The following is a 72089-nucleotide window of genomic DNA, read 5'->3' as shown; positions in this document are numbered from 1 at the left end:
AGTAAGAAAGGTGGAAGGCATCTGGGAAAATGAGAGGGGATGACCAGTAACACCAAAATCACTACTACCTGGCCTGGCAGAGACAGCCCATAGGATTACTCACAATGTAAGTGAAGGTATGGTGAGGTATATTGGTGTTCTCTCAACTTCTCCTCCTATGCAGTGACAGCCCAGAGGCTTACTCACAATGTAAGGGAAAGTATGGTGAGGTATATTGGTGTGATCCATTTGTCACATGCCTCATTCACAAGGACCTTTACTGGCAATACAGACTGACTTCATACAGTTTCCACCCAGTAGAGATGTAAAATATGTATTAGATATTGTGGTGTAAAGTATTAATTTTACAGAAGAAGGTTTTCAAGTTATTGTAATTTTAGTATAATATGATCAGGGTACACATGTCACAGGACAAGTATTTCAGGGTGCACTGCACCTACAAGCCACTAGAAACATAAAATAAATTGTCAAAAGTCACATAGGATATAGGATTGAATTGGGTGAATGCTCTATACAAGTCTTGCATAGCATCCGGGTTATTCCCAGGTCTCTATAAAATTAGTCTCCATATGAGATATTGTTCAGGAAATGCCCACATTTAATTTTATTATTTTAGGTCCAGAGAACAACCATTATAAACTACTACTACTGTTAAACAAGCAGGTTTTATTTTTACAGCAGAGCATCGTCTCCTCCCAGGTCACAACAGGCCATGATGTGATGCCTGGTGAGTGTGTGTATAGTAAGTAAATTTTCTATGTTCAGGATCATGTTTAGATCGTACCAGGTGCTCCTAACCACCTCCACTGCAGTAAAGGTTCCTGAGAAGCCTACCTGGATCCATGCTTCATAATGTAAGAGAGTAGCCGACCTGGCATCTTCTAGCTCACGAGCAAGAGGCACCTACGAGGAGGCTGATGTGACCCCAGCTTTGGAGGCACTGTTCAAACAGTGAATAAGGAACTAGCTTGGTATGGTAAGTAGGTAACAGAGGAGAGTGGGGCAGGTGAGGCTGTCCTGCTCAACCTGAACCCCACAAAGAAGGAGGATAATAAATCTCTAGAACTTAAAATGTTTCTAATAAAGTTGATTTTTTAAAAATTAATAGTAGGAATTTTAACTTTCCAACTCACTGGAGATCTGGAGTCGAGTGCTGTGGTAAGCAGGTAGCAATACCCACCTGTGGTTCCTACATGATTGGTGACACTGCCCATTACCTCATTATCATGACATAAAATAATAATAATACATGGCATAATCATTACAGGTGCCAGTTGTTATCTGAAGTTTCCTGTTGTATATGTAAATATTGAATTAAACTGTATTGTTCCCATAGTTTCTTATGTAAATAGAAGAAACCATTATGATAGTTAGAGATGCTAAATTTAAACCTATACAGATAAGTTTTCATGTAACAAAATAATACTCATAATAGTATAGAGGAGGTCCAAGATTAATTTTAAATATCTGGATAGATATTTACCAAAGGGTATATTTTTGGTATGTGGGAATAGTGCTTATTGTTACTTTCCATCTAATTCTTCTGGGGTTTGTTATTTAGGACAACTGACATTTCTTGCAGCTCACATCAACAAAACCTCTTTAATATCTTTAACACGAAGGAAAAGGTCATTGCCTCCAGATTGTAGGTCAGATTTGCCTCTGCTATCTGACGTGCAGTATAAAGCTTTGGGTTTTTCTTTATTGGGGATCCCAGGTCTCAGTGTGTACAATACCAGGGTCATATTTAGTATTGCTTGTGGAATGGCTAAAACTATAAATGCCACTAGCACTGCTATTTCTCTGATCAATCATGAATTAAGAGAGGTTAGAGATGGAATGTTAGAAAACAGAGTAGCCATAGATTACTTGTTACTAAAAGCAGGTAGTGGATGTGAACACCTCAAAGGCATGTGCTGTTTTAATATTTTGGATAATTATAATCCCATTGAGAAGAAAATAAAACAGTTACAAGATATACAAGAAAGCATGCACCAATATCAAGGCTGGGATGCTTTTGGATGGACAGGAAAAGGTATAACTAATTGGTTTATGCAAATATATCGCATTTCGTCATGATGGGTTTGTTAACAATTGCTATAGTATACATATGTATAAAGTGTTTTCCCACAATGATACATGGATTCAAGAACATGTGTACCCCAAAACCAGGATCCTCAACTACTTATTTTATGACCACAAAGCCTATTCTGTATGTACCCACAATATAAACTCAGCTTATACATATTACTTTCCCCCCCAATATTTTCTGCTTATTTACTTGCATGCACACAAACCAGCTGCTGACATGTATATGGTAACAAGGCTTGTGCCTCAATCCAATGAAGGACTGAAGAATCTCTTTACTGACGCAATTCTCCAGGTTTTCACTAACTCTGGCGGGGGTGGTGCGCTCCACACCTTTACCAATAGTCCTGCGTGACGAAACCAGAGCATGTACTATATCCCTATATCCTCATTTCCTTTTCCTATCTCACTTAGAAATATATTTAGAACTGTGTAATTAGCACCATTTTGATGTAAGTATTTTTATTATTTATTGAGTCTCCCTTATCCAAAGTGCATGGGACCAAGGGTATTTTGGATATCGGAATATTCTGTATTTTGGAATATTTGCATACCATAATGAAATGTCTTAGGAATAGGGTCCAAATCTAAACACAGAATGCATTTATGATTTATATACACCTTATACACACAGCCTGAAGGTAATTTTATACAATATTTCCAATAATGTTGTGGCTCAAACAAAGTTTGTGTACATACATGAAATTCATTTATGTGTCATATACACCTTATACACACAGCCTGTAGGTCATTTTATACTTTATTTTCAATAATTTGTGCCTTAGACAAAGTTTGTGTACATTGAACCATCAAAAATCAAAGGATTCACTATCTCAGTCATGCTAAAAATATTCTGTATTTCGGAATATTCCGTATTTTGGAATATTTGGATATGGGAGACTCAACTTCTATATATATATACATATATATATATATATATATATATATATATTATATATATATATAAAGTTTTAAAACTGTCTGACAAGAGAGCCCCTGGGGACACCATCAGACTTCTCATAGTTATTCTACAGTCCTGTGAAAGAATTTCCACCCCTTTCTACCTTCTGCAGTAATGTAGAATCAGCCTTTGATATAGGTGACAGCACATGTTAAATATACAAACTGAGGGTAACATCAACTATATACATTAGAATGGAATAAGAAACAAAATAGGAAACAATTTCCTAAGAGGAAGAGCATAAACAGAAGTAGCTGCTTCACATACTGTATCTCAGATCAGAGCACACTCACAACTAGTTCACTGTGTGCCTGATGCTAGCAAAGAACAGGTTCTTTCCTGCCAAAGGTATGCATGAAAACATTGCTGTAAGGTAGCGTCAGAAGAATACAGTATCGATTCCTACCTATCGATTCCTACCTACCTATACCTTCTAAAATTGTCGCTATTGAGTGTGGTTCCAAAGCACAAAAAGTTATTATTCAATATAAAAACAGATGGTTACATGCTGTGATTTAAATACATTTAGCGCAAATAAATCATACAGACCCAAGGTACAGTTTTTACATACACACGCGCTCTGGACCCAGATACCGGCATCAATATAGAAACCTCTGTCAACAGCAAGGCAAGAAGACTGGCATCCAAGTTTAGAGAGCCCACATATATACACTAGCAGAGATAGGCAATACAATAGAACAGTTTGGCATGATTCCATTGGTTCTTCCTGGTTCTTCTGTTACAGTATAGTTCATAGGTCAATTCGAAAGGGCACAAACCAGCCTCCAACAGCCCTTTGTGTTCTTTTTCCCACTGCATACTAAATCTAAGCTGGTTACATTACAGAGTACATTTTAATGTTTAACTCTCTATAGTCCATAGTTTGCAGACACATGTTGTGATCTTATCACCGATGGTACCGGAAATCTGCAAAGACACAGTGGATCAGTACAACACCAAACACGGACTGCTTACCATGTACTAAACCTTAGATATCAAATTACATTTATTTCACAACATTAATAATACTGAATAAACCTTGAATATTACACTTTAATGCTAGGGAACCTTTTATGTAAGTGTGCAGTGTGTAAGTATTGGAATTTTGGAAAAGATGCTAGTTACCGTTGTGCGACTACGTGTTTGTGGAGTACACCATGGTATGTGTTTTGCAGGGTTAATCATTTTATATGTTTTAGTGACTGTATTTATATGGTGAGGACTTTCAACTTCTTTCTATTGCATAGGAATTGCATGACGTTAAATAATAGCATCGCCGTATGTACTTATAATGGGCGAGATTCACTAAAATGGCGCTGAGCGGCCAGTCGCAAAATGGCATCTTATTGCCATTCGCAAAATGGCGTTGCGCAGATTTAATTTTAAACCGATCCTGTCTCATCCAATTATCCGGCTTCGACAACAGGTCCACAGGTAAGTGCTAAAATAAGGCTGAAGATGGAGTGTCAGACTGGGGTGTAGAAAACTTTTTGGGCCCCATAGTACCCCACACTCTAAATTTTCTAGAGAGGCACCTTTCTCTGTAGCAGTTGTTCATTTTATGCTCAATTAGGAATGCCCTAGACAATTTTATGCCCCATAATAGTATCCTAGGTAATGTTATGCCCCATAGTAGTTCCATACTCTCCCGGAAAACTGGGTGGCGCTCCTGGCCTCCATGAAAAGAGCGCAAGTCTCCTGTACCCCCCTTTAGTTGCCTGCACCTTCCCCTCCCTCCTGCCCGCAAGCAACTTGCAACCCCCTGCAGCTGCCAACTTACAGAGCACAAGTGGGTGGTCTGGGGGGGCCGATTAGTGATTTGCGCTGGATCGCATCATCGTAGTCCTGCCCCATGCTATACAATGCCTGTGATATAAGTGTCACCACACCCCCTGCAAAGCCCACTTATGCGGCCGCCATGCCCTCTCTAGGCCGACCAAGTCAGCAAGTATGAGTAGTTCCTTAGTTCATGACCCAAAGTAGTGCCCTTTGTTCATTGTATGCCCCATAGTAGTGCTGCCAGTACACACAGTGCCCCCAATTAACATTATGCCATATATTGTCCCCAGTACATGTTATGTCACATTAAATTGTCCTTAGTTCATAATGTCACATTGTAGTGCCTACAATTCATATTATGCCACATTGTATTGACCCCAGTTCATTTTATGCCACATTGTAATGCCCCCATTTCATATTATGCCTCACTGAAGTGCCCAAAGTTCATACAGTGCAACATTTTCAGTGCCCCATTTTATATTTAACATCACAGTGCCTCAGTTCATATTGTGCCACATTACAGTGTTCCCTGTTCATATGATGCCATACTGTAGTGTTTCAAGTTCATATTGTGCCACATTAGAGTTCTCCAGTTTATATGTAATATGACGGTACCCTCCAGTCCATATTAAACCACATTATACTACTGTCGAAGCTGGATTATTGGCTGAGACAAGATCAGTTTAAAATTGAATCGCAGTGACACCATCTTGCGACTGGCCGCAAGACGCCATTCTGCGAAGTGGCCGCCTAGGCGCCATTTTGGATGGACTCACACTTTAGTACATGTGGCGATGGTGCCATTAGCGTCATGCGAATGCATATGTGACCATCATCATATGTTGCGGCGATTCACTAAAAGCCTATTTCATTACTTTACGTATTATAAGGGATATATTCCAGAAAAGGCTTTACAGTATTGCATTAAGCAAGTGGCCAGATGACAACTGGCTTGTGTAGATAAGCTTCCTGCATAGTGTTTGCCCACTACGGGTAGTCTGGCTAGATTAAATAAGCAGGCTTCCTGCAATGACATGATTTCGGGGGCTGGAGTGTCACCTTGGGTCTGTCTCTTGTAGTTGGGATATTTTGCATTTTCACACAAGAGACTGACAGAGGTATCTTTCCTTTGAACACAGGAAAGGTGGGAGGGCCTGTTGACAGGACCTGTAGAACTATCTAGAAAATGTTAGAGACAAATGCACTCATCTTCATACACACATTAAATATGTCTTTATATCAAACCCTGAATACTCACACATTTCATATTCACACATAAGGTTCAATAAGCATCAAAATGTATGATTTAAGTTGGTTAAGTTAGTTTAAATGCTGAGAAATAAAGTTATTTGATAACTAAGGTATTATACATGATAAGCAAGTTGTGTTTGGTTTTGTTCTGATGCGTACGCTTTTTACAGCATTCTGGTGTTATCGGTGGAGAGATCGCATCATGCAAACTCAAGTTATGGATTGCAGAACTTACAAGCAACAAAATGTTTAAATGTTACAGAGGGCGTTACTAGAAAGATTCCCCTGTTGTTAGAGGCAGGGAGAGTCTATTTGAACCAGCCTGTTAAATGTGCTGTAACATATGCTTCTCCTCTGGGAACCAATGACATCAGCAAAGAAAATTCCCCATTGTCCTGTTTTAGTCTGGGGGGGATAAATATGTGTGCCCGGATACTGTTTTTTTTTAGTCCATGCTGAATGGTGTATGAACTGAAGGTCTCTTACTGATGCCTATCTCCGTGTCCGGAGGCGCAGCGTATGTATACTGTACTTGGGTCTGTATTATTTCCGTTTACGCCTAAATTGTGTATGTATCAATTGACTGAACTTTTACCTTAATAATATTTCTGCTTTGGTACCACAGATTCCACTCCTGTCTTTATTTGCGGTCAGACTGCGTACGCAAATTGGCGTTATTCTTACAGGTTTATAGGAAGGATTTTAGAAAGGTATAGGCAGGGGTATATAGAGGTTCATTTTAAAATCAACAGTACCCAGTTGAGATTATTCCAATGTACAAGCCCCCTTTACCATTATAACATTTGCTACACACATCCTTCAGTAAATATGGAATGTCACCTCATTTAGGCCTGGCAACGGGTCAGACCCAAATGCTTAGCAGAAAATTCTAGGAACTTGGTAGACGACTATAAGACCTTGACCGAGGCTCCCTAAGCCTCAGGGCCCCTTAGCAATAGTACCCTGTGGCCGGAGGCTGACCACACGTGATTAAAATGTCTTCCACGGCACTGAAGGGATTAACCCTCATGCCACGGCACCATTGTTAAAAGGACCTTTAGGCGCTGTGTGCCACGTACTGCAAATGTATATGTAATGTGTTTGAATATATTATATGTGTGCTGTGCGCAGTTGTGGAAATGTACTTTTAAATGTATAGCCTATGCACTTATAAGGAATGTATAATGGTGCATACACACGATCAGATTTTTCTTCAGATCTGAACGATAACGATTTTAAAAATCCTTCAATCGTTCATATCTGAAGGAAAATCTGACAAATCTGACATGTTTGAATGATGAACGATGTGTATTCCCGATGGTCAGATAATGATATCTGGCATCTGATGTGTTTGCAGTCAGTTTTGGACGATTTCAGTCATGTTAATGCAGTCACACATCGTTCATAGGGCCTGATTCAGAGCCACTCGTAAGCGGCTGCTCGTTTGCTCCGAGCGATGTTCGCCCAACTGCGCATGCGTACGGCTCATAATACGCATGAGCGAACCAGTCAGTGCGAATGCCTGCTAATTTGAGTGACAGAATGAGGCGTTTGTGGGTGGTAACAGGGGAAGGTGCTTGAAAACGGGCAGTGGTGATCCGAACGCAGGCTTGCCAAAAGGTCAAAACGGGCGTTTTAAGGGTGTGCATAATTAACAAAGCAGCGTCATCGACCACGTCACTTGGTTGTTTCTTAGCCTGAACTGCTCGCATGATTGCGGTAGGAAAATCCAACCACAAGCACTGCGAGCAGTTCATTCGCCTTTCGATGTACTCGATTAATCTAATAAATAGCGGAGATGACGTAGGATGCGAGCGGCCAGGGGGCGTTTTTTACAAAAAAAAGACTGCATGTTTTGTTTGCTCGTTCAGACATAGAGGCGTCAACAGACCGCAAAGAGCGAACGGTCAATTTAAATAGCCAGCCCCTTTTTCTGGATGAGCGAGCGCAAATAGCATCCGGCTCTGAATCAGGCCCATAGTTCAAATCGTTTGCAAAATCGTTCACATCGTTGGTCAAATCGTTCAATCGTTCAAATCTTTCAATCGTTCAATCGTTCATCTGCACATCTGACACATCTGACCCTGTGTATGCTCCATAAGTTATTCTGTTTTAGAAGGCTGTAAGAGTTAGAAGCAAATGGCTTTTGAGACATTCTCACCTCCTAGAGATATGTTAATTATCCTGACGTAGTGGCCAAACCAGTGGCGTAACTAGGGCAGGGTGAGCAGGGTGCGTGCCCTGGGCGGCGTGGGACCGGTGGCGCAGGGGGGGCGCCACCGGCCACGGTACCGGCCCGCCCTAGTTAGCCAGTGTAGCGCCGACCGCAGTGAGTTTGGTCAGCACTACCCATTTACACAGGACCGGCGCTAGGCTTCCAGCGCCAGTCCTGTGCTGCACAGCTGAGCCCCTTCCCTCCCCCTGAGCGCTTGCCCAATAGCGCCAGGAGGAGGGTGGCAGGCGGGCTCAAGCTGTGCTAACACACACATTGCCGCCAGCATGGCAGCGATGTGTGTGTTATTCAGCAGCCAATGAGAGCCAGACAGACTCTCATTGGCTGCTGCTGCTGCACAGTGCTGGCAGAGATGTGTGTGTAAACAGCAGCGAATGAGAGTCAGATAGACTCTCATTGGCTGCTGCAACGCCCACTGCAAGAGCCGGGCTTCTGTCCGGCTCCTGCAGTGAGTAAAGGGAGAGAAGTCATGATGTCATGACGTCTCTACCATAATGCAGAGCGCGCCAGCCCGGGAGGGCTGATGTGCGGACATTGCGGCGCCGGGAGCCGGAGCAGGACCGTGGATGCAGGTAAGTTTTTTTATAAATTTTTTATTTTTTTTACTATGTATTGAGAGGGGGGGCACCTCTACTGGGGGCAGTAATTGGGGGCATTCTCTACTGGGGGCAGTAATTGAGGGCACCACTGGGGGGAACCTCTACTGGGGGCACTAATTGGAAGGGACTACTACTGGGGGCACTAATTGGGGGGACTACTACAGGGGGCAGTAATTGGGGGCACCATTGGGAGGAACCTCTACTGGGGGCACTAATTGGTGGAACCACGGGGGGAACCTCTACTGGGGGCAGTAATTGGGGGGATCACTATTGGGGGGCTGCATAAGGGGGATTACTGCTGGGGGCACTGTATAAGGGACACAACTGGGGGCCTGCATAAGGGGGACCACTACTGGGGGCACTGTTTAAGGGGTACTACTGGGGGCCTGCATAAGAGGGACCACTACTGGGGGTACGGCATAGGATGGACTGTATAAGGAACACTACAGGGGTTAAGGTGCATATGGAAAGGAATGTTAAGAGTAACAAGAAAGGGTTTATGTGTCCTGCTGACATGCCCCATTGTCAAGTGACCCCGCTCCTTGTGACCACGCCCATTTTTTTGATGCGCGCGCCTTAGGCGCGCGCATATTGGGGGGGGTGCCATTTTAAAATTTGCCCTGGGCTCCAAATACCCTAGTTACGCCACTGGGCCAAACCCTTCGTTTACAGCACTTTCATTGAAATGCGAGCTAGGAAGGTTCCGGTGTGTCTCTATTTAAAATACCCTGCAAGTTTGGGGAAAACAATTTGTTTGGGTTTAAGGAGCTATTATTGAATTGAGCTTCCTAAGAATGTTCATAAGGTGTTAAGACAGGGGAAGCCAAACTGGTTTTATGCATTGTTCCTCGTATATGAAAGAATGAATGCAATTTATCAGTTCCTGTGAAATGTTATATTTACCGAGAGACAGTCTTTGCTAAGTTTGTGTGTTTGAGGAAATATTTTTGGGTGGTAACGAGGAAATTTAGTTAATTTCTGTGAAATGTAAGATGTGTTTATTTATGTTTTGTGCGATAGCATGATTGGCTAAGAGGAACCCAGGGCGGACTTACCCCCTGTGGTAATGTGCAGTGCAGTGGCATAAAAGAAGGCTGTGTGCCTGGTAAAAGTGTAAATCTCTGTATATCCTTTGTGGAGAAGAACTGCTGATTGATAAGATTGCTGTATGCTGATGTACCCCTTCAACTTGAAGGACGAGTCATATTCAAGACTTTGAGCAATAAACAACTTTGCCTGATTACAATTGCACTTGCATCCTGCGACCAACAGAATTGCGCCAAAGGCTATTCCATTCTCCGGCTGTTCTGGGTGGAGTGCCACATCCCCAAGTTCAAGCCCTCTGCCCACTACCGTGCAGAGCCTAGTCCATTGTGAGGGATCAGGAGGAATCAGCCGACACCAATCAGGATGTGTGGCATCAGCTAGTTAACGCATACCCAGCAGAAGCAGTTCCAGGTGCCAAGGTAGGAGCCTGGGTGTTCATAAGTGGTTCCGAGTGCCGATAGGAGGATCTTGGTGGTGGCAGCATTGTTATATGCCCACGGCATAGTGGGTGGAGTCAGTGACAGGCGGTCACTGACGCTAAGTGGGATTTCCTGATACCCAAGATCCAGTGGGGATCGAAACCCCAATCTGTGATCAGGAGTCGGCAAGAGGCCATCTGGTCACATACCCCCTGCACCCACTATTGCTACATGAGTTCCAATGCGCACTGTGCATGCGTGAACCAGCCGTCCAATGAGTGCTGAAGCATTTGACTGAATATGAGCATATAATATTGCCCGAAACACTTCAGAAGTCATTCTGCTGCTTTTGTCAGCAGTCACATAATCAATATATACAAGGGAACCAGTTCCATTGGCAGCCATACATGCCCACGCCATGACACTACCACCATGCTTCACTGATGAGGTGGTATGTTTTGGATCATGAGCAGTTCCTTTCCTTCTCCATACTCTTCTCTTCCCATCACTCTGGTACAAGTTGATCTTTGTCTCATCTGTCCATAGGATGTTGTTCCAGAACTGTAATGGCTTTTTTAGATGTTGTTTGGCAAACTCTAATCTGGTCTTCCTGTTTTTGTGGCTCACCAATGGTTTGCATCTTATGGTGAACCCTCTATATTCACTCTTGTGAAGTCTTCTCTTGATTGTTGACTTTGACACACATACACCTACCTCCTGGAGAGTGTTCTTGATTTGGCCAACTGTTGTGAAGGGGTTTTTCTTCACCAGGGAAATAATTCTTCTGTCATCCACCACAGTTGTTTTCCGTGGTCTTCCAGGTCTTTTGGTGTTGCTGAGCTCTCCGGTGCGTTCTTTCTTTTTAAGAATGTTTCAAACAGTTGATTTGGCCACACCTAATGTTTTTGCTATCTTTCTGATGGGTTTGTTTTGATTTTTCAGCCTAATGATGGCTTGCTTCACTGATAGTGACAGCTCTTTGGATCTCATATTAAGAGTTGATAGCAAGTGATTCCAAATGCAAATGTCACACCTAGAATCAAGTGCAGACCTTTTACCTGCTTAATTGATAATGAAATAACGAGGGAATAGCTCACACCTGTCCATGAAATAGCTTTTGAGTTGATAGTCCCTTTACTTTTGGTCCTTTAAAAAGTGGGAGGCACATATTGAAACTGTTGTAATTCCTACACCGTTCACCCGATTTGGATGTAATTACCCTCAAATTAAATCTGAAAGTCTGCAGTTATATCACATCTTGTTTGTTTCATTTCAAAACCATTGTGGTGGTGAATAGAGGCCAAAATCTGAAAATTCTGTCAATGTCCCAATATTTATGGACCTGACTGTATGTGCTGTAATTAAAAATGCTTACATGTCTGTTGAACTGTACAGCAATACAAAGAAAATTAGCATGGAATCTATTACTATGGCTTCAAACATCATTTACCTGTTTGAAGATTTAACACTAACATATGGGAATGCATTAAAAAATGAAAAAAATAAATACAACTACTACTTTCCATACTGATGCAGTAATTACAAGTTTGTGTTCACATTACAAAATATATGAGTATTTTTAAAAACATTACATGGCATAATATAATGACTATATATAACTCCAACAAAGGCATGTTTATATACATTTTATTTTCAAAACTTGATTGGTGTAATGAACCCCATATTCTTTCAGTCAGTAATACACATATTATAAAACATTACCTTTTGCAGTGAATGAAATCACTCCCAAGACATGTTACGTGACATTCAAATTTATTGTATGTCAGCCATCTTGTGGTAGTCCTCTATGTGATCCGCAGCACAATGGCCGTGTCACCAAAGGTACGCCCAGGTCCCTGGACCTATCAGTGAGTATCTTACTGAGTGCATTCACTCTTCTTCCAACATGAGGGCAGCAAGATTCACGCAGAGAGAGCTCCTCATCCAGACCCAGACATTACCCTTAATTACCAACAGGGTGAAGGGACTGCAAAGGATTCGGCAGGTGGTAAGCTCCAGGAGGACAGTGGTGCAGTTGGAGCGTCGCTGGAGTGATCTCTGCAAGAGACAACCTGACCTTTTGGTGATGCTGCACATGGTCATTGCCCGCCGCAGTGCAAAAAGTAAGTATGCTCTATGGGCCTGATTCAGAGCCGCTAGCTCTGAATCAGGGCGGGATTCTTTTTTTTTGGAGCGGCCTCTTGGTCGCTCACATAGCTGTGGGTGACCACCCACAGCTATAGTGAGCGGCCATTATGATGGTCGCGATGGTCAAGACCATCGCGACCATCGGACTTGCGACGATACCCTTGTGATAGGGTCTCATTCATCACAAGCCCCAGAGAGCTTTCGGCTCTAACAGAGCCGGAAGCTCTCCACTGACATCACTTGTGATGTCAGTGGGGCCGCCTCCAAACGACAGGCGTTCTCATGGGAACGCCTCCGTTTGGGCAGCCACCCCCTCGGCCCGCCCACCAAAGGGAGCGAGCTGTCACTCAGCATCGACAGCTCGCACCCTTTGGTGCGAGACCCGGAGCGACGGATTGCCCATCGGTAGCCAGGTCTCGCGCATGCGCACGACGGACCCGGCTCCATCGTGCGCATGCGCTGTGGGCCACCATCGACCCGGTTGCGAGCACTCAGCGCTTGCGACCGGGTCTGAATCAGGCCCAATGTTCATAAATGAGTATGCATTAAAATTACATAACTTCAAATGTTTTTTTGTTTGCGGTTTTTATTTTACACTGTTTTTGGCTCACCTATGTTTCTATAGTGTATATCAATATATGTCAATCAATTTGCAATAAACAATGTTCAGAACTTGTTTACTTGTACAAAGTACAAATGTTGTCCTTTATTTACAACATATTTTTATGTTGCTGCGTTGAAAGGAGTCAGTCATCAGGTCCTTGGCAATGAGGAAGAAGTCAAGAAATAGGCTGAGAAATCCCAACTTCAGAGGGCAAAGAAGATGCCTCAGCTGCTGATGAGTTGGGACAGGCCTGTTAGAGAGGAGTGCCCTCCAGCACTGTATCCTACCCTGTATGAAGCCTATATGAACAATGTAAACTGGGATTTTGTCTGCACTACACATGTGCTTAAGATGGCATCTGTGAGCTGCTCTAGTCATCTCTAATAGCTTGCATGTCTGGGTCTGGGTATCTGGGGACTTTACACCTGTGTACCTGGGCCCATATCCTGTTGGAAATTATTGATGGGTGTTGATATTGCAGAGTTATGTAGGCACACCAGTGGATAACTCAGACTATGAACAGACCAGTTACCTAAACAATGGTTTCTTGAAGTACAGCCATACTCACTGTTACATGCATACTGGTGATGGAAGGGAGCAGAGATCTATACAGGTCACCAGCCGATGAGTGTATGCTGCAAACAAGGAGCGGTGCATGGATGCTGGAACAGCTTTAAATGCAAATATTAACCAGGTCTCTCATAGGAGCTAAGTAGGAGACTTTTGTCTCCCACCATGTACTTCTACATAGTAAAAACAAGATGGCCCCTGCCCATACTCAGTAGTGATCATGGTGGCCATCTTGGGACAGGGCATGATTCCTTCCTGGAGAACAGGAAGACTGGAGTCTGCGCAGTTGTGCTCTCCTCTTTCAACAAAACAAGTACAGGTTGAGTCTCTCATATCTGGAATGCTTGGGACCAGGAGTATTTCGGATTTTGGATTATTTCGGTTTTCGGAATACCTGGGGGGAGGGGGTCCGGCGGATGTCACGGGAGGCCCGGCATGCACTGGGAGTGGGTCTGGCAGGTGTTGCGGGGGGTCTTGCGGTGTTGCGGGTGTCATGGTGGGTCTGGAGGGTACTGTAGAGGGTCCGACGGGTGCAACGAGGGGTCCGGTGGGTGACACCGAAGGCTGCGGTAGAAGGCTCCGGCATGGGCTGCGGGGGGGGGGGCGGTCTGGCATGTGGACCACACCCACGCCGCTAGTCATTGGCCATTGATACTAGTGACGTTATGACAACAGGTCTCGTCATGACGTCACAGCTGCCCCGAAATATTCCAGTTTTTGGAATATTTTGGTTTTTAGAATTATGGATATGGGAGACTCAACATGTATATAATTTACTGACATCATATTTGCAAAATATGGAATAAAACAATTAATTACAGCATGGAATATTACACAGCAGTATTTATTATCTGAGGGCAGACTAGTAATTTTCAGAACAGTACACTGTACCACACGGATCACTACAAATGCACAATGGGACAGCACAGTTTACCAAGGCACGAGATGTGAGTAACACACAGTGAACCATGATCATACAGTGACACAATAAGCCAAGTAGAGTATGGAGAACAACATTCATTTAGTATGAAAAGACCAGTTCACATTTCAAGCTTATTAATTTAATTTTCAAACTTTCCTGACTCAGTGTAATTTCTCCTTGGATGCATTAATAATTCTGGATAAAAGGGATATATAAGTAATTTCATGTCCAAGTGTTTACTAAATTGATATTCAAAAGTGCTATTTTCCCTGCAGCTCCTGGGCATGTTCAGTCTACATCCACCATCTGTCCGTGTAAGAAATAAACTGTCATTTATTTATACCTGATACTCATTATAATCATAATGCACATGTTGTTATGTGGCTTAGTAACCCTAAATGTTTATGCCAGCGGCGTAACAGGACTGCAGTGGGCCCTGTGCCGGGGCCTTGCCCTTGAGCGCATGGCATCATGACATTGCACTGAGAGGGCGGAGCTAACTGCAACAGGATGTGCAGCATTGTCTGGAGTGTTCTGAGGATGCTCCAAGCAGCTGTACAAACTGCAGTATGCCTACCTGCCAGCCAGTAATTGCCGTGATGCATCAACAGTGTTTCCCCCAGAGCCCTGTGCTCTATGCCAAGGCCGCTCGCACACCCCTAGTAACAGCCCTGGTTCATGCCCTTCTAACTAGGACTCCATCCTCCTTCATTGTTATTGGAAAAAAATAGGTTTTTAGTAAAGTTATGATACTAAATGAACACAAAACTATTTATATGCTAATACAGTCCTGGTTGGACACAATATGATACGAAATACTGTATATAACACTTCCCTGAACTCATTTGTTACATAGAAGAAAAGAGAGAGCACTGGTACATGAGACTGGATATTGTAAGAATTCAAAACACTTTATATAAACAAAATAATGCAATTTATTTATCTAGTCTAAAAGTCTGCACAAACCACACTTGGCAGATGATTAACCAAAGAACAAGTAATTCCCAAGTCTTATACAGTATGTATATAGAATTATAGACATTTGTAATCAGAGATGCATTTTTTATCATGAAAAGAATAAAAATATAGGTTCAACATAAATTGTACAATTGCTCCGTTTTAAATAGATGAACTGATTTATGGTGTTGTAGACCAAATAATACTGGATATCAGGCTCTATATAATAATCCGCTGCAGTCTGTCCCATCTCCAACATCTGCAGTGGGATCCGTGGCACACTGCAGAAGCCAGTAGCTCTCACTACTGTGAGCCATGGACAAACCTTAGCCACAGAGGATCAAGAGCCACTCTGTGGGCATCAGGAACAAATAAGAATTCAGCATACACACACCACACACACACACACACGAACACCATTAAGTTTTTTTTAACTGTATTGTATAAAAAAAAAATTCCAAAAATTTAGATTTTTTTTAAATGATCAAATTATATAAATTAAGGCTATATAACCCTTATTCAGAAGTATTTTATTAATAAATATGCATATTTGTGAATCAATTTATTCTGAATCAGGTTTAAATAGCTATTATTTACATAATTTGATAATAAAATTTGTACAAATTTTGAGGACATTTTTGCAAAAAATATATTATTAGGTTAAGTGGTTAAAAGATGTGCTGGAATGCATAAATCAAAACAGCCAGTACTGCATTATATATAATGTCTCCAGTTGTTATACTGTATGGATGACATTATGGACTAGGGGGGAGATTCAATTAGCAGCGGTAATTTAGCACTGGCTAATTGATTGCAGTGGGCTATTCCATTAGCTCCACTTAATGATGATTATTTTTCAAGCCTAATGAGACCCGTAAAGAAATCCCCAATAACTGTCCTGTTCTTAGATGATAATAACTACACTCTCTGGCTGCCCCTTCCGGGAGCCAGTTAATGCAATAATCTGTGAACTTTTCATGAATTCATTGTGTTAATGCCCGATAACCAGTGATAACGACCGTTAACATATTCATTTAACAGGTGTTAACACAGGTATCATGGGAAAAAAGGGAGCCTAATTTAATAACTCGAGGTTACCTCCCCTTTTCACCAACGATTATTTATCGGGGCTAATTGATTCTCCCCCTAGGAATGTGACTAGTTTTGGCACCATTCAGTTGCATTCTACTAATACTGGTAACCAATCCAGTATATACAAAAAAAATTAATGCAAAAATAATAGTAATAATCTGCTTGTACTTATATACATTATCTGTTTTTGAAGAACCTTTATTGTCTCCTGATTGTCAGATATGCAATACTATAACTTTTATTGGAATTCTTGTTGGAGTACAAGATCCATGACACACAGGCACTTGGGGGTATATTTCAGGCTTGCCGACTTTCTGGCTGCCCCTTCCGGGAGCGAGCAGTCAGATTGGCATGACAGGGGGGCATGGCCAGCTCAAGGAGGTGGGGCCAGCCGAGCTGTGAGTATTTGTGGGCGGAGCCACACAATCACGGCAATTTGGCCCCGCACCCGCTACACAATGCCGATATTACAGGCATTGTGAAGCAGGGGGCGGGGTATAATGACGCGATTCAGCACTAATCACGTCACCGCCCCCCCCGCTTTGGGGGATTCAGAGGTACTTGCAGAGGGGATAGAAGGGGTAGGCGGCAGCCAGGAGGATTGCCTGCCTTCCCAGGAGGTCAGGAGCGGCACCCGATTTTCGGGAGGCTCCCGACCAAATTGGAAGGGTAGGCTAGTATGGTATATTAACTAAAGTGAGAGATTTTAGAAATGGAGATGTTGCCCATAGCAATCAATCAGATTCTACTTCGCATTTAACTATTACCTTCCAGAAGATAATATAGTCTGATTGGTTGCTATTGTAATACCCCGCTGTGTGAGGTATTACGTGTGACAGAGGTATTACATTTGACACAGTGCATCACACTACAATGCATGTCATTACTCAGGCAGGTCACTATCCCCAGCAGCCTCTGCAGCACATCAAGAGGTCAGGAGCATGTCACATGATCTATGTCAGGTGGTAAGGCCAGTGACAGTTGGAGCCTGTGGGAGTTGGTGGGGCAGTTGGAGAGCCGCTGTGAGAGAGACTGTGCTGCGCTGGTAGGATCCCCTGTCACCGCCATGCTGATGAGGTAGATTGGCTCTGTCAGGGAGGAGCTACTAGTGACCATCCCCTTTATCTTGCCTGATCCTGGAGTGTGGGACACCCATATAAGAGATAAGGTGGTGCTGGGTTAGGACTGCCCAGATCACTGAGATCCCGTCCAGTGCTGACCTGGCTCAGCTGGAGCAGACAGCAGGAGAGAATGTCAGTAACGTGACTGAGACTCACCACACGCCTGCAGAGCGCCTACACAGGAATACCCTCGTATATAGCCAGGATCCCCTCACCATCTTCATCAGCAGCTGTTGTACTGTTCTCTAATGACAGGGAAATCTTGCAGCAGTGTTAGACCTATTTATTTATGAGAAATTACACTGAGCCAGTGCAAACACTAAATAAATTAATACCCAGCGGTTACTAAAAAACCACATTGTACTCAAAGGATCCGTGAGAGAGGTAAAGACAGTACAGTACCATACAGTTACACATTCCTCACCTCATCCATTGAAGTAGTATGTAGTAAGCCAAGCATAGAACCATCATCCCTCCATGAAACCATTAGGAAACAAAATACCTTTTACTGGTTGATTGAGACTTCACCAAGGATATTGCGTCTCTCATTAACCCCTCACCCAAACTGCTGTACCAATTCCATGTGACTGGCATCAGTACCCCTTGGAGTACGTGCACCAACCTCAGCTGCAACGTTAATAAATACATTTCTGGGCTAGATTTAAACCACATATATAGATTTGATATGTGAAATGATAAAGTATAGGCCTTAGGAGTACTGTATATGGTAAGCTGGTTAACTGATAATAATGTACACCAATAAATGTTACTGAGTAGATGTTAAGTTGTATGTGTTTTATCTTGTTATATGGTAATATAACTGTGTATCTTGGAAAAGTTAATTGGTACCTTTGACCTTTTGGCCAAAGTGACAAATGTAAAAGTGACGTCCCAATTTCATACTAACTGGAATAAAAATATTGTTGGTCTCCTTCCTTCCTGTGTTATTTACTATGTAAGGGGTGGGAACTCCGCCTCTCTGCTGTGTGGTGAAATAAATAAAATAACCACTTGGAAGATCCAGCAGGTGAACAACAGGGTTCAATGACACCCCATCACTCCCAGCGGGAGTATGCTGTGAATAGCCATGGAAATTGTTACACGGTTGTTACACTATGGGCAACATCTCCAATTCTAAAAAACTCTCACTTTAGTAAATATACCCCTTGGGGTCTTAGATCCATGATACACTAACATTTGAGACCAGAGCTAATAGAAAAAGGTTGAGCATCACAAATTTAAATGACTTAGAGTAACAAAACAAGGAAAGGTGGTACAGTACATTTCATCTAGTACAACAACATGCCAATAGTAGTTTGTGCATAGATTTCCTTAACGGGAAGTAGTGTACACCATTATGAAAACATAAAAATACATTAGAAAAAAAGGACATCTCAGTTTAGATTCCTATCACATTCAAGTTTTTGAGCATTGCAGCTGAACACTTTTACAGTCTCTTAGGGGACAATTATCTACAACCTGTCCAGCAGCATAATTGGATGCAGGCTAATGAAAGGATGAATGTAGTAACAATAAGTGGCTGCTTTAAAGTCTCTCAGGCAAGTGTGGTCACTCAGAAGGCAGAATATTCTTTTCAATGTGCAGTGAAAATGCCGTCATCCATTTATAAGTACAGGCAGATTTAAACATTCAATATTTATAGTGTTTCCTCTCCATTGTACACTCTATAATTTTGGGTTGACTTTTTGCATCTGAAAGAAAGAATAATATTTTAAATAGCAGTAATATTAATAATAATTTTATTTACAGTATATAGCGCTTTTCTCCCATAGGACTCAAAGTCGCTTTACAGACATAAAAAAACATGGTACATTGTACCAGTGGCGTAACTATAAATTTTGCTCCCCCAAGCCAAAAAAGTTTCAGGCGCCGCCCCCCCCCCCCGCCCATAGATCAAACACACCAAAAGACGACGTTTAAGATGTGTGGTTACATGATACAGCAACGTGCCTCACACAATATGACACACTAAGTAATGCCACTTATAACACAGTGTGCCACAACGGAACGCCCCTTACAACACATTATGCCACACCGGAATGCCCCTTACAACACATTATGCCACACAGCAATGCCCCTTACACATGCCACACAATAATGCCACGTATAACACATAATGACATACAGTAAAACCCTTATAACAAATTTATGCCATGCTGTAATGCCCCTATTTCACATTATGCCACATTGTAATGCCACATACAACACATTATGCCACACAGTAATGCCACATACAACACATTATGCCACACAGTAATGCCCCTAATAGCACATTGTGCACACAGTAATGCCAAATACACATTATGCCAAACAGTAATGCCCATTACATCCCACCCTGACAAATCTACTTCACCAACCCTCCTCTCTGCTCCTGCCAGTCTGTCACCTCAGCTCAGGACAGGTTGCACAGTTTTTATGTCCGTGTAGAACCAGATTATTGGGAACATAGTTTATAACCTGTAAACTGTGTGTATCAAGTTAGTGCCCCTTATACAGTGCCCCCTGTAGTTGTGCCCCAAAATTCAGTGCCCCCTATACTAGTGCCCCTTATGCAATGCCCCCTGTAATAGTGCCCCTTATGCAATGTCCCCTGTAGTAGTGCCCATTATGCAGGGCCCCCTTTAGTTGTGCCCATTAAAGTAGTGTCCCCTGTAGTTGTGCCCCATATGCAATGCCCCCTATACTAGTGCCTCTTATGAATGCCCCCTGTAGTAGTGCCCATTATGCAGGGCCCCCTGTAATTGTGCCCTTTAAAGTAGTGCCCGCTGTAGTTGTGCCCATATGCAGTGCCCCTTGTAGTTGCACCCCTTCAAGTACTGCCCTTTGTAGTTGTGCCCATATGCAGTGCCCCCTATAGTTGTGCCCCTTCAAGTAGTGCCCCCTGTAGTTGTGCCCTTTCCAGTAGTTGCCCCTTGTAGTTGTGCCCAGTAGTTGCCCCCTGTAGTTGCCCTCAGTAGTGAGCCCCCTGTAGTTGCCCCCAGTAGTGAGCCCCCTGTGGTTGCCCCCAGTAGTGAGCCCCCTGTAGTTGCCCCCTGTAGTGAGCCCCCTGTAGTTGCCCCCGGTAGTGAGCCCCCTGTAGTTGCCCCCAGTAGTTAGCCCTCTGTAGTTGCTCCCCCCCACGTGCACACAAACACACGCAAAAAAAAATGAAACACTTACCTTTATCCCCACTCCAGTGCTGCCGCCGCCCATACCCCGGCGTCCGCTCCTCGGCACTATGGGAGTGACATCATGACATCACTCCTATAGTGCTCTGCGGGACCCGGAAGACGGAGCTCACTCCTGAGCTCCGTCCCTGGCATCAGCTCCTCGGCACTATGTGAGTGACGTCATGACGTCACTCCCATAGTGCTCTGCGGGACCCGGAAGACGGAGCTCTCTCCTGAGCTCTGTCCCCGGTGTCCGCTCCTCGGCACTATGGGACTGACATCATGGTGTCACTCCCATAGTGCCCTGCGGGACCCGGAAGACGGAGGGAGCTCCATCCTCTGGCTGCCGCCGATGGTTTGAATAGGAGCCGGGCGCCTCAGAGAGGACCTATGTTTTCCCCCTCACACATTTAATTTTGGAGCATGTGCCCATGAATGCCATTTCGGCAGTGATGTTGGTGGTCACAGAACGATGCATCACTGCTGGGGGGCTGGATCAGGCGGACATGTGCAGAACGGATTTTCTCATTACCACCTGCGGGGACGCAGTGGTTGGCATGAGTGTTGGAGATTTTGTCAGTTTATTCATCCAACATTCCAGAAAAAAATGTCTACAATTATGAGAAGTTCACTTCTTTTGATTTGATCTTATATTCATCTCTCCAAATATAATTAATCTTTTCAGGTGTGATGTCTCTACTTTCCAAACAAAACTTATCTTTTACAGGAGTGACAGCTCTACTCTTCCAATATGACTATTCTTTTACAGGAGTGACAGCTCTACTCTTCCAATATGGCCTATCTTTTACAGGAGTGACAGCTCTACTCTTCCAATATGACTAATCTTTTACAGGAGTGACATATCTACTCTCCCAATATAATGTATACTTTCCAGGAGTGACATCTCTACTCTCCCAATATAACATATATTTTACAGGAGTGACATCTCTACTCTCCCAATATAACATCGTTTACAGGAGTGACAGCTCTACTCTTCTAATATGACTGCTCTTTTGCAGGAGTGACATCTCTACTCTCCCAATATAACGTATATTTTACAAGCAGTGACATCTTTACTCTCCAAATATAATGTATCTTTTACAGGAGTGACAGCTCTACCCTCCCAATTTTTACAGGAGTTACAGTTCTACTCTTTTAATATGACTGCTCTTTTACAAGAGTGACATCTCTACTCTCCAAATGCAAAGTATCTTTTACAGGAGTAAAAGCTATGCTCTCCAAATATACAGTAAGTAATCTTTTACAGGAGTGTCAGCTCTACTCTCGAGATATATCAAATCTTTTACTGGAGTGACAGCTCTACTCTCCCAATATGACTAATCTTTTACAGGAGTGACATATCTACTCTCCCAATATAATGTATACTTTCCAGGAGTGACAGCTTTACTCTCCCAATATGACTAATATTTTACAGGAGTGACAGCTCAACTCTCCCAAAATAACTACTCTTTTATAGGAGTGACAGCTTTACTCTCCCAATATGACTAATATTTTACAGGAGTGACATCTGTACTCTCCCAATATAACATATCTTTTACAGGAGTGACATCACTACTCTCCCAATATAACATATATTTTACAAGCAGTGACATCTCTACTCTCCAAATATAATGTATCTTTTACAGGAGTGACAGCTCTACCCTCCCAATTTTTACAGGAGTTACAGTTCTACTCTTTTAATATGACTGCTCTTTTACAAGAGTGACATCTCTACTGTCCAAATGCAAAGTATCTTTTACAGGAGTAAAAGCTATGCTCTCCAAATATACAGTAAGTAATATTTTACAGGAGTGTCAGCTCTACTCTCGAGATATATCAAATCTTTTACTGGAGTGACAGCTCTACTCTCCCAATATGACTAATCTTTTACAGGAGTGACATATCTACTCTCCCAATATAATGTATACTTTCCAGGAGTGACATCTCTACTCTCCCAATATAACATATATTTTACAGGAGTGACATCTCTACTCTCCCAATATAACATCTTTTACAGGAGTGACAACTCTACTCTTCTAATATGACTGCTCTTTTGCAGGAGTGACATCTCTACTCTCCAGATATAACAAATCTTTTAGAGGAGTGACAGCTCTACTCTCCCAATGTGGCTAATCTTTTACAGGAGTAACAGCTATACTCTCCCAATATGACTAATATTTTACAGAATTGACAGCTCTACTTTCCAAATATATAGTAAGTAATATTTTACAGGAGTGACAACTCTACTCTCCAGATATAACAAATATTTTACAGGAGTGACAGCTCTACTATCCCAATATGACTAATATTTTACAGGAGTGACAGCTCTACTCTCCCAATATGACTAATCTTTAATAGGAGTGACAGCTTGACTCTCCAAATATGACTAATCTTTTACAGAAGTAACAGCTCTACTCTCCCAATATGACTAATCTATTTTAGGAGTTACAGCTCTACTCTCCCAATATGACTAATCTTGTATAGGAGTTACATCTCTACTCTCCCAATATGACTAATCTTTTACAGGAGTGACAGCTCTACTCTTCCAATATGACTAGTCATTTATAGGAGTTACATCTCTACTCTCCCAATATGACTAATCTTGTATAGGAGTTACAGCTCTACTCTCCCAATATGACTAATCTTGTACAGGAGTTACATCTCTACTCTCCCAATATGACTAAACTTGTATAGGAGTTACAGCTCTACTCTCCCAATATGACTAAACTTGTATAGGAGTTACATCTCTACTCTCCCAATATGACTAAACTTGTATAGGAGTTACAGCTCTACTCTCCCAATATGACTAATCATTTATAGGAGTTACATCTCTACTCTCGCAATATGACTAAACTTGTATAGGAGTTACATCTCTACTCTCCCAATATGACTAATCTTGTACAGGAGTTACATCTCTACTCTCCCAATATGACTAATCTTTTACAGGAGTGACAGCTCTACTCTTCCAATATGACTAGTCATTTATAGGAGTTACATCTCTACTCTCCCAATATGACTAAACTTTTACAGGAGTAACAACTCTACTCTCCCAATATGAGTAATCTTTAATAGGATTGACAGCTTGACTCTCCAAATATGACTAATCTTTTACAGAAGTAACAGCTCTACTCACCCAATATGACTAATCTTTTACAGGATTGACAGCTTGACTCTCCAAATAAAACTTATCTTTTACAGTAGAGACATCTCTACTCTCAAAATATAACATATCCTTTACAGGAGGTAAATCTCTACTCTCCCAATATGACTTATCTTTTACAGGAGTTATAGCTTTACTCTTCTAATATGACTGATCTTTTACAAGAGAGACATCTCTACTCTCCCAATGTACAGCAACATATCTTTTGCAAGAGTAAAAGCTCTAATCTCCAAATATGACAATTTTTTGGACAGCTCTACTTTCCCAATAAATGTAATATTTTACAGAGTTGACATCCCTACTCTACAAATATAAATAATCATTACACAGGAATAATAACTCTACTCTCCTATTATTATAATATATAATTTATAGGAACGATACCTCTACTGTAAAAGTATAACTAATCTTTCACAAGAGTGACAACTATACTATTGTTAGCATCAGTAGATAATTGCATTTGTCTTCTGGACGTTTCAGACTCTCTTCAGTTGCCTTGTCACTGGTGTTTTCTGTTTTGTGTACTGTGCGACCTGGATGCTTGAAGTCACATGTCCTTTATATACTTTTTAATTGTCTGAGAGCTGATTTCATTCTGGTCACTAATTGACACCAGCCATTTTGGGGTATATTTAAAGTGTGGGTTTTTAGAAGTGGAGTTGTTGCCCATGGCAACCAATCAGATTCTCACCACTATCTTCTAGAAGGTGCTAGATAAATGATAAGTAGAATCTGATTGGTTGCTATGGGCAACACCTCCACTTCTAAAAACCTGCAGTTTAGTAAATATACCTCCTGGGGACAACCAAGTACTGACAAACACTTAGGGGTCAATCCTATATTGTGCGAACGGTACCAGTTGCCGTTGCAATGGTGTTAAAACGCAGACAACAGACCGGCACCTCGCAGCCTTTGTGGCCCGCTCTGAGCCCGAATTCAGCGAATCCAGGCTGCCGTAAAGTGCGCCCATTGCCGTGATGACTCTCGCCGGCGAGACCATTGAGGCTAATGGGATTGACCCCATAGCATTTATTGGGAATGGGGCTTGCTATAGTTGCATTCCCAATTAAATTGCTTTTAATGTATATCTTGTGTATGAGTTTCAAAACATTATAACTAACCTAAAACACATTGTGAGGTATTACCATCAAGATAGTCCACTGACACCAGCGCAAGATTTGGCCAACCAGCTTCAAGAAAGTATTTCATAACTTCAGGGGCAGTTGCAAGTTGTACTTCATATTAGGACCACATTCCTGAGATTCAGAACAACATGTGGGGATAAATATTTCTCTCCTCCATACAGTTCTATGCTGGTATCCATATAAGCCATTTTTTTCAGACCTTGGGCCTTTTGCATGATGATCCTACTAAGGAGATCATTTGCATTGCCTGAGACAGCAACACTGCACAATAGAAGTCTATTGCACATAATTCCTTTGCTAGGCTTCATATTCCGAACTAAAATACCCAGCATGCTATCGTCAATTTAAATTTTTTAGATATTTAAGACTCTACAAGCAAGAGAAAGATGCTCTGGTCTGGTATATGGTCACAAATTCATTGAAATTTCTGATGTATTTGTCTATTAAGATTGATAATTGGTTTAGAAAAGAAAACAAGAAAAGTAATTTGTTTCACAATCTGCTCCTCATTTTCTTTGTCAGACAAAGTCTAAAGACCCGGAAACTGGTAATAGTTTTTTTGCAGCTTACTTCTGAAGAGAGGACTGGATGACATACTGAAGATTGTGTATTGATCGCAGTTGAAAATGGCAATTTGTCCAGTCTTGTTACAACAAGACAGGAAACTACTATACTTAGATGAGAAGAGATAAGTTAATCTAGGCCAGGGGTCTTCAAACTTGGCCCTCCAGCTGCTGTGGAACTACACATCCCAGCATGCACTGCCACCTTTTTGATATAACAGCATGCTAAAACTATGTGCAGTGCATGCTGGGATGTGTAGTTCCACAGCATCTGGAGGGCCAAGTTTGAAGACCCCTGATCTAGGCAATATAACATAACTACTTATATGTAAAGAGCCCCTCCAACGATATGACAGAATCTCTTTGGGTTCTGCTTTTAAGGATATTCTTGCTTTTGTGGACAGTGGGTTGGGCAGGAATTTCTTGGATGTGTCTTTGCCCCTGAAGATGGGTCTCATGAGAACTATAAGTGAAAACTTTACTCATGTCACCATTATCAGAGCTTCTATTTGTATTTAATTTGATGCTGAACTATTTAGTAAAATGGCTAATTTTATTCTATTATCCAAACTTTCTTCAGCTAAAGCCAATGCTCCACTTTATGTACATCACAATTCAGTCTACACAGGATACCCAGTAATATTGTTTCTGACAGAGCTATTTTTGGACATTTAATTGAATTCTTCCATATACAACTGGCCGGGTTGGGGACGGGATCCCGGCTGTCAGGATGCCGGTGGCCCAAAGGTAAGTAGCCTTCTTAGTACAAACTTCTTTGATCTTTACAAATTCCCAGAACTTTTCATTCTTCTTGTTACACAGCGGATGTGTGAAATTATGCAAAAGTCACAGGAGGTCTCTTATGTAAAAAGACGACCATTGCCGGCTTCTCTGATCCAATGCGGCATCCAAAGAAGCAACCATTGGATCAACTGCATGATAATCTGACATCTCAATAACCTTAAGGTTACTCAGGATGTCCGGTGAAACAATGCTATCAGTGCCAGTGGCTTCTGCATGCCCAGAAAACGAGGCCCACACACCCATCTTTCTGCAACACTGGCCATAGCCTGGTGCGCACACAGGGGGGGGTTACCTAGTACCTAGAAAAACCCTGCCTGCCGATCCATCGCCATGCAGCTTAACAATAAGGCACCCAGCGGTGCTGGGAGTGGACTTAAGTCTGTTTAAGTTTGGCCACTGGCGCCGATCGTGCGAGCCAACCACGGTACCATATTCAAAATACCACCGGGGATCCAGATGGGAAGGGAGCACTCTTCAGCACGCCGCTGCAGCAAGTCGAGTGCTGAGGGGTGGGGCTGTGTGCAGATATTCTTGTGAAGGGGCTGTGTGTATGTAGATCAGATGGTGAGGGGCTGTGTGTACTGTGTATGCAGATCCAATGGTCAGGGACTGTGTGTACTGTGTATGCAGATGGTGAGGTGCTGTGTTTGGAGCTGTGTGTACATATGGTGAGTGGCTGTGTGTACAGTGAGGGGCTGTATGTATATATGGTGAGGGGTATGTGTGTACATGTGATGAGGGGCTGTGTGTGTACATATAGCGAGGGCTGTGTGTGTAAATATGGTGAGGGGCTGTGTGTGTACAGATGATGAGGGCTAGTTGACAGATGATGAGGGGCTGTGTGTGTATAGATAAGGGGAACGGAGTGCTGTGGTGAGTGCTGAGGGGAGGGGTGGCGTGGCATGAGGTGTGGTGAGGGGAGGAGAAATGAGCACTGCAGTGAGGTGAGTGGTTTGAGGAGAGGTGAGTGGTCATGTGAGGAGAGGTGTGCTGCTCTGAGGGGAAGGGAGGTCTGAGGAGAAGTGAGTGCTACAGTGAGATGAGTGGTGTGAGAGGTGAGTGGTCATGTGAGGAGATATGAGTTGCTGTGAGGGGAAAGGAGGTGTGAGAAGAAGTGAGTGCTGTGGGGAGGGTAAGTGTGAGGAGAGGTGAGTGCTGTGGGGAGGGGATGTGTGAGGAGAGTTGAGCGCTGTGGGGAGGGGAGGTGTGAGGAGAGTTGAGCGCTTTGGGGAGTGGAGGTGTAAGGAGAGGTGATTGCTGAGGGGAGTAGAGGTGGTGTGAGGGGTGGGGAGTGCTGTGGGGAGGAGAAGTGAGGGGAGTGCTGCAGTGAGGAGAGGTATGTGCTGTGAAGGGAGAGGAGCAGAGAGGGAGAAAAGAAGACCTCCAGAAGAAAAGAACAAAGTAGAGCTGGCCACGGAATAAGAGGAGGCGCCGCTGGCCAGGACGGACCAGCAGCAAGAAGCTGAGGATCAAGAAGCTGAGGACCGGAGAGTGCTGCAGTGGTGGAAAGGAAAAGACCTAAATGAAGCTCCCCACTGTAGCCTTTCCCAGAGCCATGGTAGGCAGCTTCGCCCACTTTCACTTATTTAATCCTCCCTAGACCACCAGGGTTGTTGAACACTAAGCCCATGGGCCCAGTCAGTCCTCAGGCTTTTGTGCTTGTTAAGCGGGCAAAGAGCTGATGCCCTTGCCCAGGTCACTGTCCTTATTTTGAAGTGGGGGCATGGAAATATCAGGGGGGTTCAAGATTTGGGCCTACCTGACTGATATTTCCATACCCCCACTTCAAAATTTCCACTCCAAACACTATATATACCTGCAGCAGGGTGTCGATAGCCACTCAGTCCATGTAATAGAATATGGGTTATTCCTCAATGAAAACCAATATGTGAATGTACTCAAGCTACCATCATCAAGATTTTCTGGATTACAGTTTAATTGGGACTATAGAGGAATCCTCCCCCTTCCCCCCCCTTCTTTTCCAACTATGGATTTCTCCTAGAGCCTACTTATGAACTAATTACCATTATCATCATGTCCTATATACCACCCTTATATCTCAAAAGTCGTTCCTCTCCATCTGTTCACCACTCTGGATCACCACTATAGAGTTGTTCTATATATATAATTTTTTTCTCTATGCATCATATCAATCTTGTGCAGTAATATTTTATTATACACTTCCTCAAAAATAATAACTAGGAAGAAAGATATATTTATATACTTTTAACATGTCTGCTAAAACTCTCCCCTCTTTCTGTCACAAACAATAGCCGTGCTTGGACTACGCCAAGATGGTGAATACGCTGCCATAGTAACCACAGACGCGGACGCCACAAGAGACAGAGAGCAAAAGAGATTTGGCATTCCAAACCATCCACGCACACACACTAAGATGTTCTCCGCACAAGGAGCAAAGCGTCATACCCTTAAAGGAACAACATGAGCAAGCAGATATGGCGTCAACGCCGTGCGGAAGCGCCTCCGGGAAGGGCGGAAGACGGTAAGCGCAGAGAAAGGAGAGCTTTTTGGACATCAAGTACTTGAGACATCCCTGAATTTTTGCATTACTATTTAGGGACACCTAGTATTTCAGAGGGAGCGTATATAGAGTCCCCGGCATTGTATGGATGGCGTTTCAGTTTGGAATTAAAGGACACCATCCCGGATGTGTAAACCGGAAGTGATGTCACAAATGATCCAAACGAGGCAAATTGAGTCCTGATTGAAATGGGGTATAAAGAGCGGTCACCCCAGACTAACAGCACCCTTTGATGAAGTCCCCAGTGGTTGAAACGCGTTGGAAAGCTGCCTGTTGCTTTATGAACTACTAAAGATAAGCACCTTATGAATTTCAGAGAACTTTCTTTACCTTGTACTTTTTAGAGTGTTTTTAAAAGATTTTTAAGAACATCTATTGAAGCTCTGGCTATTATATTTTATGTGTATTCTCCTGTGCTTTTAAACACATCTGACTTATGTATTTTACTAAAATTGATTCAAGATCAGTTTTTAAATATTTATTAGCACTTTGCACTTTGTAAAATTCACTTGTTGTACTTGCTAAGACCGAAAAGGGTCATTGCTAGAGCCTCTTGGTAACACGCACAGGCTCAGCAGTCTATGCTTAAGTATTTGTCTGTTTGTTGTATTTAATAAATTGTTATAATTTTTCACCCATATTTATTTATTTATCACATTGATGATATACTTGTATCTTTTATAAACACACTGGATTGTATTAGCTATGTCAGTTGCTAAATACCTTGTACACCTACACACACACATATATATATATATATATATATATATATTCAACAGACAGGGTGCAAATCATAAAATCTAAGCATAGCTCAGTCTCATACATTCAGAAAAAAAGATAGTATTTAGTATTTAAATTAATTGTGGATCTGTCATAAATATGCCCCTCCTGATGAAAAGCTATTTCATTATTTTGTTAATTTTCCATTAAATGTAGAATAAAAAGTTACAGAAATGTACGAGTATGTGATATGCATAATGTTTGTGTATTTTGTCTAGAATTTCCTAGTAGAGTCAAGATTTTTTTGCATCCAAAAATGGCATTGACTAACTTAAAATGGGCTTAGACCTGTCTAAAGTGGAAATTCTTTGTGACTGATTTGCCCCAAATTTTCAATTGGGAATATTGTCAGGTAAGTTTTTAGTCCATAGTCTACTAATTATGTAATGTATTTTACAACTCTCAACTTATGGTTTATTACTACACTGTAAATCTCATATTAACCTTTGATTCCACAAACACATTCCACAATAAATGAAGTTTTTTACTGACTTCAGAAAAATGTGTGAAAGGTTATCCCAACAGAATGTAAGCGTCTACTATCGTTCATGATTTCTGCTGAACACTATAAACTACAATTGGCATTAGAAAAAAAGAATTATGAGCAAATGTTTTTTGAAGTATCTGTGGTGAATTCTTCCATACAGTGGCAGGTGGAGAGTTTGACTGGGGCGGTACACCTGTCAAACCGTAACGCAGGTGTCCTAAGGCGAGCTCAGGGAGGACAATATCATTCTCAGGATCATGAGAATAGCAAAGTCTACCTAATATCAATGTGCAGACATAATTAATTTCACAGAGCGTTTTTGTTTAAATAGAGTGCAGTCATAACACTGTATATTACTACATATAATACACAGAAGTCATATACCAATGTGCCAAATATTCTAAAATCTATAGAAAGAGAATCATCGCATTTATTAATTTACTAGGCAGGACACACTGCACTCACATGGACCAGGATCATGGTCGTTCTTACGATAAATCAATATCCACCCTCAAACACTCTTAACTGTTGTTTAGTGTTGTTCTAATTTCAGAATATTTCAGATGAACCCCATTAGGTTTTAATTTCTCATGATTTTTTCCCAAATGGGCTACACCAAAATCATTCACCCAACCCTCCCTCAAGTGGATTCCCCCAACCACCCCGGTTTCATAGGTTTTGTTTTTGAATTTTCTTTCTCAGGACCTTGTTAGAAGATAACTCTGTTGTCTCATCACTATGGCTTTAAAGACCTTGTCACTCAGTGTCAACTGACTGAACTACCCCAGAGAAAAGTATGTTGGTCTTGGGAGTTTGCCCAGACATAAGAGGAGATACACTAGGTTCAAAATTCTTGAGCATCTCTAGTTGTGACAATTATAGTCTGGCTCTCAAAAGTCATGTAGAAGCATTCACTTTCTGGCTGGGGCTGTGATAAGGGATCACCTGAAGAAAATGTTATTGTTGCGATAACCTTTAACTGTCACAATTTATCAATAAATCACACCTTGGTGATACTGGCCTGGAGAGGTAAGGGTTAACTCACCAGATCTCAGGGATTGTCTCTGCAGATATGCCCATGTGTGAGTGGCTGAACCAGCTCATGCAGGTGCACTGAAACTCAGTGTCAGACTGGGGCATGTAGGGCCCACCAGGGGAATCAGTGGTAGGGGCCCATGCTTAAGGGGTGTGGTCATCCACCAGAGGGGGTGTGGCCAACCACCACAGATGCTTGGCTAACCATTCGGCATATCTTGTTGTAGTTTTTACAGAATGGAACCAAGCCTGCATGTTGATCAGTGGTCCTGCTCCACCAGGTAACCAATAGATTAACAATGTATAATTTGAGGTCTGAAACCTGACACCTAGAGTAGGGGGTGAGCCCACAGGCAGTGGGCCCACTGGGGATTTCTCCTAGACCCCTGTGTGCCAGTCCATCTCTGCTGAAAATGAATTGGATTTATTCCTATCTGTATAATGGGTACATAATGGTAGGCATAATACCACACACATGATGTTTGGCTTCTGCAAGATAATTCAGTTAGGACAACAGAGGATGGGCGGAAAGACCTATCACAGATATCTTGTAACTGTCGAATAGCACCACTGTACACCCAACTAAAACACACTTTGTAGCAACTAGACAGTATATTATATTTGAAAGTATTTTTCTTTTCATACCGTTTTTTCCTGTAGCACCAGATAAAGGCAATCAATCCACTTATCAACAATCCTACTGCTATTCCAATAGCAATATATGTTGCTTCCATTTCATTTCCATATGTTACTGCTAAAATGACGTGTTCACATCTTTCCCCTGTGAAGCCGTATGAACATCTAAGTAAAGGCACAGAACAGAAGTCTAAAAACACTTGGCGAGTAGTTTAATATGCTCTATAATATTTACAGTGCTATAATGATGTCAAATTAAAACACAACCCATAAACTCATATTATAGTGACAATATCAAGGGGGCGTATAATACCATTTAAAAAATCAATTTAAAGGACTTTTCTTGAGAGATTGGTATGCTGTTATAAATAGGGGTAAGGTAAGAGAGAGCACTATACAGTATATATATATCAGCAAGGAAATATTGTCATTTCAAGTACAGATATACTATAATGACCTTTCATAAAACTCTGTAAGCTCAATAGTGTATCATATACTGTACTTAACAGAAATATTGCACTCATTTGCCATCTCAGCATCATTTGGCATTGTTACAAAAACTTCTTGCTATCACTTTAATGAAGAAATTAGAATCTAATCTACTATAATATAAATTATAAGAAGTTACTTTCAAGTCCGTGAAGCTAATGATGAACCATGTATGTTTGTATTTATTCAAGTGTACCATATGTGGGCTATATACTCTTTCTATCCTGAGCTATCCTCTTAGCTATTTTAATATGCCACCATGTCTCCCTTCCTCAGACATTGTTACATTTATAATTAATTGTCAGCCAATTGCATTTTTAAAACACAAACCTTTTATCTATTCACTTACTCAACATCAGTAGTCTCTAATGAACTTACTCTCACCTCATCCAACACACTTAAATGTCAGCCTGCCAAAAGGTACTGGCTGCAGACACTGTTGAGAATATCATTTCAGTAAATTGTGTTATTTAACTGATTTATCTGTCCTATTTTATCTCACAGATAAAATGAGGTAATTCATTATATGCACATCTGTTTTTTGTTTTGTGTGTTTATATCTCATGTTGGGCATTGCATACTCAGCGGTGGTATTTAAATAAAAGTATACTAGTAATAGTAATATTATTTTATGATTTTAATATGACTCTTCCTTTAGAAGAGGTCTTCTACTTCATTTAGTTTGTAAATGTATTTACTATGCTTTACATCAAGAACGTGAAAGCAATAGACAGGGATGGCATGGGAAAGAGGTAAAGGCCCACATCAGGAGCTGTGATCTGACTGCTGGACGGAGGTTCATACTGTAGACTAAAGCCACACATCCACTAGACGAGCTGAAAATGACTGCACGATTACGACATTGTAATCGTGCAGTCGTTTGTCAGTCTGTGATGAGCCTGCACTGAACGAGCAGTCGTTCTGTGCAGGCTCATCAATCATCTGCAAACATGCTGAACCTGATGTTATCGTCAGGTTGTCCAGCTTGTTTGCACGATGATAGATGTCTTTGAACAGCCAGCGGGCACGCGCATAGCTGGTCATAATAGACATTTTAGTGAACGATCTTCAAATGATTAATGAACGATTGAACGATAACGACGTCGTTATCGTTCAATAGCTCAATTTAATCGCCTAGTGGATGGGCAGCATTAGGAACACAATTTGGCCCTGCAGATGGCAGTGACTCCTGCTGATCAGCGCACCCCTTGTTTGTAATATAAGATGGTACTAGATTATTTATAATATATAGACTCTGGATTTTCTGCATAATTATAGAAATAGCCACTATACTATAAATGGAACATATAGGTTAAGAAGGCGAGAGATTTTCTCCCCTAAACTACATGCCAAAAGCTTTCACAGTGAAAACCTATTTTTGTGAAAATTATTTATACTTTACATATAAATGTTTTGTAAGGAATGTTGCATAAAAATAGATGAACTGTGCACCAAAGGATGATATCATACACACGTTGGTCACATGGTAGCTATAAACTTTCTATTACATATCATCCACGCACATGACAGAGGAGAGGAATGTAAAATATGTAGATACACTCCTGTGACATGTGCCGACACAAAGGATCAATGACACTGACACAGAAGTACAGAGAGCAATCACTGGGAAGGACTGTCTGTAGCTGTATGTTTATGATCATATTGGGATCATTTATCTATGAATCTGTAAATGATAAGCTCCTGAGCCTTTCTGTGAATGTATACTGTAAAAGCACAAAACCACAGGCTGAGTTCTTATTACACAGGTCATGGAGTTCGTCCAAAGACAATTCTATTATCTTATTGTACATACAAGTATGGGATCTAGGGCCATATATAATTTGGAGGGAAAAGTCCGTTATCGGCGATAATTTATCACCGATGACGTCATTTTTGCCATTTTCACTTATCCCCATATTCATTTTCAAAGACTTGTCACAGGTGCGAAAAGTCTTTGTAAAAAAACGGGGATAAGTTTTCACCACTGTTTAGGTGACGAAGAAAAGTGCAGCATTGGGGTTTGGGGTGCAGAATAAAAATAAATAGCCTGCAGCCTTGAGAATGTCCCTTTAATGTAATCTGTGTCAAAAAAATTAAAACATTCCTCAGGACACCACAAAAAAAGTACGTTCATTTTGGGGGCAAAAAAAAAATGTTGGGGAACAAACTAGCGAAACAGCCCCAGGGGGTGTCCCCATGTATGCGGCAGGTGTTTTCTAGAGTGCGGGTGGTTGCGGCAGGTGTATTTTTGAATAATTTTTAAAAATCATTTTAGGGACTTAAAAATATGCTTGCACCCATTTTTATGTACCCCAAATTTGATGGGACTAGTTATTCCCCCCCCCCCCAAAAAAAAAGTGCTATTCTTCACCACTTCTTCACAGGTGCATTTATGCACCTTCCGCGGCTATTTAAAAACCCTGATTACCTTCAGCAGACCAAATCGGGGGTACCCATAGTGATCCCCTATGTCAGACCATCTTTGGGGGGTGACAGGCTGATTTCCCCAAAACTAACAGGACTTTACGATACTTACCTTTCCGCCGGGTCCCATTTTCGCCGGATCCTAATTGAATACGGGGATAAGCAGGCACACGCTGTTACTTTATCATGCAAAAAACGGCGATCATGGCGGAAAGTCTGACCTCTGACTTTTCACCTCAAATTGAATATGGCCCCTAGTATTGTAAACCCATTTTCCAGAAAACTAGCATATTCTAACAAACAAAAAGATAAATAATTGCTGCAGCAAAGGGATTATGTAAAATACACAGATATGATCAACAATAACTCCACCCTGTAGTCACTATGAGGAGCACTGCTAAACAACATACAGTGTAATGAGAACTAGTGTCAGAGTGGGGAATTATACATTATATTTTATAATTATATATTATAATAAAAGAAAAAAACATAATCATTCACTGTCTATACAATGTGAAGATATTTTACCACCACTTGTGTACTTTTTTATGGGATAATGTCAATTATTAGCATGTCATAGGTTATTACTGATCTATTGTATATTATGTGACATACAGTACCTGCATAATGGGGTATCAACAGCTTTATGAAAAACACAGCCCCCATTAATGCAAAAGCTGGCATATACTTCAGGGCATGGAAACTCCCTTTGAGACATGTTTTTCAATTCTCTAGCTAATGAAAAAGGAAACATCAGTAAAACATTGTTTGTATTAATACTTCAAACATTTTTTTCCATTTTACCTTCAAAATGATTATTATTATTCGATTTCTTTAATTCCATATGGGGTATATTTATTAAACATTCAAAGCCGCAGATTATCAGTGGCTTTGACCAATACTAGCAATACATGCAACACAAGCCTGATTTAGCATTTATTACTATTGCCATTTTAAATTCAGCAGTCAGAGCCACCAAGGATCTGTGTCATTGAAACTAAAGTTTGGAGTACTGATCAATGACGTTTTAATGGAATGTATTTGGGTTTGTGTTAAGTATAGGCTACCTGTGTACAGCATAGCTATTTGTAATCAGATTTAACAGACAGAAAACAAATCCAGCTGGCGAATGTATATTCCTTTGAAAGATAGTACACAGTACATTACATTATTTATGACCCATTTCTGATTGAATTGTGCTTCCACTGGGTTCCAGTTAATAGATAGACAGTAAAAAGGTCAACAATGTCTAGAGAGACAACAGATGTTAGACAGGCAATAGGTTGACTGGGACAAAAGGTCGACATGGACAAAGGGTTGACACAGATAAGATCGACATGGATGAAGGTTGACAGGTACAAAACTTGACAGGGTCAAAAGGTTGACACAAAAATGGTCAACACATTTTTTTGGGTTAGGCACTTACCGGTGGATTAGGCATGGGACAATTATGGTTAGGCCCCAAGGGGAGGGTTAGGATTAGAAAACAAAAAAACATGCCGCCCATTTTTGTGTTAACAATTTCTCCTCGTCGATCTACTGCCTGTCTAACATCTGTTGTCTATCTAGACCATAGGTTCTCAAACTCGGTCCTCAGGACCCCAAACAGTGCTTGTTTTCCAGGTCTCCTCCCAGAATCAGAAGTGAAATAATTATCTGCACCTTTGGATCTTTTAAAATGTGTAAGTGAGTAATGAATACACATGTGCACCTGCTGGGTGACTTGCAAAATGTGGCCTGTCCTGAGGACCGAGTTTGACAACCACTGATCCAGACATTGTCTATCTAATTCCTGTCTATCTTTTATACCAAAGCCCCATTGGGTTCCACCAAACCATGACAGCAGCCTACTTCTAAAATCAGTATATATATATCTATATATATATATATATATATAGTGACAAAAGCACTGGTAAGGTCATTCACAGGAGATATATTTGTCCCAGGTTTCTGACCAATATGTATAAAAATCTCAGGAACATGTCTGTGATTGCAAAACAGACTTGACAGTGTTTGGGCTTTAGCAAGAGCTGGATAGGGGTTCCTGGGGTTATGGATGGAGAATGAGGGCGGGCTCCATCCATTAGGCCCATTTCAGGTCTTTAGCCTGAGAACAGGCTAATTAGTACTTGCACATGTAAGAGGCTGATAAAGGTGTGTCAGGAGTTTTACTCAAGGTCTCACTACCTGAGGAAAGAGGCAGCAGGCCTGTTAACAGACATTTTGTTTTAAATGACCGTGAGTACTGTGTTTGCTGTGGGGGCATTAGATCCTAACAATGATGAAAGAGGGGACCTCAATGTTTAGTTAGAGCCCATTGAGTTAGGATTTTATTTTATGGGTTTTTTTGTGCTCAATAAACTAACTTCAGCTAATTTCATTGAAGCCCCGGACTGGTGTGCTGTGTCCTACTTGCTGCGTGTTTAGAAGTGCCCATCTACCCCAGGAAAGGGCACCCCTACCTTGATCGTATCACAATATACAGTGTATATATATATATATATATATATATATATATAGTGTATGATATATGTTTGCCAATGTACAGTAAGCATCCAGTTTGCTTAGGTGAACAAGGTATATCAATGTGATAGCAGCCACTAATGCAAAACTAGATTTGTAAATGTGAAGTCAAAATATACATTTCTAAATTGTTTAAATACTGTAAATCAAATGCTGCACAGTTGTAAACAATGTAAATCACTGACATCAAGTTACACTGAGCTCAGACTTTTCAATTCACTCATTCTATAAGCGGGTTTATTTGAAGCTGAGCTTTTTAAGCATTGAGAAAATGATTCTAAATTTTAAGCTTACTGCAGCTGAGTTGAAATCTCCACCATAATACAAACCTAAGAAAGTGTGCTTTAAAAAAATGATCTAAGTAAATGTAAAAAAATAGCACAGCAAATTAGAACATTCCTTAACACACAAAAACACACAATATTGTGTAATTTTTTTGGCCAATGGGAGAAAACCAGAGCACGAAACATGGGGATTACATAAAAAGTCCTCACAGACTTTCCTACCAGTGTGCCACAATGGAAAAATGGACGTGATGGAAAATATGAAGGTGTGGTTTGTCTAAAGTGAGTCTGGTCTTATAGAAAATGAAATATATGAATATTTTAATGTCATAGAATGATTTTCCATATAACATCTACAAGCCACATCTGACCAGTATTCAATGCAGAGATTATTCATGTGACTTCTATATAGTACTAATTTATAATTAGAATTATGATATAAAGAGCTTCCTAGTAACTGATATACAATACAGAGAGTGTTCTAGAGAGCACAATACCATATAGAGAGCATCTTAATGACTAATCTACAGTACATGTAGCATCTTAATAAACACTATGCAAAACACATAACATTATAGTGACCTCTAAACAATAGAGTGAGCATCTTTATAAATTGTATACAATAGAGATAACATCTTAATGATCATATACAAAGCAGAGAGCATTTTAATAAACAATTTACATTTAGAGAACATTCTAGTAACATTAACGTAAAACAGGGTGCAAAGACTGTTCTTGCCCCACCCGCCCCTGGTACTGGTTCATTCAATCAAAGTAATACCTGTGCCATTGGTGAGGTATGAAATGAACAGATGGGTATGGCATTGAGGGCAAGTGGGCAGTGTCAAACACCTACATGATAAAACAATGTTACTAAGGTCCCTACCACCTTACAAGCAAGCCAGATATCCTTGGTGTACTATTCTCCTGGGAATTTTGCACATCTCCCCCTAAACTGTGAGTCTCACAGAATTTCCGGTAGTGTATGCACCTAAGCTATAAGCATTATGTAATTTCAAGACCTTTAGTAAGGAGCTTCCAAGTGATGAGTTTATAACATGAAAGATTCCAGCTTATGTAAAATATAATTACTTATGAAACTTCATTTTATTGATTTTGGTATATTTTTAAAAACCTGTTGATGGGTCATGAACCCTGCTTAACCTTACAGAAAAAAACCCTGGTGCCACCAGAATTTTAAATTAATATTTAATTAATATGATAAATAAAAAAACATTATGTTTTTCAAAAATGTATTGCGGAGAGTTCAAAATGTACATTTGCTTTCCCTTTTTCCTAATGGGAAATATCCCCCCTTCCTGGTAGTTTGGGCCTTTAGTTTATTCCCACCATTAAGAGTCTATGTGTTTCTAAACAAGATTTGTTTGCTGGTTAATTGGAACGTCCTACTTTTAGACATAATAGATAAGAGAATATATTAAGAAATACCTTTTGTCAAACTTCTTTCATTACTTTCTGATAAAGGTGACATGGTGACTGAAGGATCCTCACTTAACACGGTTATCACTGCTTATTTTTTCATAGAATTCAAAAAGAAACACACAAGCATTACATTTAGATGATTAAAATAACAATGACAATGGTATATGTGTAATTAGAATTATTTACAGGGTGAAACATAATAGGCCTAAAATAGACTGAAACAACCCCTCCAGCTATACTTGAACTATAACTTACAGAGTGATGAGCAGTTGTAGAGCAACATCTGAGGCCACCTATCATGAGGAATTGTAATACCATTGTCAGGGGACATTAAGGGTCATTTATGAACCACCAAAAGTGCAAAACACCACTGCAAATTCTCTTTTTGTGATGTCACATGCCATTTTTCTTGCATAACTGAGCTTGGCTTTATGGGTAACATATTAATTTGTTGGTTAATGGAAGCATCTTTGGTGATGCAACAGTGTTCACTGGCCAATGGGAGGAGTTGGACAGATCAGGTGTGCAGAGTATGACGTAGAAGCGTAGAAGCGCAGAAGCGCGGTGCTCCTACTTTTGTACCAAAATGTTAAAAATGTTATTTAGCCCAGCAAAATAAAAGCTGGGAAAGTGTATAGTGTTTGTATCTATACTAACCTACTTTTCGCTGCTCTCCTTGGGTACCATGATCACGCCCCATCCCCCGCTGCAAAATTTAGCAATTGACGCCATTATAAAGCGGGGGGCACAATTCACAGCAAATAATGTCATCACAGCCTCATACCATCAAACTCACTGGGGAAGTGGGCAGGTTAGTCCTATACTTGTAATAGTATGCATTGTACACCTTCCACATGTACTGTATATTTCTATGTGCATGTTAACCACATAAAAAATTATAAAAATATAGAGAAAAGTAATATGTTGAATTCAGAATTCCCTTCACTCTCACTATTAATTCATGCCATAAATGAAGGTACTATCAGTTTCAAGTGTACCCGCAAACCTGAATGATGGCAATATGTATTAGATGACCAGCAACGGAAATCTCAGGTTTTCATCGCTTGTGGCAGCATTATGTACAGAAGCCACAGCCGCCACTGGGGAAATCTCTGATTTCTCCATGATCTGTCTTTGAATACATATGAGAGAAGCAGTAATAATAACCCTATTTTTAAGTGACAATGCAGAAAAATGGGGCTATCACCACGTCATACAGTGAGGAAAAAACACACATAAATAGAGTACTGGCTCATCTCTGGGGGTTAGAAGGGTCCATACAACATTTTGCTTTGGACACCCACTGACAACAACAGAGCAACAAAAAGTTAGATGAATCAGAATATTTGTTACAGAAATATAAAATGCTTTAACTCCCCAGTTTCCTCAATACTAAACAAATCAATACTTTTACTAAAACACAAGACATATATTCTAAATTGCAGATAATTGAAAGGGTAAAACTGGAAACCTACCCAATGTCAGTAATGAGAACAGAAAGCATAAAGCCATCGTGAAGCTCTCCTCAGTCTCCCTCTGAAGAATTAATAGAATGTTCAGGTGAAGTGTCTTCCCTGTCCCAGCCATTATATAGAACGATGAGTCACCTGACTTCTCAAACCAGTCACCACTGTCTTATTTGGCACCTGCTACAAAACTCCCTACGGTCATACAATTAACTACTTAAATAACTTGATCTGTCAAGAAGCACAGAAAACCTCCATTTTTAAACAAGTGGGTGTACTGAAACTTGCCAGGAATGTGTACAGTACTTTCTCTTTTTTCAAAAATGTATAAATATTTGTTGTATGTGAGACATCAAATAGTGTCATACAGAAACTTGGCCCACTCAGTTTGGTGTGTTGTCTGCTAAATGGTGAGATTATGTCACTGACATTTACAAATATCAATGTAAATATTTCCATTTTTCAAATACTTGAAATTATGTGAAATAAGGGGGCAGGTAGCAAGAAGGTAGAAGACACTGCTGAAAAAAATACCATATAGATTATGTCATGGAAAACATGAAACATTAAACACATCAGAGTATTACAATAAAACATCACTTAATTTAGGTTTCACTTCGACGGGGAACGTACAAAAATAAGCAATGTTTCTTACACGTGGACAAAAAACAATATAGGTGCGCCTTTCCCTTTAATCAGCAAATAAAACAAATTCAAAACTAACAGCTCCAACCACAGGGACTGCCACCTGCCAAAACAACAATCAATATAGAAAAAGTAGAGTGCTTGCTTGAAGAAGTGTACCACAAATTTAAACTGGAAACAGCCCCCAGTGTGCCAGGCCCAGGTTATGTGCTCCCTTTAGCAGACACAGTGAAGTGACTGTCCTACACTATAAAGGAACGCAAGGATGCTCACCGAGGACATATCATTTTATGCCTAATTATTAGGCACACACGGTACGCTTTGTAATTTAATATAAGTGTGCATCTGATTATATAACATACTATACTATAAGGCGCTCACTCTCACCTTTTGTATTTTCATAAAATTTTGGGACCGCACGACAACGATCCATTTGGAGAACTGTGAGCAGCCACCATGACAACGGGATTATAGTAGAACATTTACTGATCCATCAAAGGACCTTGGTGTTTACAGAATCCACTAAGGAATCTATATTTGAACCTCTATACACTCCTGCCTGTACCTTCTAAAATCCTACCTATGAACCTCTAAGGATGACGCTAATTTGCGTATGCAGTCATACAGTAAATAGAGACTCCAGACTTAGAACATGTGGTTCCAAAGCACAAAGTATTATTCAAGTAAAAGTACAGTCAGTTACACGCTATTGATAAAGACACAATTCGGCGCAAAGGAATTATACAGACCCAAGCACAGTATACATACGCAACGCTTCCAGACCAGATGTTAGGCATCAGCAAGGAACCCCTCGTCATTCAGCATTCAGCACAAAGACTAAAAACCCAGTGTTGGAGCACACATATTTATACTCCCCCCGGAAAAGACAGAACAATAGAGAAGTTTGTTGCTTATGCCATTGGTTCCCAAGGGGGAAGCATCTGTTACAGAGCGTTTAACAGGCTGGTTCAAATAGACTCCACCCAGCCTCTAACAACTGGGGGTCTCTGCTCTCCCGCCCCATGCAACATCCTAACAGTTGTTCATAATATACATTTTGTTGCTTGAAGTCTCTGCGGTCCATAAGTTAAGAATGCATGATGCGATCTCCACACCGATAATACCGGAATTCTGTTGAAAGAGTACACATCAGTACAAAACCAAACACGGCTTACTTAGCATGTATAAAACCTTAGTTAGCAAATAATCTTTATTTCACAGCATTTATACTAACTGAGCCAACTTAAATCTTATACTTTAAAGCTTATATGTGGATATGCAATGTGTGAGTATGCAGGGTTTGATATAAGGACGCTAGTTAACTTGGGGCAGATGCGTGCGCATGAAGCTAATATAACAACGTTTTCATACAGGGTCTTATGTATTCGCTAATATGCGACTAGTTAACAGCGCAATTGTGCGTATTAATGTGTGTATGAGAAATGGTGAAAGATGCAATCACATGGTGCTAATAGTATTATCACCACATGTACTAAAGTGTGAGTTTATCTAAAATGGCGCTTAGGTGGCCATTCGCAAAATGGCATCTTGCGATCTCATTTCCAAGATGGCATCTTGCCGCCAGTCACAAGATGGCATCACAGCGATTCAATTTTAAACAGATCTTGTCTCAGCCAATTATCCAGCTTCGACAGTCCACCCTTTGATAGCAAACAACATGCTTTCACAATCTGTTGTTGGAATTTTAACTTAGGCTTACATTTTACATATTATTTAGTATTATTATGGGATGGCACAAGGTGGTTCTTAATCCATCAATAATGTGTCTCTGAGTGGGGACATAAAACTACTATTATACGCACACCGCGGATCTTGGAAGATCATGTGAAAGGTGTGGGAATGCACCAGTCTTATAAAAGCAGTCTTGAAGGGGAATTGAGACTTTACATTATCTGAGGTGTTTTAAAAATAACATTTCAATAATAAATTTTTATGCATGGCTAAATATAATACATTAAATTATGGTATTTCCTAGCTCAGGGTTGTAATGCAGTTCTGTATTTACCTCGGTATTCGTACTGGCCGCCATCATAATTTCGTTCTTTCGTTTTACTCTATTTTTACATTTTCCACACTTCAACACAATAGGAACACACTGGACACATATGCCAATTATTATGATGACTATCAGTATAAGGATTAAGAATTTGCCTATGCTGGCGATCACTTCCTGGACCCATTCCCCTAGACCTGAGAACCATTTCACTGGGTTCAGCCATGAAACCCATCCTTCTATCTTCTCCCCTACTTCAGCCACTGAAGTGTTATGGTTCTTACAAAACTCCCATTTTAGCTGCAGAATTTCATCCATCTTCCGGTCTATCACTTCCTTGGGGTCGCTGGTATCATTGGTGACATAGATGCAACATTTTACTCCAAATTGGAGTTACACAGTACCCTCCAATAACAGCAGTTAAATAATTTAACACTAGCCTGTGTTGCACCAGTTCTTTCTTGTACGCTTGCAATTCTCTCCCTGTATACCTGAATGTGTCATCGAACATCTCGGTGATATTATCTATCAATTTAGCAAGTTCCTGAATATATCTAAAATTTTATGTACCCCGAGCAACTCCGGTGGGATCCAGTGCGACTAAAACTTGAAAGCCAGTTGTCTCACTAATTAACTGAGTGGCTTTATGCACATCACCAGGTATCATGTTTCTTTTGCCTCTGTGTTCATATTGCATGTGAAGATATGGTGATGGTGTGTTTTTATGTATACCAAGCATTTCAACATGTGTGAGGGTCATAACTTCTGGGACTACTCTTCCCAGGTAACACAAACCTTCGGAACTCGGGGAGAGCCATTTATACGCTTTTCTTCCACATACAAAATATACATTATCAGGGAGAACATAAGGGATGGTATGCATCATTATCATTAAGCACATTTCTCTTGCAAACAATCTTATTTCTGGATCTTCCATCTGGTTCATGCAAGTCTCCGGCTGTATTATTTTAGCACAATAACCATCTGGCACCTTACCAATAATCTCTTTGGTGGACCTCAATGTATACCGATACCTAAAATGTTTCCCACTAGATTTAATTGAGCGTAACAGATCATGGTTTATGGACTCATTATCAGCTCTTTGTGAGAAGGTCATCGTCTGATTATTCCCCGTCACTTCCCAACCCCCGGCTTTATTGGCGTTGGTTATGTTTAAACACAAAAGTGATCTATCTACTTGGAATTGATAGAGTTTGAAATGAGGTGGTTTGGATGAGAGGAATTTTCCATCCAAGGTTTTCCCTTTTTGTAATTCTAAAATTTCCATGGTATTCAGCGGAAATGGCACCAACCCTACGTTATGCTGTCCCTGTGGCACGTGTGAACACACCCAGCAATCAGTTTGATTTAACACTTTGCCTACCATGCTATGATAATCCTCTAAAGGATACCCACCCCAGTACTGGTTATATTTAGGGTGGCACCGTTGGATACAGTTCTCATCAACTAGGGACCCACAAAGCTCACAAATACAGGAATCTTCAGACGATAAACCTCCACACCTTCCACGAGTATCCAGAATGACAACTCTCTTAAACAATAACAGTACTAAGATTGGTCAGACACTCCCCTGATTGGCATTGCATTCCTTCTGACTCCACTCCATCAGCACTGCCATCAGCTCAAGTTTCCTCAATCGGTCCCCCATCACAGACACTGGATATCCCCGAACCGACCAGGATTGTGAACACTCTAAAAGAGAATATGAAAATTAACACAGCAGGCCATTGTCACAACAAGATCTGAAAATTTCTCTCAGTTCAGGTATCTCACTACAACCTGCTCAATCCTCCCGGAACAAGCTCGCGAGCGACAGGTCCACGTTATCAGCTTTGTCTCCGACTTGTTTCTCCACCGGTTGATTGACCTTTTTGCAGTGAGTGGAATGGACCCAGGTATCTCTCTCGGCCACCTTCAAAGATGTAGTACTTGTCAGCAGCACCTGGTACGGACTTTCCCACCGATCAGTCAAACAACCTGAATGCAAAAAATTTCTGATCATAACATATTCTTCTGGTTCAACATCATGACAGTTAGTTTCAGGCATATCATTAGACAACAATTTCAGTTTCTGCTGCTGTTGCTTTAACTGCTTACTCATTGATATAAGATACTTTACAGTTACCTCGTTGTTACCCTTCAAGTCTTCCTGTGGACTTATAATCAAATGAGGTTGTCTACCGAACAGTATTTTAAATGGGGACAGATTTAGAGGGGGTCTAGGAGTGGTCCTTATGCTATGTAGGACCAAAGGTAACCAAAGGTAACGCTTCTGGCCATCACAGTCCTGTTTCTGCCATAATTTTACTTAACTTATTTTTAATAGTCCCGTTCATCATCTCGACCTTGGCACTGGCTTGCGGTTGGTAGGGGGTATGAAGTCGGCTGTTAATACCCATCAGCTTACACATATTTTGAAAAACATCACCTGTGAAATGAGTACCCCTGTCACTCTCAATGATTTTAGGGATACCGTACCTGCATACAAATTCCTGGACTATTTTCTTGGCAGTAAACACAGCAGTATTAGTGGCCACTGGGTAGGCCTCAACCCAGTTAGAAAATACATCAGTGCACACTAATACATACTTAAGGTTCCTGCAGGGTGGTAATTGGATGAAATCAATTTGTATCACCTGGAATGGTCCATCAGTCGGTGGAATGTGGGACGGTTCGGTAGGGATCGCTTTCCCTCCTTGGGGGCTACTGGTTTACCTTGTCCATCCCTCCAAAGCGTATGTGGATGTATCCAGGCACCAAACAGTTAATCCAAGCTCTCGGCTCCCAGGATGCACCAGGTCCTCCCCTATATACCCATCCCCTGGTTACAGGCAGTCAGTTCATTATAAAGCCCACCAAGAGAAGGCAAAACAGATAAGAAGGAAGGACCCATGTTCTCTAGACCAATCTCCCATCAAAGAGGGAAACACTCAGAGATACAAAGAATTACCCAATAACACCAGGTGCATTAGAGTGGGTGTCCTGTGGACCCCATGTACCTCAAAGAAAAAGAGTTAATGAAGGTATGTTATACCATAATTCTTATTTTTTTCTTCCGGGTCCATGGGGTTCACAGCTATTATGTTGGGGATATACCCAAGCAGTACCCCTAGGGCAGGGACGCTCCTGTGTTTCAATAGAGAGGACAATCCTATGCCCGAAGGAAGCATCCTGAGAGACAAATATGTCAAATGCGTACAATTTGACAAAGGTGTGGATGGAAGACCACATGGCTGCCTTGCATATTTGTTCAGCAGAGGCTCCACGATGCACCATCCACGATGGTGCCATAGATTGAGTAGAATGTGCCGTGACCGTGTTCGGCACAACAAGATCAGCTTGTATGTATGCTTGAGAAATTGTCATATGCAACCATCTAGCCAAAATCTGTCTGTTAGCTGGCCAGCCTCGCTTATGACAGCCATACAACCCAAATAAAAAACCCTACTCCTAATGGAGTTGGTGCGATCTACCTAGATACATGATGGGCTGTATTAAGAGGTACAGCCTTGGAGAAAGAGGCCATGGCCTCTCCATAGATACTCTGTAGGTTGGTGAACCAATGGCGTCTGGGCCAAGCAGGAGCTATCAGTATTACTGTTGCACTCTCCGGCTTGTATTTCCTGATAACCCTTGGAATAAGGGAAAACGAAGAAACAAAATACACCAATCTGAAGTTCCACTCTACTGCCAGAGCATCCACAAACTCGGCTGCAGGATCCCTGGTTCTGGACCTGTACCTGGGGACCCTGTGACCCTGGCCACAAGGTTTACCACTGGAAGTCCCCATCTGTCCACAAGGCTCTGAAGCACCTGTGGATGAAAAGCCCACTCACTGGCGTGTATATCCTGCTGGCTTAGGAAGTCCGCTTCCAAATTGAGAACTCCTGGTATGAACACAGCTAATCTCGCTGCAAACTGACATTCTGCTCAAATCAGAAAGTTTGATACTTTTGCCATGGCAGCCTGGATTCCGGATGGATGAGGTAGGCTACTGCAGTCGCATTGTTGGTTTGAACCTGTACAGGCCCGCTCTTTTAAGATTTTCCTGAGCTTGAACAAGCACTTTTGAATACTGCCCCTAGTTCCAGGACGTTTCTGGATAGCCGGCTTTCCCTTGTCATCCACTAACCCTTGAAACGTGTGTCGACCCGATATTGAGTTATGTAATACCTGGCCATCCCAGGAGAGGTATACAGGGAGATGAACAAGCCTCCTAAGAAATATTTGCAAATAACCTACAACAAGTGTAGGGTTAATAATGCCAAGTGACCACTATCACAGAAAAACATACATGTGAAGCACTCTCCAACCCCTTACACCGCGGTTTTGGGAGTTTAGGAAGAAAAAAGTAAAAACTTTCAACAGTAGCATAAATCACATAAAATTCTTGCCTAAACACATCAGTTTGGCAGGATCTACATGCATATATTTGCCAAATAGTCAAATAAGTACTGAATCCACAGCAAACAAAGTTGGTAGGATTCCAGTGTTATACACCTTCCTAGTAGCAATGCATACTCAGGGATAGACCAACCCCCCCCCCTCCCCCACCAAGTCAGCATTCAACTGTAGCTGAGCCTTCCTAATTAAATTAGGAGAGAGGGGGATGGGCAGCCCAGTTTTCACCAGTATATTTGAATTACAATCTGGTCTCCTCAGCCTACAGCTGGGGCCAATTGGAGCACTCCTTTACAAAGATAATAATGTAATGTGCTCACCTTCACAAACACTAGAAAATGTGAAGTACAGTTATAACTGACAGTTCCCAGAAAAACAAAGGCAGCATAACTCAGCAACACCCTAATGCATTTAAGCAATATATTTGACACAGGCTCTTAATCAACTACAAAAAAACACGCCAGCTTAGTAGGATATTGCGCTCTGTATAACCTGGCTACCCAAGCAAAAGTATATTGGTCCATAATCTAGGAAAAAGGACCCCCCCCCAGGGAGTTCTTGTCCAAAAGCTGGTAGGTTTGACTGGTGTGGTGACTCCTTAACACAGTGACCACCTCAACCACTTTGTATGAAATCCTATGGGGATAACCCTGCTTTACAGGCCATACATGACACCAGCACAGTGGCTTCAGTGCCGTGTCTTTCAGATTCTTTGGACATAACACTGATTTTTACAATTATGCAAAGTTCTGAGCACACATGTGACAATGTTTCACACCAGAATTTCCCACACACCTGTAGTAGAGGGTTTATGAGGAGAAACAGCAGTGATAGGTTATAACAAGGTGTGTGCACCGGCCACTTTTTGTGTTGTGTGTTGCTTTTGGATCTGGATCTTTCTTCGTGTTTTGGATCTGGATTGGTTTTGCCAAAACCACCCTTCCGTTTTTTGGGTTCTGGGTTTTGTGTTTTGGATCTGTATTTTTTTTTTAAAAAGCATAAAAACAGCTAAAATCACAGAATCTGTGGGTTTTTCTGCTCCTATGCTATTATTAACCTCAATAACATTAATTTCCACTCATTTCCAGTCTATTCTGAACACCTCACACCTCACAATATTGTTTTTAGTCCAAAAGGTTGCACCGAGGTAGCTGGATGACTATGCTAAGCAACACGAGTGGGCGGCACAAACACGTGGCCCATCTAGGAGTGACACTGCAGTGGCAGACAGGATGGCAGTTAGAAAAACTAGGCCCCAAACACTACATAATGCAAAGAAAAAAAAGAGCTGCAAGATGGAATTGTCCTTGGGCCCTCCCACCTACCCTTATGTTGTATAAACAGGACACGCACACTTTAACAAACCAATCATTTCAGAGCCAGGGTCTGCCACACGACTGTGGCTGAAATGATTGGTTCGTTTGGGCCCCCACAAAACAAGCTAGCAATTAATGTGTCCCTGCACAAACTGGCTCTACGGAGGCAAGATGTCATCCTCATCCTCCTCATCCACCCATTCTTCACCCTCCTCAGTGTTGTGTACATCCTCATCCTCACAGAGTATTAATTCGTCCCCGCTGGAATCCACCACCACAGGTCCCTCTGTACATTCTGGAGGCTGGTCTCCCTGGCAGAGATGATAATTAATTTTTATGAACATCATCTTCTCCACATTTTGTGGAAGCAACCTCCTACGCCTTTCGCTGACAAGGTTCCCGGCTGCACTAAACACTTTTTCGGAGTGCACACTGGAGGGGGGACAACTCAGGTAAAATAGAGTCAGTTTGTACAGGGGCCTCCAAATTGCCTCTTTTTCCTGCCAGTACAGGTACGGACTGTCTGACATCCCTACTTCGATGTCACCAATGTAATCTTCCACCATTCTGTCAGTGGTGACAGTATCATATGCAGTGACAGTAGACATGTCAGAAATTGTTGGCATGTCCTTCAGTCCGGACCAGATGTCCAAACCGGCCCTTGACTTATGATACAGGCACATGCTTGGCGTTGCTACTGTGTTGATGCACGTGCGGCTACAGCTCACACAAGTCACAAACGGGATGCACTCGGGAAGCCGGCTGACATTATACTGACAGCCGGCTTCCCGACTGTCATATCCCGGTGAGGGTGAAATGCCTGGCATCTAGATGTAGACGCTGCTCATTTCCCCGACGCCGGGAGACCGGCGCCCGGCATCCCGATCGAAGGGATGTTGGGCGCCACGAGCGGACAGCCGTGGGTGGGGGGGAGGGTTAGGTTTAGGGCTCCCGGGGGGAACGTCGGGTTAGGCACCCCCAGGAGGTTAGGGTTAGGCTAGGGGGAGGGAGGGTTAGGCACCCCCGGGAGGTTAGGGTTAGGCACCCCCCGGGGGACTTAGGTTTAGGTAGCGGGAAAGAGGGGTATTTAATACCGATTCCATCACAAACAGAAAAATATAGTTTTTTATTTTTTGGAGCACTTTGGGGTTACACCACCCATCAACAGATGAGACAGCTGGCCCTTGATTTATGACACAGGCGCATGCTTGGCGCTGCTACTTAGTTGATGGACGTGCGGCTACAGCACACACAATTCACAAACACAGAAAAGAAGAATTTTTTATTTTTGTTGGAGTGCACTTTGGGGGTTACACCACCTTTAAGAGATGAGCCAGCCGGCCCTTCACTTATGGGACACAGGTGCACGCTTGGCGCTGCTCCTTTGTTGATGCACGTGCAACCACAGTGCACACAATTCACAAATACAGAAAATATTTTTTTATTTTTGTTGGAGTACAATGTGGGGTTACACCACCCTTTAAGAGATGAGCCAGCTGGCCCTTTACTTATGACACAGGCGCACACTTGGCGCTACAGTACTTTGCTGATGCACGTGCGGATACTGCACACACAATTCACAAACACAGAAAAAAAAAATTTTTTTTTTTGGAGTGCACTTTGGGGGTTACAGCACCCTTTAACGGACAAGCCAGTTGGCCCTTTATGACACAGGCACACGCTTGGCGCTACTTTGTTGATGCACATGCAGCTACTGCACACACAATTCACAAACACAGAAAAATTTTTTTTTTTTTTTTTTTGAGTGCACTTTGCGGGAGCACCCCTGATGGACAGATCACCCTCTGGACAACACTACAGCACCCCTTTAGGACTACAGCCTTTATGGGACACTGTACAACACAGTCCAGCCAGCCCCTATAGACTTTGGAGTGGATACAGCCCCTATGGACAACTGACTACACAACACAGCCCAGTCAGCCCCTATGACAGCAGCACAACACAGCCCAGCCAGCCCCTATGGACAACAGCAGCACAACACAGCCCAGTCAGCCCCTATGGACTGAGTGGACACAGCCCCTATGGACAACAGCAACACAACACAGCCCAGCCAGCCCTAGCTCCCACCCTCCCTCTTCACTGTCCACAGCCGGAGTGAGAAATGGCGCTGATGCGGGGACCTTTTATTGAATCCAAAACCCGCGAGATCCATAAGGCAGGATGATGACGTTTTGCCTCGATTTCAGTTCCGAGTCAGGCGGGAAAACCCGAGCTGGACTCGGTTCCCGACTCTGATCAGGGGGGGGCTCGGGGCTCGGGGGGGTTCGGATTTCAAAAATCTGAACCCGCTCATCCCTAGTTATAACTGACAGTTATTTAAACATAAAAAAGGCAGCACCACACACAGCAGATTTTCATAAGTCACATGCAATGCATAATATGAGTATATGCATTTTAATCTCTTAGTTTACTATGAATAGCCTGAGGCCTAGTAGAATATAAAGTTCTGTATGACCAGTCCCGGGGGAGAGGCATACAGGGAGACTGACTCAACCCCTTGAGTAAACAGCCACCGAGAGCACCCGAAAGTGGTCTCTAGCTGACTCATATAGAGGGAGGCTGAGAGGAGCAACCTAGATGCAGGAAACCTCGCGAGGACTGTAGTGAAGGTTGGGGGAGGGGCCGCCGAGGAGAGCGAACCTCCTCTAAGCTGTGTGGATCCACCCGGCACACTGACAGGAACATCAAGTCCCGGTGGTCTAGTGAAGGGAGGCAGACTGTGCTGGCACCCCACTACAGCAGTCCTCCGGCCAGTCTCCATGCCGGAGGACGGACCGCCACGTGGCTGCGGCATCAGCGGCCACTGCAACCACACTTACCTGCATCCCCATGCATCCCGGTTGCGGTCCAGAGCCTAAGCCCCTGCCGAAAGCACCAGTCGTTAGACCAGCGTTGCCGCGCTGGCGGGGGTAGATGGAGCAGGCGACCGCGCGTCTCCCATCAGATGCTCAGCTGATCCACAGCACATGCCGCCTGCTCAGGAAAGAGAAAAAAAACTTGTCTCTGGAACTGCTCCAGCAGTCCCACTGTCAGTGCAGTGCCTTCTCGCACCAAACAGAACAACTGACTACCTGTAACCAGGGGCGGGGTATATAGGGGAGGACCTGGTGCATCATGGGAGCTGAGAGCTTGGATTAACTGTTTAGTGCCTGGATACATCCACATATCCCAACGTAATAGCTGTGGACCCCATGGACCCTGAAGAAGAAAAAGTTAAATTAGTAACATATTGAGATGACAGCTGCGCAGATTGAGGCGCAACTGTACCGACTCTAAGTGATTTTCTAGACAGGCAAATAGATTCTTTCAGAGAAAGAGCTTACCCCCAGAAATTACTCGAGATGGCATTTGAGGAAACATTGACTTTGGACAGAACTGTGTTGCTTTCAAAAAGAAACACTAGCTCCATTAAGAATAATGACTTTGATAGGTCTGCTGTCTTTGTGTCCAAACAAAGTAGTCTGTCATACAAGATTAGAAATATAATGACTAGAAACTTCCCCATTTTGAAACTAGATCCTGTCCTGAACAACGAATTACAGAGTAAACCTACTATAGTTTTTTAAAAAAGCTGATAATCTTCAAAGGAAACTGGTCTCGAATCACTTTAAAAAAACAGGTAAAAATAAAGACACCAGCCAATAATGTATGGGCTTCAAAAATAGTTGGGTGCTTTAAATGTAATCATGTTAGGTGCACCACATGTAAACACATATCAAACAGACAAAAGAGTTTATTTTCAGCAAACACAGGAAAATAATTTTTTATCAGTACTATTACTAATTGTGAAACAGACTTTGCTAGTTACGTGTTGTCATGTCTCTGTAAAAGACAATACGTTGGTCGCACCAACAGGAAATACAAAACCCAATTTATGGAGCACCGACGTTACATTGTGAATAGGTATACTAAACATAGTGTAGCCTGTCATTTCTCACAGGAACATACAGCTAACCCTGAACTTTTAAGGGCTATTCAAATTGAACAGATCCCTGTTAACCAGAGAGGTGGAGATCGCTACAAAAGGCTATTTATGAAGGAAGCCTATTGGATCCATACCTTACACACACTGTTTCCCAATGGTTTTAATGAGACCATAGAATTAGATTTTTAGGGATCCCTTATAATTTACCCTATTTTTTATTGCACATTTACGAGTTAGGGATGTGGAAAAAGGGGGGGAAGGGGGGATGTTTCCTTTTATGTGTATATATTCTTTAAGGATTGAGGAATGGGTACATATGTAAGGAGAACCACTTGATGGGAATATTAGATTTATTAGGGTCCCTTGACTTAAGATGGTGTAGAACTTTAAGTAATTTTTTCCTGCAAAATAATGAATCTGTACTCACCACTATGGGCCTGATTCAGACCCGGACGCAAGTGGCCGTTCGTACGTTAGGCGAACGTAAAGAAATATTTAAATTCAGGCACACGCTCGTATTTTCGTTCGCATCAAAACATCCTCCCCAAACTCAGGCGACCCCTCCTCTAACTAACGAGCGTGCCAAATAGCGAGCGTACATCCCCGAAGTGGTTGGAAAGGAACGCACGCACTAGTACTACCCGGAAGTTGGCCTGAGACATTTCGATTAACTGCTCGTTTATTCTGCCTACCTCCCTCAATCGTAACATGCCAATCAATATATCAATTAGCTTAATTGGTTTTATTTATTTTTTTACACAATGCAATAAACTTTATTTATGTCCGTGTTTGTGTTTACCCGCAGAATACGTACGGTTTAAACATTCGCTTTTATTTGTCAAAATACATGTTAACCCCTATAAAATAATTGGTATATTTGTTTTTAGCCCCGCATATTTCATGGAGTTCATTTTTTTATGTAAATTAGCTTACGCATGTCACTGCCTTTAGCCTATCATAAGTCTCCTCAGATTTCTGGCCCTGTCAAACACATGACTCATACACTAACCAATAGAATTGCTCCTGTTAATATCCTAAATACATTAGCCAATCAGAAAATTTTTGAGCACTTTATCAAAAATTATTTTTTGCCAAAACTCCATTGCCATCATGAGAGCCTCCGCATTCACCAGGCGCGAGCTGCTGGTGCTTACGGAGGTGATGGATCGGCGGATAACCAGCCAGCCTCCACCCATCACCAACCGGGAGAAGCGATCCGCATATGCGGAGGTTCGGGCCCGCCTGCGCTCCTTCGGCTCACGCCGCCATATCGGGCAGATGGAGCGCAGGTGGTCGGACCTGCAATGGCGGACGCCCCGCTTGCTGGCATGCTTTCGCATGCAGATTGCTGCGAGTAAGTTTAATGGATTGTGGTTTTCATGTTTGTCTTTGTGGCCCTAACTGCATGGCCATGTTTTCCGTGTCTTTCATCTTTAATCATTCTCCTCATATCTGCATGGCCATGTTTTCCCTGTCTTTCATCTTTATTCATTCTCCTCATATCTGCATGGCCATGTTTTCCCTGTCTTTCATCTTTATTCATTCTCCTCATATCTGCATGGCCATGTTTTCCCTGTCTTTCATCTTTATTCATTCTCCTCATATCTGCATGGCCATGTTTTCCCTGTCTTTCATCTTTATTCATTCTCCTCATATCTGCATGGCCATGTTTTCCCTGTCTTTCATCTTTATTCATTCTCCTCATATCTGCATGGCCATGTTTTCCCTGTCTTTCATCTTTATTCATTCTCCTCATATCTGCATGGCCATGTTTTCCCTGTCTTTCATCTTTATTCATTCTCCTCATATCTGCATGGCCATGTTTTCCCTGTCTTTCATCTTTATTCATTCTCCTCATATCTGCATGGCCATGTTTTCCCTGTCTTTCATCTTTATTCATTCTCCTCATATCTGCATGGCCATGTTTTCCCTGTCTTTCATCTTTATTCATTCTCCTCATATCTGCATGGCCATGTTTTCCCTGTCTTTCATCTTTATTCATTCTCCTCATATCTGCATGGCCATGTTTTCCCTGTCTTTCATCTTTAATCATTCTCCTCATATCTGCATGGCCATGTTTTCCCTGTCTTTCATCTTTATTCATTCTCCTCATATCTGCATGGCCATGTTTTCCCTGTCTTTCATCTTTAATCATTCTCCTCATATCTGCATGGCCATGTTTTCCCTGTCTTTCATCTTTATTCATTCTCCTCATATCTGCATGGCCATGTTTTCCCTGTCTTTCATCTTTATTCATTCTCCTCATATCTGCATGGCCATGTTTTCCGTGTCTTTCATCTTTAATCATTCTCCTCATATCTGCATGGCCATGTTTTCCCTGTCTTTCATCTTTATTAATTTATTTTATTTTTTTTTTGGGTTTGGGGGTGCATTTGAATTTGATTTTGTTTGCAGATTTGTGTTGTATCTAACCACAATTTGTTTACCATCTTTTAGGGGCCCAGCGAAGACTACGCCATCAGCGTCCCGCCAGACGGCGAGCACGGCCACTCTCCCCCACCCCCAGCCAACACTCCAACTCCACTCCTTCCCCTATTCCCCCCTCCTCCCCAGCCTTCCTACACCCTCAGCCAGATGTTTCTGATCTCCTTCCCCTCCGTCCCAATTCCCCCTCTCCTCCAACCACCCCTCTTCGAATGACCCCCTCCCCGGAGTCGGTCATTACACTGCCCCGATCTTTGGGGAATGGACCCACCTCCGAGGAGGACGATGGAGGGCCTTCTGTAGCTGGCGTTGGGTCTTCCGGTATGTTTTTTTTTGCTGTTTTTTTCGACCCAAACTGTTTGTTTGTTGATTTTAATTTTTTGTTTTTTGTTTGTTTAACACAAAAATAAGTGGTTTTGGTCGTTTGCCGTAACCTGTTACTGCTGTTTTCAACATACACATAGCACACCTGTCTGAATTTGGATATAGGCCTTGTATTTTTGCCCTACACCATTTTAGTGTGATGATTTTTATTGCATATTTTTTTTTTTTTTTAAATTGTTTTTTTATGTGGTTTCACTATTGTTGTATTAATCCCCAATTTTTTATCACCCACAGAGGAACAGAGGCTTCGTGCAAATTTAGCCGGATGTGTGGCCCAGATGCACAGCCAAATCATCGGGGTGCTGGTGGTCCTTGACCGTATGTCGGTCCTCCTTAGGGAGTAGTTTTTTTTTTGTTCAACATTCTGTAAATAAATTGTTTTGTTTGAAGTTACGTTCTGGCTCATTCGTTTGGTCCCAACCACATATTGTTTACCCTGACATAAGTATAGTGTTCCTGCAAGGATTTCACATTTGGGCCAATAAGAGTGTGTTTTGTATTTTTGGGTCAAACAGCCACAAGAAACACCTAACAGTACAAATCTGATTTCCCATTTTTGGTGTAGTCACAATTAGATATTGAAACATTTTCCAGGTTCCTAGTTGGTGTGCAAGCAGCTTAGGGCAATATTACAAAGCAAAAGGATTGTACAGGCTTCCTTTTGGTGTAGGTTTGGACCCAGAATAAAGGAATCATTTTTGCACAAATGGCATCAGTACTGGATTACCCCTTAGTCAAATGTTACATGTGTGAACCTGGTTACACTTGGTGGTAACGTTACCAAAAAGGGACAACATTTCACTCTAAAAAAATTTATTACCAACATAACAGAAAATGCAAAGTGGTCACTCACCAACAAAACACACAGTGATAATCTCAAATACAACACATACCAAAAAACAAACACCCAAAAAAAACAATCAAGAACTGGTTGACGAAGGACCATGCCAACATGATTCCACATATATGGCGTGGCAAGAAGTGTTCCCGAATATAGCCACAAAATATCCACATACAGGTTTTGTAAGGGTAGCAGGAAGTAGTCATCGTTGGAGTGCCAAAGATTATGTCAAAAAACAGAAGAGGGAGAAACAAATTAGCAAAAAATTAGATGCTCTCAAACAAACCCAACCACATTAGGTATCAACACTGGTTTTTGGCAAATAATTACCTAAAAAATCTGGCCACCACATCATCGCGTATGGCCCCCCCACATACTGACCTCCGACCAACCTCGGGGGGGCCATCCTCAGGTAAGACATCCTCTGGCTGCATTGGGACACCACTCCTTATGGCGATGTTGTGAAAGATCCCACACAGGACCACAATTTTCGAAACCATATCCGGCAAATACATGAGTTCGCCACCAGAGCGGTGGAGGCATCTGAATCGGCCTTTTAAAAGGCCGATACAGCGCTCCACCACTTGCCTGGTGGCAGTAAGTGCGGAATTATACTCACTTTGTGGCCCTGGTGTGGGAGCCAAATAAGGAGTGAGCAGCCAGGGCGTGCAAGGGTAGCCACTGTCTCCTGTGAAAACGAAAAGACAACATCAGGCTCACTCTGTATGAAGCTTAACATTGTTATGTACTAAAGGTCTCCACTTACCCAGAAGCCATGCATCACCAGCTTGTAGGTTGGTTAATTTGTGCCATATCCCTGATTGCCGGATGACGAAGGAGTCATGTGCACTTCCTGGTAATTTTGCATTCAGGGACAGGATCTGGAGGGAGGCATCACATACCACCATTACATTGAGGGAGTGATAGTGTTTACGGTTTCTAAATATTGCCTCCAGCCGTGCTGGAGGCTGAAGTGGTATGTGAGTACCATCCACAACCCCTATGATGTGTGGGAAGCCAGCTATTTGGTAAAAATTGGCCTTGGCCACACTAAGGGCACCCATATCCAAAGGCATTTGAATAAAATGATGGAGGTGCTTGAAAAGTGCCTCCATCACTGCCCTCAGGATCCGGGAAAAGGAGGATTGTGAGATGCCCGCCACTATTCCCACCGTTGTTTGGAACGATCCTGAGGCACAGAAATGTAACACCGCCATTAATTGCGTAAGTGGTGGAATTGCTGTAGGACTGTCAATTTGCCGCTCAAGATCACTCTCTATTAATGAGAGAGTGTCTATGATGATTTTTGGAGGAAGACGTTATCGTCTTAAAACCTCATCATCTGGCATTCCAAAAAGGGTGACATGTGTTCGAAATATCTAGGGCCTTGCACGCCTACGATGCCTACGCCTGGGACGAGATTGAGGTTGGTCGGCTTCCGGGAGCAGGGCCAGAACAATCCGACCCAAATCCACCTGAAATGACAACATTGGAAGGTCAGCCTTTTTACAACACCCAATAAAAATACATGTAACTTTGCTTCCAAATACCATCCAGTGATGCTTACATGCCGGGGTATTGTCATATGTTGTAACTGCAAATAATAACATCAAAAATATACATCATTTTATGCTGGCCATGTCATTATCACAAATTTAAGCAACACAAAACATAAAAGGGGACACACACACATTTGGGCCAAGAGCAAAATGACGTTACGCACACTACGCCAAATAGAGGCCAAATGTAATCAACCAATGCTCCAGGCGACAAAAAACATTATTAAGGGATGAATACACATTTCAAAATGCGCGAATTAGATCGCAAATACAGGGCACAATAGCAAGTAGTAAAAATGCGCTAAGTAGATCGCAAATACAGGGCACAATAGCAAGTAGTAAAAATGCATTAAGTAGATCGCAAATACAGGGCACAATAGCAAGTAGTAAAAATGCGCTAAGTAGTTCGCAAATACAGGGCACAATAGCAAGTAGTAAAAATGCGCTAAGTAGTTCGCAAATACAGGGCACAATAACGGCGGTCAAAAATTATAACAAAAAACACAGAGTTCGATTTGGAAAAAAACAACGTCACATGTGGAAGGCCAAACAAAGTTGCGTACAGACAAACAAGAACATTCCCTAAACAATTTAACACATGAACTTACCAAGAGCTAATATCTAAGAAACCGGACAAAAATGTCTTTGGGGCAGAGCCAAAAAAAAACCTAAGAGAGATGAATTGAGGGAAAAAAAACAATTAGAAAAAACAACACCACAATGAGAGACAAATTGCCCCGAAGTTATACTTCCCCAAACTTACCAAAACTGGAAAATATCCAAAAAACCAAAAGTGTAAAAAAAGGAACTGAAAACCAAGAAAAACCGCTAACACCAAAAATAAAACAATAAACGCAATCTCCAAAACCAGCCAACAATCAACTCCAACCAACGTAACCTCCAACATTCAATAAACGCCACCTCGAGTCGAAACGCCACAACCCATAAATAGTGTTTATTTTCCCGCCCAAATTAAGGAAGGATCAGAGGAACGCACAATCAATGATGCGGCCGCAAAATAAGGACGCATGTATAAATACGTCACAAGACAAAAACACAATTCTGGTGTATTTCGAGTTGGAACAACACACATGGATACAGACCAGGAAAACAATGGACAACAGTCCCGCGTGAAGTATTTCATGCATTTTGACTCAATGATGAATTCTAAACATATTATTGTGCAAGTTGGGAAGTTGAGATTTCGTCAAATTACCCCAAATAGGTGAGGAGGATGACATGGAAGAGGCTGCTGGGCCCAGTAATCCGGGCAAAGCTGCCAAAAAGAAAAGGCAGCCACAATTCACAAGAAAGGAGATGGAGGTTTTGATTCAGAAGTGTGTGGACATCCTGCCACAGGCAGACAGGAATATGAGTGCAAGCCAGAAGTGGAGAATGTGGGAAGAGGTAGCCGTGGAGGTCAATAGGGTGGGGGATTATGTCCGTCTAGCCCGGGATGTCAAACGGCGGTAAGTAAACACTTGACCACCCTAAAACCAACAACCCAATCAAAAAAAAAGTAATGCTTCCAATTTAACCCACAGATGGCAAGACTTCAAATATCGGCTGAAACAAAAAATGGCACACAGGGCTAGGCATGCAAGGGGGACAGGTGGAGGTCCCACTCCTGTGTCATTGGAGTTTACAGATTTAGAAGAGCTGGCACAGGGGTGTGTGCAGCCTGCGGAGGTGTTTGGCGTGTCCAACATGGATACGGACATGCCAGACTTTGCGGCTCCTCATGTTGTCCCAGGTAAATGTTGTGATGTCACCAACTGGGAAATGTTATTGTGCCAATATGTAGATTCTAATGTGAGTCTTTTCTCATTTTTCCAACAGAGACACAGGCGGATGAGTCTGCTCCAGAGGGGAGCCTTGGCCGCAGAATTTCTGCTGGCTCTGCAGGGGAGGAACCAGTACATCCGGCTGAGGACCCTGCAGAAGCCAGCCCAGGGCAATCCCCCTCGCAGGCAGTGTCCCTCCTCACAGAACTCAATTTAAAATCGGATTTCCATACGGAGATTCTGCAGAGGATGGACGCCAGTCTGGTACGGGTGGCTGAGGCCCTGGAGCAAAATGCTGCGGCCAACGTGACCATTGGTCAGGCCCTGGCGGAAAATACCAGGGCCAACATCCGCATCGCCACTGCCCTGGAGCAGCTCGTTCGCCAGCACATGGTGGAGCCGACCTCCCTTCCTGCCGGAACATCAGGATCCTCAACCTCTGGCACAACATCAGCCAATCCTCCAAATGTGCCTAGCCCTGTGCCTAGTCCAGAGGCCACAACATCTGCCTCTGGACAGGCCAGCCCGATGACATCCCGGACCCGGTCTGGCGCCCTCCCTCCCCCAGCCAAACGGGTGAAAAAACGGTGACACCATTGGCTACTTTTCCCACACTCCTTCTGTGCTTGCCTCATATTCCTTTCTGGCCAAAACTTCCCTCTCCTTTCTTGTGAATTGTTTTTAATTTTTACATTTACGTTTATTCAAAAAATTTTGTTTGCACAATTAATAAATATTGTGGAACACTGCCCAAAATGTTGTAGTTCAATATGTTTTTTTTTTATGGGTGGATACAAAAAATTTTGCAGAAATGTACGACTTTGTATTCTGACATTCTTTACAAAATGGGTTACTTTTAATCCGGGCCCACAAGCCAACAACGTTCTAAAACACAAATTACACATTGTAAAAAAAATGCTCGTTAAGGAACGTTTTAAACATTACCTAAGGAGTAAAAAACACCTTGAAAACACAAAATGAGGGTCCAAACCGAAACATGATGACATTATTGTTACAATAGTCCAAAAACGAACACATTGCGGCCAAAATACACCCCCACAAATGTACGCTAATTGATTGTGTAATCCTGACATTAGCAGCTATGTTTTCCACCTGCGTTCGGTTTTGTGCTATCCAAAAAAACTGCTTGCCAAACACATACCAAGCCGGTTTTCAATCCAACACTAATTGAGTTTCTGACAAGCCGTGATTAATCGATGCTACATCGTGGAGTGCCGGGACGGAGGAGAAGGCCATCGCCACTGTGGTCGAGTTATCCAGCTCCTAAGCTGTGCGAGCATTTTGAAGGGAAAGAGGATCATCCAGTGACGTATGAGTTGGTACGAACACATTTGACGTTCGCATTTGTTAATGTATGTACGCCCCAAAAACGCCTCGCCACGCCTGCGTTTTTCCATCTCCACCCCCGTCAACGCCCAAAAATGGCCTGTTCTGTCAATCACATTTGACATGTCACTTCCTGTACGCTATTTGACGAACGAGACAAAAAAAACTCGCAATCAGCCGTACGCACATGCGCAGTGTAACATCGGCGCATGCGCGGTTAGTCAACATCGGAACGCAACGAGTGTACTGCCTCTAACGAACGGCTCTGAATCAGGGCCTATGTGTGTATAGTTGCATTACTATACTATGTAGATTATTAATTTGGTTATATGTTTACTGTACAGTGTTTACAAGGGGAACCACTTGATGGAAATATTGGGTTTCGTTTAGGGTCCCTCCACTTCAGACGGTGTAGAACTTCTAGTACAATTTTTTTTTGGTGAAATAATGAATTCCCATCCATTACTATGTGGATATTACTATATTATTAATAAGATTATTTTTATTTCTATGTATATCGGGTTGAAGCGATTATTTTGGGGGGACAATTGTGGACAGCATTTTATCTGATATATGTGGAATCAATATGTATATGTTTCATTAATAATGGAAATAACTAATTTGAATTAAATTTACTTATATAACTTTCAATAGTACATACCTAAAATATATGCCTACAATGAGGTTCCTCCAATGTGTCTCACAAATATGACTGTCAGTCTGTGGATACATAGAGAGAATGTCCCTCTCCCCTTTTAATTGTCATGTAACATTTTGCAAGTGTATATATATATATATATATATATATATATATATATAGTTTTTTATTATATCTGGATATTTGTATATATTGATTGCGTGTACTTTGAAGCAGATTTTTTTTATAACTAAAGGCCCCCATACATCAGAGATGGATTGCAGCAATCGTGCAATTTGCAATCGATTGTGTATAAAAATCTTTCCCTTTTTCAATCGATTGTGGCTATTCTGCAATCTGAAATCGATTGAAAAATGGAAAGATTTTTATATACAATCGATTGCAAATTGCACAATTGCTGCAATCAATCTCTGATGTATGGGGGCCTTAAGGAACATTATTACAGTCTTGGATGTGCTAGTTAAACCTACACTGTGGCTAATTGAGTACACAGCTGGGACATAAGTGGATGATTTAATAAGAAAGTCCAGCTATTTAATCCCCACATTCCCACATTGGAGATCATGCCTTCTGAGGCAACCAGGGGTCTTAATGCCCAGAGAAATGTGTTGAGGATCCAATGACCGTTCAGACTACATTTGGTACTTCTATTGGTTTTACACTGCTACCCGGGTGAGATTATTTACACTTTATTTGGACAGTGAGTATTGACCCATATTGGAAAGTGCGATTTGTGGATATACAGGAGAGGGACCTAATTATTAGTTCTATATTACACTCTAGTATTTACTATATTGTCTGATATGTTATGTCCATTGTTCTGATATTTAAGGTGCATACACACTAGGCGATATTTTACATGATCTGCCCGATTCCGATGCATCGGAACAAAAGAACTTGTAAAATATGTGCTAATTGTGAGTGTCCACATATGATCACGATGCCGATGTGTGTCCCCGCGGGTCGTACATCACATCTTTAGATCTTGCCTGCTGCAGGAAAGATCTGCCAATCTTGGACATAATCCTGCAGCATATCGTACAGTGTTTATGCCTGTACAATATGTCATTCAGATACGATGGCATGGAACAAGGAGTTCTGTGCTCCATGCATGAAGAAACAGATGCATGGACAGATCAACGTCAGTGCATCTGTGTCTAATAAAGATGAATAAACCTGTGTAAAGAAGAAAAAAAACTATGGCGTGACCCCTCCCCCAAAAGAGCAACCAGCCCCGGGCTTTAGTGACCCATTGCTGGTTTTGCAAAATATGGGTGACAAACAACATAGGAGTCCCCTGTACTTAAGCACAACCAGCACAGGGCTAGTCAGAATCAGCCCTGGTTTCCAAAATACAGGGGACAAATGATGTAGGGGTCCCCCATACTTTGAGCAACCAGCACTGGGCTCTGATCCGGTCCTGGTTCTGGAAATACAGGGTTAAAAAATGCATAGAGTCCCCCTGTATTATCCAGAACCAGCACCAAACTTTTTCTAGTGGGGAGCTAATGCCACAGCCAGGGGAGCCCTTTCACCAGGCCCCCCAGCCAAAGTATTAACCCTGTCAGCCCAGGCCGGGGATCTCTGGGGAGCTGGGGACCCCCCAATAAAGGGGCCCCCCTTTCCAGGGCACCCCTGGCATAGGCTGATAGCCCGGAGCTATCCCCGCCACCCCTGTGCGGTGGGTGGCATGTTGATAGCATAAGTGTAGTGTAAGAAAAGAAGAATATAAACATTGTCTTTACGAGTAGAACTGCAGGTCCCAGCAAGCCTCCTCCGCATGCTGGTACTTGGAGAACCCCAAGTATCAGATCTTTAGATCGTGCACAATAGATCTTGTGACACATCATGCAGCATTGCTGCACATCATGTCCTGGAGTGCCGGGGAGCTGCCGGGGAGAGTTCAAGGGAAATTGCTCACAATATCACATCGTGAGCACATCGCGTAGTGTGTAGGCACCTTTAGACTGAGAGCTTTTATGCACCTTATCTATATACCTATGTGTGTATTGTATTTTATTCCATGAGATTAAATATTTATATTGTCTTTTACATTTGTGGTACACTTCTTCAAACAAGCACTCTACTTTTTATGTTTCTTACTTGCATTATCCTGCAGAGTCTCATCGTCCAAGGTTCCTATAGGGCTCCCTACTTAACTGAATCATCCCCTGGGACAAGCAAAATCAGAAAGCCTATAATTCTAGTGTAGGCGAATAAATTCCTTTCAAAGAGATCTCCAATATTACTATTCTCCAAGAGAAAAAGGAGGACTGTAATGATGCAAATAAAAAAATGCATATATAGCATTAATACTGCATTGCAGCTTGTACCATGTACAATATAAGTAAAACCGAGTGTGGGAATATTTATTTTCTGCTTTGTTTAAAAGATTTTCCTACTGTTATCATGGCTGCTTACATTCAAAGCTACAGTATATAATGCCTAGTTGGGTGTAGCTTACAAACCAGCCCTTGTCTAGATGTTACCCTCTGCACCTGAGAGGTGACTGCATTTAACTGAAATTTAATGGTGTGTTATGCATATATGCTAGTGTATAAACTTGCAGAGATGCAGACTCCTTCTGGGTAAGCCCTTGAAGCAAACTTTAGTGGTGAAAGTAATATTTAAGGTTATTATAGGAAAGGGAAGAAGTAATAATTTTTACACAGAAAAGGTGGTTGTTTTTTGATCAACCCTTTGTCATACAGTACAAGTGTCATAAGAGTCTTGGTTGAGACCTGGTTCTCACACTTTCATGGACAGCAGTGTGGATATATGTTTTAACAAATTAAGTTACCTAGGAGTTGTGATTCCTGAGAGAGGAATTACAGCCTTAATTCACGAGGCATAGAACTGATTGAAGCCATCTTGGAGGTGAATCAGAACCCAACGGTAGAAGGGAGCCAGTCAGACCACAACTCTGCCCCATGAGAATCTTCTGGCATTGGATATATCTCTAGACATGGGTCTGCTTTATGAAGACTTTATTTGTTCCATTGTAGATACTACCTTGGATATTTATTTGTAAACTTCTCACAAACATGTGGTGCTGCAGACAGTGCTAGAAATATGCAACTGATACACCAATTTCAAGCCCAATGCTAAGCAATGGAGGCTGCAGAACGAAAGATGGAGGGCCCTAATTCTCAATATTTTTGTTTACTAAAAAAAAATGTGAAAGCGGGTGTGTGTTAAGGCTTATGTAAGCCTTAACACACACCCTTAGGTAGTCCTGCAACAGTCTTGATGTCTGGTATACCTTGGCTAGATGAGGCCGTGTAGCAGCCTCGAGGGCTGGAAGTGACTTGACTGGCTGTGGCCTGTGGGTCATATAGATGAGAAGTGACCTTTTAGCTGGTTTCAGCCTTGAAAGCTAGAAGTGACTTGGCTGGCTGTGGCCTGGTGGGCCAGTTAGATGGGATGCGGCCTTTGGGCCGGCCAGTAATATGAGGTGCAGCCTTTGGGCCAGTAGCAGCCTCTGGGCTGAGTAGCAGCCTTGAGGGCTGGAAACCTTGGCTTGATGCAGCCTTTGGGCTGAAAGATCAGTCTCTAAGCAGAGTAGCATCCTTTTGGCTGTGTAGCAGCCTCTGGACTGTGTAGCAGCCTTGAGGGCTGGTATACCTTGGCTAGATGCGGCTGTGTAACAGCCTTGAGGGCGGGAAGTGACTTGACTGGCTGTGGCCTGTGGCTCAGTAAGACGAGAAGCGGTCTTTGAGCTGGTAGCAGCCTTGAAGGCTGGAAGTGACTTGGCTGGCTCTGGCCTGTGGGCCAGTAAGATGAGATGCTTGGCAAGATGATGCTGAGATGCGCTAGTGCCGCCAAGATGATACTGGCTGTAGTACACAAGTTTGTGTACACAGGACGCTGAGGTGCGCTTAGTGCCGCCAGGATGACACTAGCAGCAGTACACACAATCGCGTACTCTGGTGGGCGACCTGTGCCGCCGGGTTGACACAAGCCACTGGACACTGGGTTGCGCACTCTGGACACTGAGTGCGGTCTATGCCGCCTGGATGACACAAATGACAGAGTGCAGGAATGCAGACCATGCCGCCAAGAAGACATGAACGGCAGGTAGTACAAATGCGGACTGTGCCGCCTAGTTGACACAAACGGCAAGAACAATAAAGCTAACTGGATACTGGGAACTCATCTGGATATAGGAGACCACGCTAGAGCCGGAAACAGGTGAAACAGTATCACCGGCATCAGAGCAGCATTCACAGGAGAAGGTCATGGATGCAGGAGCCAATCTGGGCTGATCCCAGAATGATGGACAGGAGGTATGCGGAGTTTCACCGAACGCTGGCCGGGCATTCGCTTTGCACAGCATTAGCAGCGCGGCAGCTTGTGACAGTGTGTTCACACCCTTTTCACATTATTTTTGTATCACCTAAGTGTATCAAAGGGCTTTTGGAAGAGTTTTCGTAAAAAACAAACTCCCTTAACCCTGAAATTCACATTATTTTAGTAAGCAGATCGCATTTTCCATACTTGTAATAGGAAGTGCGATCTGTTTCAGATTTACTAGAGGTGAATTGTAAAATTATTTCTGAGGGAGCTTGCGATAATAACTTCATCTTCAGATGGCGTTATGCAGGCATCCCTCCATTTACTCTACTCCTGTTCTGTCCTGCTTGCATTCTGACAGGCAGAGCAGAGCCTGGAGCTGGCTTCTGTGATTAGCCTGGGTGTCTAGCTGATCACAGAGAAAATAAATAGTTAAAAGAGAATAAATAAAATAAAACTTACCTGAACAAAAGGATTGGTTCGGTGAGCTCCTTTTCTGTGACCCAGTCACCTGATCTGTACAGTCAGCTGAGGTTCCAGCCGGGACTGCGGTTGGTCAGCTGACCAGGTCACAGTGCAGGAGCTCACCGATCCTGGTGCAGTGTGCAGGTAAGTTCTATTTTATTATTTTCTATTAGGGGCAGGAGAGTAGGCCGGGTAGCAGGCATCAAAGGCGGAGATCCAGGGCAGACCCACACAGATAGGGGAGGAGAGCGGGTACAGTGGAGCGTAGCTGGTGGCATATAGACAGACGCATTCTCACTGTATTTTTTGCAAAAAATACCATGAGAAGTGGGGGAGGGGCTTTGCAGGGACAGAGCTTTCTCACAAGCTCTGTCCCTGCATAGGGATGTTAATACATTCAAGCGATAAATAAATAAATCGCAATGCGAATATAATCAACATTTTCGTATTATATTTGCATTTTCTTCATAAATAGTAATAAATATTCCTGCAGACCAAGAGGCAGAAAGAAGGAACCGATTGGATCTTGCAAAACTTTCCTGATCAACAGGATTCTGAGACTAGCACCAGTCGATCTCATCCAGAGCATTTCCCGGTCCTGGAGAAAGATAGGGATTTGTATACATTTCTGGAGTGATTTGAACAAACCTTCAGACAATATGCACTGGCACTGCCCCCAAGTCAATAGACACCATTTTTAACCCCCAGAATGAGAGGTACAGCCTTGGAGGCCTTTGCAGACCTCTCCCTTGAAATGTACAGAAATTGCAGCTATCAAAAATGCCCTGCTGTAGAATTTAAAACCTGAAGCTCATAGACAAAAATTCAGAGTTAAAACCAGTGGTGTAACTAGGGTATTTGGAGCCCAGGGCAAATGTGAAAAGGGAGCCCCCCTCCAACATCCCGATATGTACGCGTGGAAAAAAATGGGCGTGGTCACTTAAAAATGGGGCGTGTCAACATGACACACCCCTTTATTTTCACGCTGAACATTCCTATCTATATGCACCTTAACCCCAGTAGTACCCCTTATACAGTACCCCCAGTATGCAGTTGTGGTCCCTCTTATGCAGGCCCATAGTAGTGCACCTTATACAGTATCCCTAGTAGTGGTCCCCCTTATACAGCCCCCAATTAGTTCCCCTTACTCAGTGCCCCCTGTAGTGGTCCCCCCAAATGCAGTGCCCTATGTAGTGTTCCCCCTTATGCAGTGCCCCCAGTAGCAGTCCCCACAATGCAGTGCACCCAGTAGTGGTATCCCCTTATGCAGTGCCCTTTATATAGTGCCCCCAGTAGTAGTCCCCCCCTATGCAGTGCCCTTTATATAGTGCCCCCAGCAATAGTCCCCCCCCATGCAGTTTTCCCAGTAGTGGTTCCCCTTATGCAGGCACCCAGTAGTGATCACCCCCTATCTAGTGCCCTCTGTAGTGGTCCCCGCAGTGCCCCTAGCAGTAAGCCCCTTATATAGTGCCCCCAGCAGTAGTCCCCCCCTCCCATGCAGTGCCCCCAGTAGTGGTCCCCCTGATGCAGGCCCCCAGTAGTGACCCCCCCCTATCCAGTGGTCCCTGTAGTGGTCCTTCCTGTTATTGCCCCCAGTTGTGGTCCCCCCAGTGCAGTGCCCCTAGTAGTAGGCCCCTTTTATAATTCCCCCAGTAGTAATTCCCCCCCCCAACTAGTGGTCCTAAGTTGAGGTTCCCCCTCCCGATTAAGTGCCCCCTGTAATAGCCCCCCCCAGTAGAGGTCCTTCCAATAATGGTGCCCCCAGTAGTAGCCACCAGCCCCCGTTGTGCCCCCACCCCAGTAAAGGTCTCCCCAGTAGTAGCCACCCCCCTCCCCCATTGTGCCCCCAGTAGTGCTGACAGGTTTTAAAAAAATATATATAAAAACATACTTACCTGAATCCACACTGCTGCTCCGGACCGCAACACCGCTCCCGCCACAGCCGCCAGTCCTCCCGGGCTGGCGCGCTCAGCATAATGGGAGAGACGTCATGATGTCACATGACGTCTGTCCTATTACCCACTGCAGGAGCCGGACGGAAGTCCAGCTCTTGTAGTGGGTGCTGCAGCAGTCAATGAGAGTCTATCTGACTCTCATTGGCTGCTGTTTAACACACGCATCGCCGCCAGCGCTGATGGCGATGTGTGTGTTATGCACAGCCTGAGCCCGCCTCCTGGCGCTATTGGGCAATCGCTCAGGGGGAGGGAACGGGCTCAGGTGTGCAGCACAGGACCTGCGCTGGAAGCCTAGCGCCGGTTTTGTGTAAATGTGTAGCGCTGACCGCACTCATTGCGGTCGGCGCTACACTGGCTAACTAGGGCGGGTGGGCCGGACGGCGCCCAGGGCACACACTCCGCTCACCCTGCCCTAGTTACGCCACTGGTTAAAACACAGTGCCTCGCATACCTGCTCTGGACTTGTGGCTCATTTTTTCCATTATTTTACATCAAAATATTAAGGGTATAAAATTACTGACTATAAAGGGCTGAAAGATTCAATTAAATATTCAAGAGCAGTTTTCTCATGTTGAGTTTTTAATGTAGTTTAGCAATCCTATCATACAGTATGGCCCAGGAATTGAGGGAAGACTTACACCTTTAGAATGTGCTCCTGCACGACTTCAAAGGTGTTAGAATTTGCCCCTTGAGTTCCCAAATAATCAGTGCAGCTATCCACCGATGCAGCTGGTTCCGTTGGTTTAGGTTTATTTTTGGAAGGTGAATGGAGCATAGAGCCTTGGCCTGAGGTATCGAGGGATGAGAATTTGACCACAAATATGCTGCTTTTGGATTTGTTTCTTTGGCTCTTCAGTTGTTGAGGCATCTTGTTTGCACTACCTCCAAAGTGACATTGTTCCCGACATTGAAGCAGTTGATTTATCTCATTCTCAATGGGCCAGGTTCCTTGCACTTGCACTGCATGTGTCACAAGCCACCACACTGCTAATGCTCTGCAAAGTGAACGCCGGACCAGCGTTCGCTGAAACTCCGCATACCTCCTGTCCATTATTCTGGGATTGGCCCAGATTGGTTCCTGCTTCCATGAGTATCTTCTGTGTGCACTGCTCCGATGCTGGTGATAGGGTTTCACGTGTTTCCGGTTCTAGCGTGGTCTCCTGTATCCAGTCGAGTTCCGTATCCAGTTAGCTTTATTGTTCCTGCCGCTCGTGTCATCTTGGCGGCACAGTCTGCATTCCTGCTCTCTGCCATTTGTGTCATCCAGGGGGCATAGACCGCACTCAGTGTCCAGAGTGCGCTACCCAGCGTCCAGTGGCTTGTGCTAACCTGGCGGCACAGGTCACACACTGGAGTACACGATTGTGTGTACTGCCGCTAGTGTCATCCTGGCGGCACTAAGCGCACCTCAGCGTCCTTGTATGTAATCTTGTGTACTACCGCTAGTGTCATCCTGGCAGCATTAAGCGCACCTCAGCGTCCTTGTACGTAATCTTATGTACTACTGCTAGTGTCATCCCGGCAGCATTAAGCACATCTCAGGGTCATCTTGCCAAATCCTTCAGCCCGCAAGGCTGCGACACTGCCCAGAGACTTATATTTCGTTCCGAAGGCCGCATCAAGCCAAGGTTTTCCAGCCCTCAAGGCTGCTACTCAGTCCAGAGGCCGCTACACAGCCCAAAGGCTGCTACTCTGCTCAGAGACTTATATTTGGGCGCAAAGGCTGCATCAAGCCAAGGTTTTCTAGCCCTCAAAGCTGCTATTGAGCCCAGAGGCTGCTACCGGCCCAAAGGCTGCATCTCATCTTACTGGCCCACAGGCCACAGTCAGCCAGGACTGCTACCGGTAGCAATGAAGTACAGTAATGATGTTGCAAGCCCTTATTTGCTCAATGTGCATAGTTTCAACAGATTCTTTTGAAGTTGCACTCTTTTGTTTAACCTTAATGGCTTACTTTAGAGCGTTTCAGATTAGTGAGCTGGTTGCATCCAATAAGCATTCAGAGTTGACGGGCTTGCTCGCTGGTCATGTTTATTGGAGGGATAGTGTTTTATTATGTAAAATACATAAGTAAAAAATGGACCAGTTTGGGAAGGGCTGTTGGATCTCCCTTCCATCTCTTGTTGATTTAGTTTTAAGTTCAGATGCACTAGCTCATAGTTTTACAGGTACTAGATCAGTGGGTGGTGTCCAGTGATTAGTGGTTAGTGGTTCTCAAATTCAGTCCTCAGGTTTATGTTTTTGCAGGTTACCCAGCAGGTGCACAAAGGTATTCATTACTCATTGACACATTTTAAAAGATCCACAGGTGGATCAAATTATATCTCTTGTGATTCTGTGAGGAGACCTGAAAAACATGCACTGTTGGGGGTCATGAGGACCGAGTTTGAGAGATCATAGGTAGCTAAATGCGGTCCTCAAGACTCCCCAACAGTTCAATCAGGTTTTAGAGATATCTATGGTTGAACACAGGTGATTAAATCAAATTAACTGAAGTACTAATTATGTCACCTGTGCTCAAGCATGGATCTCTCCAAAACCTGAACTGCTGGGGAGCCTTGGGAACCGCGTTTGGGAACCTCTGCCTTTGTTCAATGGGCCCGATTCAGACCCAGATGCCAAGAAGCGTTTGCTCGTAGCTGCCGATGGTTTGCATTGTGTGCATGCGTATGCATCGCAGTGTGTGAACCACTGCGAAATATCGGGAAGCATTCGCTCACCAAGCATAGACAGCCCAGCAGAGTGAGTGACAGGAGAAGCCGTTTGTGGGTGTTAACAGGGGATGTCCACTAGAAACGGAGGAGTGGAGGTGTGAACGCAGGCGTGCCTGAGCATCTTAACGCCGTTTCAGAGGTGTGCATAATTAACAGTCAGCATCATTGTACACTTCACCTGGCTTGGTTTTTACACTGAAGTGCTCGCAGTGCTTGCGGTAGGGTATAGTCTACCTCAAGTGCTGCATTCACTTCTGATGGTACCCGATGTACCAATGGTTGTATACATTTCCTGGAGATGACGTGCACAAGTGGACGTCTTAAGACAGGCTGGTTGGTATCTACATACACAAAGTGAATGCATGCCAAGACATAGTGGGCGTGCTTATGCCTTGCCGTGCGATCGCCTGTCATGCTGGGTGTGTTCCGAATTTGCATACGCTGGGAACGAGCGTACGCATCTAGTGAGCAGGTCTGAATCGAGCCCAATGTTTCCTAAACTCATTCCTCAGGGAGCACTAACAGTGCATGTTTTCCAGGTCTCCTTACAGAATCACAA

The 72089-nt window shown here is 42.8% G+C and overlaps 1 protein-coding gene across 2 annotated transcripts; it reads right to left on the bottom strand.

Annotated features, from left to right (window-relative positions):
* Positions 1 to 14538: 14538 nt before the first annotated feature.
* Positions 14539 to 40823, bottom strand: EPGN (epithelial mitogen). Of its 2 annotated transcripts, none has more exons than XM_088448898.1 (5): positions 40752 to 40823; positions 39283 to 39360; positions 35647 to 35761; positions 32123 to 32278; positions 14539 to 19503 (listed from the first exon to the last, which is right to left on the bottom strand). In XM_088448898.1, the coding sequence occupies exons 1-5, from the start codon at positions 40786 to 40788 to the stop codon at positions 19449 to 19451; spliced, it is 441 nt and encodes a 146-aa protein (XP_088305024.1). In that variant the 5' UTR covers positions 40789 to 40823; the 3' UTR covers positions 14539 to 19448. The 2 variants fall into 2 exon arrangements, with proteins under 2 accessions (XP_088305024.1, XP_088305023.1); XM_088448897.1 differs by having other exon boundaries at positions 39283 to 39363; positions 40752 to 40821.
* Positions 40824 to 72089: the final 31266 nt, after the last annotated feature.

Source organism: Taudactylus pleione, unplaced genomic scaffold (assembly GCF_031769625.1).
Source record: "Taudactylus pleione unplaced genomic scaffold, aTauple2 ptg000471l, whole genome shotgun sequence".
NCBI lineage: Eukaryota > Metazoa > Chordata > Amphibia > Anura > Myobatrachidae > Taudactylus > Taudactylus pleione.
Note: the sequence above shows the minus strand (reverse complement) of the source record. Positions and strands in the feature narration are given on the sequence as shown.

Coding starts and splice junctions, on each gene's coding strand:
- EPGN (XM_088448897.1), bottom strand. CDS start 40,788: ATGGCTTTATGCTTTCTGTTCTCATTACTGACATTGG. Junction 39,364..40,751: donor GTTCTCATTACTGACATTGG/GTAGGTTTCCAG, acceptor TGAAAAAATAAG/CAGTGATAACCGTGTTAAGT. Junction 32,279..35,646: donor GTTGATACCCCATTATGCAG/GTACTGTATGTC, acceptor GCCTTTACTTAG/ATGTTCATACGGCTTCACAG.